The 72,089-nt window shown below is 43.2% G+C and overlaps 4 protein-coding genes across 5 annotated transcripts; 3 read left to right on the forward strand and 1 right to left on the reverse strand.

The window, feature by feature from the left end:
* Positions 1–1,570: 1,570 nt before the first annotated feature.
* Positions 1,571–5,139, reverse strand: jkamp (jnk1/mapk8 associated membrane protein; the record flags this gene model as incomplete). Of its 2 annotated transcripts, none has more annotated exons than XM_079224959.1 (6): positions 5,082–5,139; positions 4,329–4,483; positions 3,787–3,993; positions 2,777–2,958; positions 2,609–2,685; positions 1,571–1,789 (listed from the first exon to the last, which is right to left on the reverse strand). In XM_079224959.1, exons 1-6 carry the CDS (start codon positions 5,115–5,117, stop codon positions 1,571–1,573), a joined length of 876 nt encoding a protein of 291 aa, XP_079081085.1. In that variant the 5' UTR covers positions 5,118–5,139. The 2 variants fall into 2 exon arrangements, with proteins under 2 accessions (XP_079081085.1, XP_079081086.1); XM_079224960.1 differs by having other exon boundaries at positions 5,060–5,108.
* Positions 5,140–8,803: 3,664 nt separating this feature from the next.
* On the forward strand, positions 8,804–10,617 carry gpr135 (G protein-coupled receptor 135; the record flags this gene model as incomplete). Its single annotated transcript, XM_079232844.1, has 2 exons — positions 8,804–8,916; positions 9,270–10,617. 2 exons carry the CDS (start codon positions 8,804–8,806, stop codon positions 10,615–10,617), a joined length of 1,461 nt encoding a protein of 486 aa, XP_079088970.1.
* A 12,615-nt stretch (positions 10,618–23,232) lies between these two features.
* Positions 23,233–40,569, forward strand: daam1a (dishevelled associated activator of morphogenesis 1a; the record flags this gene model as incomplete). The annotated part of the gene is made up of 25 exons (XM_079231397.1): positions 23,233–23,418; positions 23,516–23,605; positions 24,963–25,034; positions 25,741–25,835; positions 25,960–26,179; positions 26,760–26,873; positions 27,381–27,491; positions 28,528–28,631; positions 28,775–28,841; positions 29,326–29,443; positions 29,536–29,674; positions 30,597–30,655; positions 31,832–32,019; positions 32,130–32,387; positions 34,066–34,173; positions 34,419–34,513; positions 35,432–35,516; positions 35,788–35,894; positions 36,355–36,443; positions 36,598–36,766; positions 37,312–37,419; positions 37,673–37,733; positions 37,849–37,983; positions 38,495–38,665; positions 38,895–40,569. The coding sequence occupies 25 exons, from the start codon at positions 23,233–23,235 to the stop codon at positions 39,111–39,113; spliced, it is 3,168 nt and encodes a 1,055-aa protein (XP_079087523.1). The 3' UTR covers positions 39,114–40,569.
* Positions 40,570–42,824: 2,255 nt separating this feature from the next.
* On the forward strand, positions 42,825–55,135 carry LOC306744651 (mitogen-activated protein kinase kinase kinase 7-like; the record flags this gene model as incomplete). The annotated part of the gene is made up of 14 exons (XM_079227334.1): positions 42,825–42,890; positions 43,347–43,457; positions 44,112–44,177; positions 45,111–45,156; positions 45,657–45,795; positions 46,506–46,630; positions 46,840–46,968; positions 47,288–47,418; positions 48,975–49,059; positions 49,274–49,389; positions 49,595–49,733; positions 50,550–50,611; positions 51,010–51,125; positions 53,811–55,135. 14 exons carry the CDS (start codon positions 42,825–42,827, stop codon positions 53,980–53,982), a joined length of 1,503 nt encoding a protein of 500 aa, XP_079083460.1. The 3' UTR covers positions 53,983–55,135.
* Between the last annotated feature and the right edge of the window lie 16,954 nt (positions 55,136–72,089).

Genomic DNA, 72,089 nt, shown 5'->3' on the forward strand with positions numbered 1-72,089 from the left:
ATAAATCCAGAAGCCAACAGAGGAATCCCATGGCTTTCTGTGGAGGGATGCTAACTTCCTGTTGGCCTGCATTAAAGATCATCCTTGCAGCGCTCTATTGTCTCCACTTCCTGTAGGTCACACACACCGTCCAAAGTGTCCTCAAAAACATTGTATAATCTCATGGCAAGAAAAAAAAATAGACATTCATTTCATGGATTTATTTATTTTTTAACACATTACCACTGAAGAAGAATAAAAAAAAAAATCACAAACACATTTCTGTCAGACTTTATTTAAACAAAAATAATGGTTCTAATGGACAAACTCAAAAGAGAGGGGCAAATAAATAAGGAAACAGAGGGAAGGGTGGACTGACTAACAAAGCTCCTTTCATACGAGGGTTCACCTTTGGCACCTTGAGTGTGTTCTTATTGTTGGTTGGACTTCAGGAGGCTCAAAGACTTGAACAGTTGAGGTGGGAGCAGATGCATGGTGACATCACACCGACAGAAGCATTGCTCACCTTTGTTGTAATCGGAGTTTGTGTGTGCACGTAGAAAATCCTTCTAAACACTGACAATAACACACATGCCAGATTAGCATGAGCAGCTTCAATAGAGGACACATCCAACAGCAGCACAATATCAGGTATTTCACCCGAAGTACAAACAATTAAGTTAGTTAAATACAAAGCGGTGACCATTTACATGTTTGGGCCTCTCATAGATCACCATGTGTTAATGGGAAAGATCCCTGGTAAACCTTAAAACACATTCTGTCCACTGAGCCATAAAATAGTTTGAGTGTATTTCTCATCCAGACAATCTTCTCGTCGCGTTTTGCACAGCACAAGACAAATATGAACGTGTGTGTAGTCAAATAGAATACTGGGCGACTAAACTACACGCTAGGCCCATGTCAAATAAATACAAGACACACATGTAGGATGTGAAGAGGGAATTTTGGGCACAGATATCCAGAAAGGTGGGTGGGTGTAGCTCAGGGTGGTGGTTTGTCGACCTAAATGAGTAATTTACAAGTATCATCTCTGGTGGTTACTTGTCATTACCAGCTGTGTGTGTGTGTGTGTGTGTGTGTGTGTGTGTGTGTGTGTGTGTGTGTGTGTGTGTGTGTGTGTGTGTGTGTGTGTGTGTGTGTGTGTGTGTGTGTGTGTGTGTGTGTGTGTGTGTGTGTGTGTGTGTGTGTGTGTGTGTGTGTGTTCATGGTACCACATGGTCCTGGAGACACTGTAGCAGGAATCACCACAGAGGTCATCTTCAGCACCTCTGTGGTGATTCCTGCTTCTTCAGTCTTCAGCACTACACATCTGTAAAGTGAAACTTTAAGTGTAGTATAAATAAAACCACATTCAGCAGGGTGAATAGAAACAGAGCAGAGACCACCTGTCCTGTTTGTAAACCACAAACAGGCTAACATCCACTTTAGCTGTTCATATACTTGCACAGCAACTACTTCATGGTGAACAGGAAGTAGCGCCCCCCCCCCCCCCCAACATTCAGTACAGATGGTGCTGATGAAAGTTGGGACTGCAGCCACCTGTAAAAACATTTAGCGACGCTGGGGTCCGTCAGTGTCCGCTGCCGCCCTCGGACAGGATGCGGCTGGGCTCGGTGAACTTGGCCGTGGCGATGTAGAAGAGGGCGGGGCCTGGCACCAGGGCCAGCAGCGGCAGGTCCTGGTCCAGCTTGTCCAGTCGGGAGATGGAGACGATGCCGTACGCGTGGAGCAGCCAGTGGCTGAACAGCACAACCAGGCGCTTCTTCTTGGCAATCAAGTTCTTAAAAGACTGAGGACAGGGACCTCTTGTTAGACACCAAAGTAAAAAAAACTTTAGTTTTACATGCAATCTTGTCTTTTTTTTGTCTTCTGTAAAACAATTTTAAATGTATGATGACCCATCCTGCACTGAGGGACGTTTGCATTTTATCCAATCGAATGAGACTTTGGGCCACTAGCGAACCAGACCGCTCATATAAAATCTTGTTTGCAGTTGTTCTTGTTTACTAATATTTCAGACCGTCAAAAACAAAACGGATGAGTTTTGAAAATGGCCGTAGTTCCACTTTAAAAGCGTTTTGGAAATCAAGGTGAGATCCAACTTCAAACTTAAATTAATAATACAGAATTTGAACCGTGTTTTTCTTCTTCAGTTTCTTAACACACAATTCAAGGGTAAAACTAGTGAATAAACAAAAATGTACCGTAAAAGTTGGGGTTACAAGCCGCTACTACCGTCGGTGGTTGGCCCCGCTGTAGACAGCTAGCGCTGCTGCTAGCTCCCTGCCAGCTCGCCGATAACCACCGAAGCAGACTCGGGCAGCGGGGAGCTAGCAGCAGCGCTAGCTGGCTAAAGTGGGAAGCTAGCGGGGACAACCACCGAAGGTAGTAGCCGCTTATAACCCGACTTTTACGGTATGTGTAAAAAACTAAAACATTTTTCATTTATTCATGCGTTTATTGATGTGTGAATGTGGCGTGATTAAACACTGAAGAGGAGGTCTATAATTATTCAAGAAATATCACATTCCAACATCAGAGTCAAGACCTTCTTAGTGACCTTGACGGTGAAACTGACTCCCTTCAAAGTCCAGTGGATGGTTGTTACCTGTATCTCAGAGGCAGACATGTAAACAGCCAGTGTAACCAGAGACAGGACCAGTATGATGTAGGGGAACGCATAGTCTGAAACAAACAAACACGTCACTCACAGCTGCATAGTCACAAACATTATATAAACGGTCATTTGGCCCCTGTGGAGGTGGGAGACACTCACAGAGCAGCCCTCCTCCCACGGCCTGCAGCACAGTGAGGATGGGGAAGAAGTACAGTGCGGCGTAGATGCTCTTGAAGCGATCCGACTTGCCCAGACCGCACGCTATCTTCTTTACCAGCAGAGGACGCAGCATCATCATCAGCACCAGGCAGAACGCGTAGTAGATCAACACTATGGTGTAGCTGAAGGAGGGGGGGGGGGAGACCAAGAGTCAGACAAACGGGTCACAAGGAACGACAGGCGACATGGTGGACTCAGGAATAGCAGAGAAGCACGAGAAGTGTCCGCATTACTGTGGTCACATATGTACATTGATAGAGGTAATCACCTCAGCGTTTAACCCAACGTTAGAATCCGGAGCAGTGGGCTGCAGTAGGAACCCACTTTACCACTGAGCCACAGCCGCCTTTAAAGTTACCCAGCGTCTACTTAAGCTCGTATTTGTCAGAAACGTGTAGCCACGGCAAGTAAAAAGGGACTCAACGGCTAATTGGCTCTACTTTTAATTCAAGTTTTAGAGCAGGACAAAAGGACACAAATACAACATGATAATGATACATGTATTTTTTGCATAACTTACTGCAGAGCTGTTATCCAAAGAGCTTCACAATGGACCACACAGACAGGTTTTCTTTCTGAGGCTGTTGAATATTTACTTTTCTAGCAATGGAAAGTAGTAAAACTGGTTTACGGGTTACAAACCTACTGAAGTTAAGATCACCACCACCCTCTGGATACTAAAAAGGTTTTGTTTGCATTTATTCAGATTTCTTATGTTTTATTTATTAAACAGTTTAATTTGTACTTCCTGGAAGTTTTATTTTCCTTATTTTTAAGGGCGTGACATACATTTAGAGCTATGAAATCTACGTGATTTTCCAAGATCTGAATGTCGTTTCAAAGACAGAAACACATTTGTTGGTTTTGTTCCGTTGTTTGTCCGTAAGCGTTGACTAAACTCCCCCCAGGGTTGAATAATTACCCCTCCCCCTCTCGTTGTCAGCACTCACAGCGGGTAGACAGCCTCCTGGGTGCAGTGCAGAGTGTTGATGTAGTCTGGACTCGGGTTGTACAGCATGGTGTACCAGTCCGACAGCATCTGGACGCGACACGACTGGATGCTGAGCTTTCCCACCGGCTCCGTGACCAGCAAGGTGACCACGGTCGACACACCGCACTCCAACATGGCCGTGATGTGCTGCAACAGGGCGCTGGAGCTGAAACACACAACAACACCAGAACACTAGTAGTCTCTCATTTCTTTTCTCTAATTCTAGGATATTTCATGTGAAAACAAAAAAAGGTAGAAACGCTGCAGTGCTGGAAAATGATGTGTGCGAATAAACACGTACATCGACAAGTGCGTTACTGTTGTAACCTCAAAATATTCAGAAACAAATACCAGAAATGACAATATTTCATACTTGTGCATCTCTTTTACCAGAAGGATCCTACCACCACGACATTTACACCACTGCCTCATTTCTTCATAATAACTGGGTTGTTCATTACCTTGTGAAGGTAGAGAGAGAAAAGAGAGAGAGCTCCTCACCTCTTCTTCCCAGAGTACCACTCGATGAAGAACCAGTGCAGCACGAGGGGCAGCATGGCCATGAAGCCCAGATAGAGCCAGTCGTACAGCTCCGGTGACTCAGTGCAGCGCTCACACACATTCTGCAGGTTGGCCCGCTCTCCACGAGGACACACCTGGCAGGACAGAGAAGAGACGCCGGGATTAGAAACAACACTCACACACAAAAGAAAAAAGCCACACCTCAGATTTTCCTCTTTTCACTCATTCCCTTAATTTCTCTTCCCAATATAGACAGAACATAGAGAGAATTTAATCTATACAAGGCCTGCCAGTTCTTTGTAATAAAGCTATGTTTAAGCCCCTCCCTCCTGTCAACGGTGCGCAACATCCATCCAATTGAAGGTGGACCCTAGAGCCGTCACTCAAGCAGTCCCAAAACAATTACTGGTTTGCATAGTTGTAATTGTCATGCACCCATGAGAGAGAGAGAGAGAGAGAGAGAGAGAGAGAGAGAGAGAGAGAGAGAGAGAGAGAGTGTGTGTGTGTGTGTGTGTGTGTGTGTGTGTGTCCACTTTTAGAGTCTATGAGAGGACATCATGATTGACAGGTTAACAGACATCCTTTTATTTGTAATATCAAAAACACCTTTCTTGATGACAGAGCATCACCACTACTGTAGGAAGCTGGATACCAACCCAAAACCTCACCCTCACCCCCCCACACACATTAACACACACACACACACACACCTTCACGATGTTCAGTACTCACGCCACACTCTCCCTCCACGGATCCGTTGACCATCATCCTGCCACAGTACGTGCCTGGACATGTTGAACTCATGGACACAGCTGCAAGCACATACAAACACGGCACTGGAATACATTACAAATGATCTATTAATATAAATATGCAATAATAAATATCTCAACAAAAAGAAACGTCAAGCTCTCGTCCGCCATCTTTTCCATAGAATCCACTGAGGAGGAGCCTCTCCGTGTGTCAGCTCAGACCGTTGGTGTCCAGTTCCTTTAAACGTCGCCCAATGTCCGCAAATGGGACTCAATGTTGCGTTTTCCGTGTATAAACTGTCATGGCCACACTCATCGGTTTGTTTGACTGAACGCACATCTCCTGCGGAGTGTTTTTAGCTGACTAGCTAGGTGAGCTACCGCGAGCAGAGCCCCACTAACGTGAGGCAAGCTACCGTCAAGCTACCGTCAAGTTACCGTCAAGCTACCGCCAAGTTACCGTCAAGCTACCGCCAAGTTACCGGCGTCAAGTTATCGTCAAGCTACCGGCGGATGAAAAGTGGAAATGAACGGAGACTTTAACTCACCCATGATGAGCCCAGTAATGATTCACACACGGTCTGGCCTCGGTGCTACCGTGTTTTCATCTGGTCGTCAACTGGTACGCAAACCGGAAGCGGACGAAAATGAGGTAGCACAAACAGGAAACCACGTTGTTGTTGTTTTTAACACTGACAACAGTATAGCGATGACAGAAAAACATATACTGTGGAAGCCCATGTCTGCCGGAGAAAATAAAAAAATAAGGTGAACATGTAGCTGTGATAATTTAAAAAAAAGTCATAATTATGAGATAAAAAACGAAATTATGATTGAAAGTCACAATTATGAGATAGTAAGTCGAGGTTTTGAGATAGTAAGTCATCATTATCACATAGAAAGTCATCATTATGAGATAGTCATTAGTGTTCAAATGAGGATGAGTTTGGATGGTAGTCCAGCAATTCCTCCTCTTGGTTTGTCCAGGTAAAGATATCCAGTGGGGGTGGTTTGGTAGAGTGCGTAGTAGTCCAGGTGTTTTTGCCAAGTTTCAGTTAGACAGAGGATAGCATGGTTGTTGTCAAAAATGAATTGAAATGAGCATTTAGGAGGCAAAATTGTTGTGGCAGCCTTCTTTACTGTGGGGTTTCCCAGAAAATTAGCTTGGCAGCTTCTCCACAGGTTCTGAACGAGTGCCGACTGCAGATCATTAAAAGAGGGGACTAGGGTCCCGGTGGTTCGAAAGGCAGAACCCACTTTGTATCTGGTACATTTCCGTTTGCTAACATTAGCTCGTTAGAAAATGAGTCAGTTAGCACTCTGTGCGATCCACACCAACAATAGATTACTGCACAATATCTCAGTGGAGCTTGGCTCTGCTAGAAACCCTGTGAAGAGTACGTCTTTGGTGATCAATGCCCCTATGGCCTGACAAGCTATTGGACAAGCTGTGCACACACTTTGGCAACACTGTTGCATAGACTTATGTTAGCATTGTTTACAAACAAAGGTTAAAGGTTATATTAAAGGAATATGAAAGGTCCTGTCTCTAGAGGAGCTTGTCCTTCTGTCTTTTTTTCTTCTAAAAATACAGATATAACAATAAATACAAGAATTCTCATTCAGCTTTAACTCATGTTTTATTTATCACTGCCTATATGAATAATTACAATTTCCCTCTTGGGGGTTGAACACAGGGTAAAACAATGTACATTTATGAAGGCCAGAGGGGGTCCAGGCTTGATATTACTCTCACGGAGCTGTTGGCTTACTTGAATTCAGAATGCTCATGTAGCTCGTGGTTTGACCACAGCTGCTGCTGACCACCGATTGTTCTGCAGCTTCTCTTAACTGGTTGAACTGGTCTACGAGCATCAGAAATGTCAGATAGCACATTCAGGGATAGACCATCAAACCCACAACGATGAGACTTTCCCTTGTCGCCTATCAGAATCACTATCAGGTCAACTCCTATTTGGTCGGATACATCCAGCACACTGCAGGGTTGATGTAATAGTTTTGCAAACACCTTGTAAACCATTTTACAAGGGACAGGCAGGCGAAAATCTATCACCAGTTACCATGGCAACTACATCAATCGTCACATGAAGCAGTGAGCGCGTTCATATGGGGGGGGGGCGTGGTTTCAGAGATGGAGAGCAAGGGATTGTACAGTAGGTAGAGAGAGCCCAAGAGAGAGAGAGAGAGAGAGAGAGAGAAAGAGAGAGAGAGAGAGAGAGATGCGAGTTGGTGAGCTCGTGCAGAATCGCGTCCACTCCTGGGGTTTCTGGTCTGGTCTGGGTTCCGTAGCTGTCATGATGGAGGGATAGAGAAGGAGAGTATTGTTTTCCCCCTCGTGCAGAAATCTACAGCTGCTCGGTTTCCTTTACTCTTTCTGCGGCGTTGAAGCAGCTGAAAGGAGGAACAAGAAGAAGGGCTTTTCAAAGGGCCACATTCTGGAGACACACGGAGCTGCTTCTCTCTCTCGCTCTCTCTCTCTCTCTCTCTCTCTCTCTCTCTCTCTCTCTCTCTCTCTCTCTCTTTCTCTCTCTCTCTCTTTCTCTCTCTTTCTCTCTGTCTCTCTCCATCGGTGGGTCAGACCGGCAGAGCGATGGAGAGGCACGGCTCGTGCGTGAGCAGGTTCCCGATAACGAGGTAACGAGAGGCGGACCAGTGAACCGGCTGCACCGCCGATTAACGGGCATTTACGCAAACATGTCAATACGACTTTAGCCTGCTTTTTACGCAATGTAAACACAAAGCTAACTTCCGGGTTAGTTGTTGCTCTTATGAGGAGACAGTGAGTTTATTGGGGGGGCTTTGTGTTTGCTAATTGATTTGTTAAGTCAATTAGCTAATTGAAGTGTTTTGGCTTATTATTACTGTAATATGATAAACTGTTATTGTCAAATCACAGCAGCATTACAGTATTAGTAATACCTGTATCAAGTATCATGCGGTGGTTTAATATATCATAATATGGCAACATTTTAACGTGAATGTACTCTGATATAGCTATTATATCAAAAATAATAACGTGAAGCACATATTTTGGTGCAATATGTGTAAATGGCATTACAACTATATGTCCACCATGAGAATTAAAATGAAACTGGCGGAAAAAAAGAGCCTCTTAAAACCATGGAACCATATCAGTGACACGTTCTAGATCATGATCTCCCCTTCAAGCGGCTCCGTTTGTACACTTTTATGATCAGTCCGTGTCCTTTGAATGCTGAGAGCCTCTTTTGTAGAAGAAGGGCCCCGGGGAGCTTTATGGCCTCCACAATGCAGAGCCAGTGTTGTTTTACAACAATGAGGCATAATTGACCTGACATGTAATTACACACGGAGACACTGTGTGTTTTCAACAGTGGTGTAAAACATTGCTATCCATATGTGCATATAAAAAAAGAAAAAGCCTCAGGTGGTAGACTATATTTCTTTACTGCTATTCTCGATATTTCACTATGAGGGTGAATTGAAATGAGCTTGATACATCAGTGTTAGCCGATGAACACGGATTTGACGTCCCTTTGTTTTTTCTCCTTCTCCCGTTGATGAATTTTGACATAATGAAAATAGGAAAACTGCAACTGGATGAGGAGGAGTGGTCGGCGGCTACGTTTGACTCCCATGAAACCGACGCGGACTGACTGTAATCTGAATGGATGACCTTCGTGCTGTGTTCGTGCTTCGTCGATGGATTCGCCCGTTGGCGCGGCCCTGCAGGGCGGCGGCAGCAACTACACGGCCGACCCCTCTGGCCCAAGCTTCACCAACCAGCTGGGCTCCCCCTCACCTGTTGTGCCAAGGTAGCTCACTCTGTCCACCCACTCTCCTCTCTGCTTTGAAATTAATATTGCACTGTCTCCCTTAGGAGTGGAAACAATAAACATCTATAATTTGTGGCATGTTCCAGAACACGGCCATGTGGAAATCTAAAGTAATACCAAATTCATTGCTTTATTTGAGAGTGGTTTGATATTGGATTGTGTTGGTTTTGCGCTGTGGGAAGACATAATAGCCCTTTTCAATATTTTATTTTGAAGGAGCCTGTCTGTATTTTATTGTCTGTACCACACTAGTATCCAAAAACTATTTATTGTTTCCAGATTATGTACAATGATTCCTGCCTCATTCTCTCTTGTTGTTGTTGTGTCTTTAGGGTGGTTTCCATAGTGACCAGCCTGGTGACCGCCACCACAGAGGCCACAGTGGGGAACACAGGAAACCTGTCGACTTTCAGAGACCAGAGAGGGAGCGGGCTCAGCCTGTTCCAGCAGGCGTCCACCCCATCGGTGCTGAGCGCCGCCGAGAGCAACTCCGTCCTGCAGGGCCTCACGGTGGCCACCCAGGCCCTAGTGCTCCTCTCCATCTTCCTCCTCTCCAGCCTCGGCAACTCCGCGGTCGTCGTCGTCATCATCAAACACCGACAGCTCCGGACGGTGACCAACGCCTTCATCATGTCGCTGTCGCTGTCCGACTTCCTCACGGCCGTCCTGTGTCTGCCGTTCTCCTTCATCATGCTTTTCAGCAAGGACGGCGCCTGGATGTTCGGGGACCGTTTCTGCGTGGCCAACGGCTTTTTCAACACCTGCTTCGGGATCATCTCCACCCTGACTATGACTTTGATCTCCTTTGACAGGTACTACGCCATAGTCAGGCAGCCGCAGGCCAAAATAGGGCGCCAGAAAGCGACTCAGTTGCTGATAGCCGTGTGGGTAACTGCAGTCATCTTCTCTCTGCCTTGGTATCTGTTGGTCCGAACGCCGCCAGAGATCCATAAGCGAGGTTTCTACCACTGTATGTACGCGTTCCACACTGGGACCTCCCGCATGGGGACGGCTTACAGCATCTGTCTTATCTCTGTGTGTTTTTTACTGCCCTTCTCCCTCATGTGCTTTTGTCACTACAACATCTGCAAGACGGTTCGTCTCTCTGAAATCCGAGTCCGGCCGGTGACCACATACGCGTACTTGCTGCGATTCTACGGTGAAATGCGAACCGCCACCACGGTTCTGATTATGATCGTCTTCATCATCTTTTGCTGGGGTCCATATTGTCTGATGGGGCTGGTTACGGCAATGGGGGACTACACGTTCAACCCTGCGATGGACACAGTGGCCATCTGGCTAGCTTGGGCCAACGGCGCCATCAACCCTCTGATCTACGCCCTGAGGAACCCCAATATCTCCATGTTGCTGGGGCGGAGCAGAGAGGAGGGCTATCGGACCAGAAACATTGCCGCGTACCTCTCCAGCCAGACCCAGAACCGGGAAAATCGGCTCAACCAAGCGGAGAGGATAAGGGACCGCTACGTGAGTCGCGTCGGGGTGAATCATAACAGCCGTCTGTCCAGTTCAAGTCCCAGCAAAGGAGGAGGAGGAGAGGTGGCAATGTGGGCCTGTAAAAACCCTGCTGTGTTTTTCTGCCGGGACGCCCAGTCCGACACTGCAACAGTAGCCAACTCCGTCCGTGCCCCAAAGATGAAGACAGCTGATACCAGCCTGTGACATTCTGGGAGAAGGCTTCCCCATCTTACGATTGTTTTGGTCTTATCTGTATTTGTTGTTGTGGTTCTAGAGACTGCCATCACCAGTTTGTAAAAAAAAAAATGTTGGAAACCTTGTCTTTTCCAAAATGTTTATTTGGATTTTGTTCTAGGAACCAAAAGCATACTGTAAAAAACTGTTTACACTATGTGGGAAGACACAAGTTAGCTGTTGCAACAGATGGGTACATGACCAGGACATCCCCTCAGCATGGAATACATTACTGTAGAAAACCATGACACATTTGTGACTGTGTTACAAAGGTCTTTATGTCGTTTCATGTGTAAACGCAGCATGTGGATACAGAGAACGGATTGAGCTTTTTACATTACTTTTAGCTGTTGCTTTTAACCAACTCGACTTACATGTTTGCTCGATACACCGTAGACACGGCAACGGGGAGCAATTTGGGGTAAAGGGTCTTGCTCAAGGACTAGCGAAGCCGGGGTTTGAACCACCGATCCTCTGATTGAAAGACAGGCATGCTAAGCACTGAGCCACAGTTGTTTTTCCTCTCATGCTTAAACCATACATGTCATTTTCAGACAACTCCTTTTTGCATTTGGTTAGAGCAGGTGACGTAGTACAACGAGTGAGTAAGTAACGGGGTGAGATTACGAGTACACCAAGCGAGAAAGTCCACTAAGTGTGGACAGGTCACACAAACTAAGGACACGGGTCTGTGTTCCCTTTGAAAGGGTTAGAGTTAGGTGAAGGGGAACACTTTACATTTAAGACACTTGTGGTTCTCAACAAATTGTTCTCTTCCCCCTCCTTAAGGCTAGGTTTAGGGTTAGGTACAACACGTTGATTTATTTTGCGTAACTGAGTATACGTAAGCCCATTGTTGACTTTGCGTAATGTTACGTTTGTTACGGAACGCTTTGAGAGGAAGTCCGTTACCTGCGATTGTTTACGGCAGTTACGTTGTCGTGTTTCGTGGTCAAGTTATTTTCTCACCGTACATTGTTACGTTATTATTTTAAAACAATCCATGATCCTTTTTCTGACCTTCACCAAGTGGTTGTGTTGCCTAAACCTAACCAACTTCACCGTGTGGCGTTTCTGCCAACATCTACCCTGCCAACGGAAGGATTTTGCTTGGATCCGCCGGCCCGGTGGCCACGTCCACTGGTTGCTACTCCATTACAAATTCATCGATTTTGCTCCGAAACATTTGCTGTTATTAATTTGTGTGTGAGCAGGCCAGGAGGGAAGAGCTTTCAGTTTCCTGAATTGAACCAAACCTTAACCTCGGAGGTTGTAGACCAGAAACTGTGCCTAGGGACTTGTTGAATTTTCAACATTTTCATTATGTCTGTCTGTTAAGTCTGTTGTGGAATAATACTTTTTACTTTTCAACTTATTCGGCATGAGATTGTTTATTTTATTATGCTTGTTAATATGTGTAAAACTGTTGGCTTGACTGTGCCTCAACGGGTTTTGGGTTACAATCTCCCAAATACAGTGGAAGATGGAACCTTGTGATTGATTCTGCTGTGTTTAGTGTTTTACTACGTCCATAAGCTGACGGTGGTCCGGTTCTCTCACTTCGGCTTGAAGATCCAGTTCAAAGATTAGTTCCATGTCACATACTGAACGCCTCTTACGTGAGTGAACGCCAGCGCAGCATTTGAAGAGAGAGAGAGAGAGAGCTGAATAAAGTCCATTCCCGATGCAGAGTTGTATTTATACTTTTTGGCGGGCAGACACTCGTGATACCAGATGAGTTTTAAGGTTGATGCAACATAGCAAACGCTGACTCGCCACAGCGCCACGTTAGCTCACATTACCAACGCAATCAGCTGTATTGATACTCTCTCTTGTCTGCTATCTTGCTGCTTAGAAGTTAAGGGAGGACGTTCTGGAGGCGACATGTCGTGCTCACTTTCAGGTCCAAACTTGTATTTTGAGTTTTCTTCTAACATATTTACAGGCTATTATTTTAAAACCCCCAAATGTGTGTCTCAGCTCAATGCAGTTCAGAGGAACTTCACAACCATGGACCTTATTCAGGCAGTTTTACCAAAAGCACATTCTAAAAACCCATCGACTTCGAGACCAGGGAACCTAAAGTGCAAAACTGCTGACTCATTTCTGGGTTTTAGGACTCATTTATTCTATGTATATACACCTAGACCTGCTATATAATTATAATAATAATACTGATAATAATAAAAGGCAGTAACTTGATCTTTAAATGTTAGCATTTTCCATCCTCTGACTTGTCACAGGTGTAAATATTACCGCATATTACAGCAGTCAGCTAGGACATATCAATGAGCTGCAGCACGGGTACATCTGAATACAATATTGGCATTACCATTTTGGGGGGATTTGACAAGTCACAAAAAGTCTGCTGGGAGAATGGTGAATTACTCAAGGCCATATCTACTAATAAGAATGAAACCAAGACCGGGTGGATTTAGTGGGCTCCAGAATACTAAATAATAAAATAACTGATCTGCAGGTCTAAATGGTAACGAGGAAAGAGACAATCAAAGTAGAACTGTGCCTTGTTTAGGAGCAGCTGCTGTCCTGTGCCATGGAAGCCGTTTCATCAGTTCACATCCTGTACTGAACCCTAAAGGTCGCCAGTCTTTGAAGATTGTTCCCCTACTCGGCTATTTGAAGACAAGCGCAACCAGGATGGGCGATCTGGAGGGGACGGAAGAGGACAGTCCTCATGCTAGTGTGAAACAGGTGAGCGAAGCAATCGGGATAATGTGGGCGTAAAAACCTCTTTATATCAGAGCTGTGTTGACATTTGAGCCCTTGGGAATTCAAAATGAAGCCTGTTCGGATTCAACTAGTCCTCACAGTTCTTGTTCCTTTCTGCCTTCAGTTGTTGTTGTAGTTTGATGATTCATTAATGCACTCAATATGGACTTTAACACCTTAAAGACGCTCTAAAAGGCGTGGCTGTTTTCCAAATATATCAAAATGTGATTGTTAGCAACTCCAATCATTCTTTTCATGGCCAGTAGAAACGGGACAAATGTTATACTAGTATATGTACAAGTCTTTAGTAACCAAAAGCAGCTCTTCCAACACCATAAAAAACAGAAGCCTCCAACTCATGTTATAATGTTGACATCATGATCTTGTCCTTGGTGGAAATCTTCCTTATGGAAATTCCCTTAATGATATATTAATATCTTTGTTGAAGCCTGCTAAAAATGCATGTGTGAAGGTATGCAGCATGCAGCACAAGAGGACAGTAAAACATTACTGTAGGAGCTCCTTGTGCATTGGCCCAAATACTTGTGTATATTGGGCTGTAGTTACAGTTGTGTCCTTCAGGGGGAGCCAGCAGGGTGTTAGCAGAGACTGTAGATAAGCAGTGGTCTCTTTGACTCTAAAAGGACCATCATTTACTAAATGAACATCATGCTGTAGTGCATGTATCTCTGTCTCCTCTAGACAGTTATACTTCCAGCCCTAAGCAGATGTTAATGTGACAGGTAGTAAGGAAGAGTTTATGTAATCTGAGTCTGCTGCTGAAGACAGGAGCCAAACGGACAACACCTGCCACTGCTCTGCAACAGCATAGTTGGACGAGTGTGTTGGAATGTCACCTGGCTTCATAACACACACACACACACACACACACACACACACACACACACACACACACACACACACACACACACACACACACACACACACACACACACACACACACACACAGTTTTATTATTTAATACAATAAATTAATTTTCTACATCAATGTCTGTGAACCCTGTGAGATAAAGTATCTTTACAGCATATTTTGAAATGGCTTAATGAGAAACACACAAATCCTGATTTCATGGGGCATTCATACGTAATACAACAATAAAAGCCATCTTCCAACACCATCAGAATCTGGTTTATTATTTATTTATTCATTTATATAGGAATTTGTTTTGGTGTATTGGTGCATTGCATTTTTTATTTCTTCATTTGACCTTTACCAGACACGTCAATTGGGAACCAGTTCTCATTTACGATGAGAACTGGCAACAGCAACAGGAAGCAAGTCATTACAAACAATTAAAACATAGAAAAATCTCAATTAATCAATCAATCAATCAATCAGCACCGGTGACTAGGCAGATGGCGGTTTGGGCGATAACGTCTAGTTCATTTAGGAACATTTTTGGAGGCGGAGCAGTCTAGGATTATTAGGCCTGTCATTTAAACCAGGGTGTGCTTTGCAGAGCGGGGGAAGGAGCAAGAAACCAATTATTATATATACAGTGTATGATAAGTTGACGTCTCGCCATGACAGGAATGTACTCACAGGAGATTATCTCACTAAACAAAATAAATGATATGCTTGTGCTGTGTTGAGGAATTTTATATAAAAATGTAAATGTTGATTAAATGACTCAGAAAATGTAATTATACAAGTCTTAACTGAGCCAACACAGAGTGATACAAGGTATTCTTCTTGTTTCTGGAAATATTGGAACAAGTGTCTGTATGTTTTTAACCACGAGTGACTTTTTAACTGCAATGATTATACCTGTGTCCTCGTATTGTATTACATTTTATATATTTGTTGCTACCCATGAGTCTGAAATAAAAGGAATATACATATGTATATATATATATATATATATATATATATATATATATATATATATATATATATATATATATGTATGTTTGTTTACCACAGATTATTTTCTGTAATAATCCAAAATCCAATAAAAATAAATATGGGGCAATTTCTTGAGATTCATGGGTTCTGAATGGAGCGATGCTCCTGAAAGCTGATGGACGAGGTTCTGATTCAAATACTCTTCAGATGCAATTTATTAATTATGTCGTCTCATTATCGGACATGACGAGACGCTGCACAGATATTACTGCCCCACCTCTCTCTCTCTCTCTCTCTCTCTCTCTCACACACACACACACACACACACACACACATACACACACACACACACACACACACACACACACACACACACAGCAGTGGGTGAGGTCTGGGCGTGACTGCTCCACCAGGAATGCAGTAGTGTGTGTTCTGAGCTCTCTCTCTCTCTCAGGCAGACCTGTCAGTTTCTCTGTACATTCCGTCTGACGGACGGAGACGTGATCGACTCACATGACCTCACGTTGACACGCACCGAGGAGGTGGAAGAGCAGAAGAGCCGGGAGCAGGTGCCGTCTGGGCAGATGAAGCAAATGAAAGGGGATGTGTGTTGCTTTTGGACTCCTGCAGGGTTTCTGCCAAACCTTTGAGGAAACCCCTGTCTGAACCGGCTCCCGTGACGTCTCTGTCTTGTGGATTTTGAGTTTGAGCTCTTTCTAATTGAACAAACTTTTTTTTAGGGCAGTCAGACAGCGGGCTCTGTTTGCTCTCCTCCAGCTCTACTGAAAGGGCCACAGGCGGATCTACGTTTTAGATTAGTGTCTTTGGAGTTGAAGCTTCACGTCAGCATCGCTGTCAGACTTTCATTCTATTTCTATGGATTATGTGAAGCATGTCAAATCAATCGTCAGAGGGAAATTCAGAGTATTCAACAGTTGGAGTGACAGTGGAGTTTGAGCTTGGCTGCCAGCAGAGCGAATGATCTCCGCTATAGATGTTCATCTGACGCCTGACCGCTGAAACACACACTTCTGGAGCTCAACATGGCATCTCACAGCACCGCATAGGAGTGGACCAAAGAGGTGAGAGAGCCGGGGTGATCTGCACAATGTGCTGACAGCCGGGGTGAGAGGTCGCCAACTTTTGTCAATGTGAATTGCCATTTTTAAATGTTGTTGTTAATCAGTGTTTCCCACATCAGCAGTGTCTTTTTATGACACCCCATCAAAATGGATTTGTGACTATATTCCATCCATATGGGCAACATTCAGAGCCACATTTAAAACCTATTTTACTCCCATAATCAGGACATTGTAGTTCTTTATGAGAGAAATATACAAGAAGGCTGCTGGTCTTATGAAAACCACATCTGAGTTGAAATCATTCTTCTTACCAACCTCCCACCAGTCGTGTTCATCAGCATCAGGCAACGACTACTGGCCAATCAGAGGCAGAGGAGGGCGGGTCTTTGTGGAATAAAAATCAATCAAACTAATTTAAATAACAGGCTGTGCAACTGCCAATGTCTGTGAAAGAGGCTCGCAGATAAGAGCTGCGGTCAACATTTCCAAAGGTATTTCCAAAGAACTTGCACACGTATTCTATTGTACCAATGGTTGAGAGCGCCGTCTTGTGGGTAGCAGAGGTACTGTCAAAGGGTTGATTACATTTAACGACACATTTTTGGTCATTTACAAGGTTAGTTATTTTTTATTATCTAAATGTGGTTAAGAATACACATTATTAAAAAATGTCAAATTAAATTGCATACGAGCAGTCCGGTTTGAGTATCACCACGCCAGCGTCACATCATCAGTAGAGACAAACGTGTTTCACTGTTAGCTAGCTAACGTTCCCTCGGAGGCAGCGACACAAATTGGTCAATTGTTTTTCAAGTAAAAACTGTTGTGGGAGAAACATGACCCTGGATAAATGAAATCCAGATTCATAATGTCAGACAGTGACACGTGAGGGTAAGCACAATATTTATTTTTGTCATTACAACCGACAGAGGTATATTTATACACATACACATACTTATAGCCCACTGTATTTTCCTACTTTTTTTTATTATTTATTTATTTTATTCTTTTAATTTAATTGGGACGTTGGACATTTGAAGTAGGCCTAAAAGGTTGAGAGCCTCCCACATTTGGGGGGAGTATTCAATTAATCCAAGATTTGGACCGCTATTCTAGTGGACCAACCCACATTGTTGTATTCGAGCATTTGTTAATAAACCGCCGCCATTTTGGGAACATAACCCATCCATTTAAATAGGATCTTCTTGGCCCCCTCCATCAAGGGATTTTTTTCCAAAGCCTCTTTATTTACCCTGCCTCCAGAGTTTTAACATGCGGAAATACGTGAAATACGTAAAATACGTGACACCAAAATCCCTTGATAGGTTCCCCAGAATATCCGTGTTACCGACCTCAGTTTGGTTCTTGTAAAATATATATTTGTGAACAGTTTTTAAAGATGTATCTTCGGTAGAAACCAATGAGCTTGGAGCTGAGAGCCACATACGGTCTGGGGGGAGTCCGAAAGAATGGAGAGACAGACTAGCTCATTGTTGGTTGTGCTCTTTTGATGGGATTTGTCAACCATTAATAAGCGTGCAGAGGGATTGCGTACCACAGACCTGGTTAGGGATGAGCTCACCAGGAGACACATGCCGTCTGCTTCCTGCTGATGGGGACGTGTTGGTAGCAGCCTCATCAACACGGCACAACAAGCTCTTATTAAACATTTACTGACGGCATCGTCCTTGAGTGAGTCAGCCGGAGGGGCTGCTGTTCTGTCACTGACCTCCGCGTGGTGAGAGAAAACACTTTCCCTAAAGGGTTCGATGGCATATTGATTAAACCCAGCGAACTCGAGGCCGATTGGTTCAACGGAGCGTCAGGGTGAATAATAACCCTGTCATCGATCTATACATGACATACACATTGCTGATCGTGATTGGAGTCCTGCAGCAACTATTGATACGCTTGAACACATTTACGTAACTGAGGCAAGGACACAGACTGTGGACATTGGCAGCTGTTAATCAGAATCAGAATCAGAAACCATCTATTTGCCAGGAATGTTTACACAAACGAGGAATTTTTCATGGTGGAAGATGCATAAACATTAGACATGAGACGTTAGACGTTAGACGTTAACAACACATGCGTGGACGTCAGTTGTCCGAGCTACAGTGCTTTGATTTACAGGTGTATATATTGTTTGTGTTGTCAGTGACTCAATCTGTCCAGCAATGATTGATGATGCAGAAAAAAACACAGTATGTTCTTATGTTCTGGTTCCCAGGGGACAGATCTTACTGACTGTGGGGATTCCTGAGCTTTTCCCTGTTAACAGTCATAAGGTGAAAGAGGTGAAATGCAACTTAGTACATTCACTCATATTGCTTGCTGTACTTTGTTTCCTCAAGTAGTTTGTATTTCCATTGATGCCACTTCATACTTCCTGTATATAGTCAACATACTAGCTTCTTTTCAGAGCTTTCCACCACAACTCAGGACCAGCTGTTATGGCAAGACCGAAGGTCATGTGATAACAAGTGAACACGCTTAAAGCTCAGGGTGGTAATCTTCAAAAACATTATTGATATGTTTGTTGAAATGCTCATTACATCCCGACAGCAATCAATGGATCAAATGATCTAAAATCCGGCATCTGTGGCTGTCTCAGGACTGGAATAAGCCCGTCCAATCATTTCATTCGACCTGGATGTAATGATTGGACGGGCTGCCTGGATGTGTGTATTCTGCAAGTTCACTCATCGCTCGCCACCGGAGTTTTCCACAAGCTGCTAGCTTAACAGCTGTGCTAACATTAGCTATGTTTTTGTTTTTAAGTTAATAATTTTGTGGGAGTGGCTCTTGAGGGAGGCCTGAAAGGGGCGGGCTCTCAGTGTTGCTGACTTGACAATCTTCTCACTAGCGTTTGGGGATAGTGCTGCTCGCTCTTTCATTGGAAAAGAGACAACATAATTTTTTTAAATCTAGCGTACTTGCTGGTTTCGCAAAGACCCGCCATTCATGACAACCCAGAAAACTCTCAAGAGTCTAATAACTCTAGAAAAAAAACAGTGAGTGGTTTCAAGATTACTCTTCCCAAGTTATAAAGAAATGCTCAAATGTTCATGCTCAATGCTCAATGAACAATTAACACTGACAGGAGGCATTGTGCTGGATAATGAGCACTTAAACTTAAAGCATATTAGCAATGGATCAAATGTAATGTGAGCTCACAGAGCTTCAGAGTGTCTTTCAGCTCATTGTTTTGGTTGTGCAGCTCTGTAACTCTCTTGGTTTCAATCGGTTTTCATTTAAAAAAAAAAGTGAAAGGTAGCAACAGCAAATAGCAGACACAGTTAGAGACTAGCTGGTGACCAAAGTGGAAAGAGAGAGATGTTTTCCCCCGGGGGCTGGTGGAAAACAAACCGAGTAACTTGTATTCATCATGTGGATGCTAATACGGCCCTGAATGGATGGCAGTGGTGCTTGTTTGGTAACACAATAGCATGATCAACTTTGTATTGACAAATTATGTGCTGTGACCCCAAAGTGGCCAACAAATACATGAATATAGGTTAAAGTAATATTTTAATTGTACAACTTTTACTTGTAATATATGTATTTTTTTAATGGTGCTATCTGAATACTTGGATAACTTGGTCTTACGCAGGACATGAACAGCGGTCTCTTTGTTGAAAGTCCTCAGTTGCTCTGAGTGTGTAATGCAGGGGTGTCAGATTATTCCCCCCGGGCCACATCAGCATCATAGTCGCCCTCAAAGGGCCGGTTGTAGCTGTAACACTATACATTGAACTACTCCCGAACATAATGTTAAATAACTGTAATTTAGGGTTTAGAAACCAACATTACTCTATCAAAGATCAAACTTAAAACAAAAGAAAATAACAAAGACAAAGATCAAACACATGTTATTACATTAACTTTGTTCAAAGCTTTTTTGTCACAGTTGAGAAGGACATAACTCTGGTCAAACAAATAATTGTCAGCAAATAAGAACATGCATGTGGTCTGGGGCACTGGTTCTCAACTGGACTGGGGCAGTGGTTCTCAACTAGTCTGGGGCAGTGGTTCTCAACTGGTCTGGGGCAGTGGTTCAACTGGTCTGGGACAGTGGTTCAACTAGTCTGGGGCACTGGTTCTCAACTGGTCTCGCTGCTGACTCACCATCCCTGAATGACCCGCCGAGATCCAATGCAAGGAACATTTTCAACTTCTCAATTTGGTTTTATGAAAAGATGGTGCAGTTTGGACCTGAAAAAGTACAGAATATCACAGTATGCCATTACAAAAAAAGCTAGTTAGAAATATTCCCTTTTACACTCAATTAAAAATCCAAAAGACACAAAGTAATACAACACATATAATCATTTTATAGCCTTTTTTAACAGACTCAAAAATGCTTTCATGCACAAACATAAAAAAAAGGTTGGGAATGAAGCAAACTATCACAAATAGTTCGGTGTGTAAACTCATGCAAGTAAAGTGTGTTGTAAACGCAGCATTGAGGAGTGTGAATAGACGGCACTCACACAAAAAAATCCCTGCAAAATAAAAGCACAAGATTTATTTTTTGCCCATGCAAAGGCATGCAGCCTTTCAAGCCGTCGCGGGCCACATAAAATGACGGGGCAGGCCTTGAGTCCAACACCTATGGTCTAATGGGACTCAGAGCAATTGGAGTTAGCTGAAAGCCTGGTGCGTCCCTTAAAGACACCACAGGGTGCCTCGTGTGAGTTAGGAGTGAGAACAGATTGACTCTGGACACAAGATAAGGACTGAAATGAAAATGAAAGCACATTGGGCCTTCTTAGAGTATTCAGCTTATCCTTTTGAACAACGTTTTAATGCTGTGTGGAACCTTTTGTGGAAGTGACAACTAGAACCCTAAAGGAAGGACACACCTGGAACGCAGTATTTTATTGAAAACCATTATTTCGTGGTGACATCTGGAACTGTCTCGGTAGCCTCAGGTAGAGGAAAGATTCCACCATTGCTCTCAGTCACTCACTCAGGGAATGTGGAGTCCAACAAAACCCCTTTCTAAATGTACTGCAGTTCTACATCCATCATGTCAACCTTTTGTCTCTGGACAGGAATGAGCCCCCCAGGATTAGCCATTGTAGCTAATAGTCGTTAGCTGGTTTGTTTATATGTGTGAGGCTGTGGGTCGCTGTCAACTAGCGCACACTTAAAACATTTAAGTTTACCTGGAATGACTCAACCTGCTTTCCTCTTGAATTTCGAGGAAGATAAATACCAAATTACGTTAGGGGGAAAACAGGGAAACGTGGATTGAAAACCAGTGTAGATATTAACATAATATTAAATATTGATGTATGTGTGAGTTGGCTTCAATGTTTTGTAACTAATGCTACACCTGCACAGACTCCCTGACCATCAGAGCTCTGTGTTACTGACGGGACCCAGCAGGAAACTGTTTCCGGACATTTTATTTTTCTATTTAAAAGCATTAAAATGTCCCGACCTGAATCAGGTTAAGCGTCACTTTCCACTGCGCTCGACTGTCCTCAACCAGGGCGACCTCTTCCTGCTGAGGGTGTGTCTCTGCCTGCCCTGTCAGTCGAGTCATCGTGCTCCACATAACTGCCCTGCCGCTCCTACGCCTCCCGTCAGCCCGGGCGGGCCTTAACGTCGCAGCCAACTTTCATTGACTGACAGGGAGACGATCAATAATGAAAAATTTATGAATGATTCCCTGTTTGAACCAGATTGGAATTAGTTTCAATTCAATTCAATTCAGTTTATTTTATATAGCCCAACATCACAAATACAAGTTTGCCTCGGAGGGCTTTACAATCTGTACACATGACATCCCCATCCCGGGACCTCAGATCGGATCAGGAAAAACTCCCCAAATAAAGATAGTAAAAACCCTTTCACAGGGAAAAAGGGGAAGAAACCCGGATGGACAGAAGCAATAGATGTCATGTGGCCAGAATGAATAACGTAACGGAGTTACAGCACATTCAATGAATGTGACAGAAATTATTCATATAATTTTTGATTATTATTGATATTAATAATTAGTGTCAAGAGCAGAGAGATGCAGCCAAGCCGCCTCATATGTCAAAGATGGATCTAGATAAGAGTGATGGTGAGGTTAGGTTGCATCAGGTTCAACATGGTGTGTTGTGCACTTATACGGTCCAGGCAGGTTGATGAGTCATGGTTACTGCATGTAATCACTCATACAGGTGTGCTGTGCTGGAAAGGAGAATTGTTTCATTGTTATTTCAGTTGTGTAAGTTTATACTTTAAGGTCTTTTGCTCATTTACTTCAACACATTTCAGCATCTGACTAAACATCTACACAAACGTAACATAATCGGTGGCATTAAATCAGCAACTCAATGCTGTCAGAATGATGTTGAAGAGTTAGCCTAAGTATTGTGTAGCAAGTGGCCAAGTGTGTGGGTGTGAAAGTGTGTGTTTGTGTGCATGCCAATTGGCAGAAAAGGGGGCGTGGCAGTGAGAGTGGCCAAAACAAAAAGGGTGCAACTCTCATCAAGCACCAAGGCCTTTTTTATTTTGGGTTAGCTTTGCCCATAATACTTAATAAGTATTATTTCATAACTCATTTCTTGTAGACACGTGTGGGAAGTGTGTGATTGGACGAACCCTAGCTTACTATTCTTCTATTTTTCTATTCTATCTCACTCAATAAACACTCTCAACAGCCATAACAAAATCCATTTGGTCCATGTTTTTAGGAATACAATGTTGTATGAATCAGGCGTATATGTATACGCAAATGTACAAATGAAATAACCAACTAACTTTCATAAACTAAGTGTGTCTAGAAAGGCAGTCTGTCCCGATGGTGGTGCCGTGCAGCACTAACCCCACTCTTCATCATTTGATTCCTACTTCGTGTTTCCCTCTTTAGTCAGTACTTCTGGTGACGCCCCAGCTGTAACCATGGGGTCCCGGGTGAAGCAGCCTGAGGGGCGTGGCCTGTCCTCTCTGTTTTCTTGCTGCTTCAAAGGAAGCGACCAACCACAGATCACCCACCCCCAAGACAACAGCAAGAGCATGGCCATGATGGAGCCCAACCTGCCCATGCCCCCGATTCAAGAGCTGGACTCCATGTTCGCTGAGCTGGTGGTGAGTCAGAGTTCCTCTTCAAACATCCATATTTATTCAGCAACCTTCTTCTTATGTTCCTCACTGTCCCTCTCCATCCTTCTGTCTTCTGTCCCAGGATGAACTAGACCTTACAGGGGAGCACAGAGCTGCTATGTTTGCTTTGCCAGCAGAGAAAAAATGGCAACTCTACTGTAGTAAGAAATTGGTAAGGAACTATAAGTACAACAGCCAGTTGTGTTGACAGTTTATGTATTGTGAGCTCTATGGTCGCTGCTTTTCTTGCAGGATTGCTACCACTAAAGCCTCCCAAGCTATATGCCCAAGCAGACGCGTACAAGGACAGCAGCAGATACGCGTATAGTCGTTCTGTCTACACGGGTTCCAGACATGCACCGCAGACCGCTACACTACTTGCAGCTGTGCACATCTAGACAAGTCTTTGCCGTCACAAGAAATTGGCGGTACATGGACGAGCCTGGCGGCAACCTCTGGTTCTGTTGAGCAGAGCCAATGCAGAAGTGTATTAAAACTTGCATTCTCTCGACTGAACAGCAGGGGGCGACTCCTCTGGTTGTATAGAAGTCAATGAGAAAATTACTCTACTTCTCTCTTGATTTATTCAAGTTTATGTCCCAATCTGTAGTTTCAAGTCTTCTTCAATACAGCATGATGTTCATTTAGTAAACGATGGTCCATTTAGAGTCAAACAGACCATAAAGCAGGATAAGCTTTAGGGCGGGGCTTACTGTGATTGACAGGTCGGTGCCCCCACCAGTGCCATATACGGCGTCTCTACGTCACTCCTCTGCATTCCAAATATGCTAACTTACGTTCATCGGTTGCAAAAAAAGCCAAGATGGCGACGGCAAAATGACAGAACTCAAGGCTTAATGGCAGTGCATAAACCAACGGGTGACATCATGATGACTTCGTCCACTTCTTACATACAGTCTGTGGGACGACCACAAAGAGCCTAGCACTCACCCTCTGATGATGACATGCATGCATACTCATGGGAGAAGTACAACTTACAATTACACGTAAATACCATCATACAAGGTGTTGCCTGAACATGGCTTACCTGTTATGTGTCCGTTTAAGTAAAATAAGTAAAGTAAATAAATAAGCCTGATCTCCGAGAGAGTTGAGAGCAGTGATGCCTTCCATCTAAGAAGACATTCGTGGTGTTGCTCTCGGTTGTTCAAAGGAGTTTGCGTGAAGAACGGCAGATTTTTGGGGTTCATAAAGTTAAAAGAATTGTCGACCTCAAATCATTTCAGAAGTTGTTCCCACAAATATTTAGTTTGAGGCATACACCACACCTTCAACAGTCTATGACTAGTATATGCGTGGCTTCATCAACATGTGATAAACCACGGCTGGACTCGTTCACCATCCTGTGTGTATTTCAAATCCCGATTCTTACAATTACAAATCCACACATTGCCATGTTCTCTATTGTGATAAGAAGGGCTAGTAGGACGACACGTGGATTTGTTGTCTCACATCAGTAAGTATATCCATGAGCCTGACCTGTGTGTCTGTATGTGTGTGTCTTGCAGGAGGCAGAGGAGAATACAGGAGCCACCAGATGGCCAGAGTATTACATGGACCAGCTCAGGTCCATGGCTGCTGTGAGTATTACATCCCAGCTACGGTTTATCTCTGGCCTGCACCTCGTTTAACCAGGACCTGTAGCTCGTGGTCAGAATCTTTTTATTTTTATCTCTGACTTTGTTCTGCCTACAATATTTACACTTTGCCACGTGGATAATTGTAATCAGACGCAAAAAAGGGGCAAATTGCACTCACCTGCTAAACTTTATGGATATGTTTGAACTGTAATGTCATTCACACAATATCTTTTGTAGCTCATGTGCAATTCATGCTGCTATCAGCGTTTACATCCTACTGTTCTAAGTTTATTCACAGACACAGACAGATTCATCAAAAATATGAAAATATTGATGATTTGATTACATTTAAACATGTTTTATTTTTTATTTTGTCTCCATCCTTTGTGTATCAACAAGGACATTGTAGATGACAATGCATATCAAACTTATTTCACTAGAATTTGATACATGGGGACTTTAACATGGATTGTTTTTCATGATAGACATTGTCATACATATATAGATATATATATATCAGCCTTTGAATAATTAATTAATGTTGATTTATATACCATTGCAGTTATTTGTAACTTAATGTCAGCTAATATCACAGAGTGCACTGATCCTACATTACAAACCACAAACATTGTGTTATCTGGGCCAAACTCTCTCTATCACCTGTAGTGAGAAATGATTTTATTTAGTCTGACCCCTCTCTTCCCAGAGGAAGACTCTGCTGGGACTGGAGGATGAGGAAGAGCAAGGAAGACATAAGATCATAGATGGTCTGAAGACAGCGCTGAGGACGCAGCCAATGAGGTGAAACTCCAGGTCTAACACACGCTTTCTGACATTTTGAGATTTCCCAAAGCTCCACTTCCCCTTCCTCTGTTCTGACCCAGAGAATAACTTTAACCCTGTGCCATTCTGACTCCCCCCCCAGGTTTGTGACACGATTCATTGATTTGGATGGCCTGTCTTGCATCCTGAATTTCCTCAAGTCAATGGACTACGAGACCACCAACTCTCAGGTCCACACCTCTCTGATCGGCTGCATCAAAGCTCTGATGAACAACTCGCAGGGCAGAGCTCATGTGCTGGGTCACTGCGAGAGCATTAATATCATCGCACAAAGTCTCACCACCGAGAGCATCAAAACCAAGGTACAGGTTTGGATTTTAGACATCTTTCCAATAGAGTCAAGGCACAGACCTGAGAGTACAGTGGCTTACACACGTCTTAAATAGAAGATGTTTGGACCAGTGACAGTATCCCACTATGAAGCAAATGATGGAAATCTAAAAAGAGAGAATGAAACTCCACAATACTGTTGAGGATTTGTAGCTGAAGGAACAGTCACTACAAACAACACACAGGATCAAATACTGTAATTGGCCTGTTGCTGATGACATGGAGAATGTGGTTGATCTTGTTAATCAGGTGGGCCAAGGAGGAGTTCCCCAAAAAGACCAGACAAAGAGACATGGTGTGCCCTAGAGGATCACACTAGTCATGACAAGAGGGCGAACAAATAAAGGGGACAAGGGAGCAAGGGAGCAAGCCACTGTGGCATGCTTCTAGTGGTCTTCTGGTTTTGTTCACCATGATCGTATTTTTGCCCAGATATTTTCGTGATTGTTTACCAACCTGGGTGGTAAACTCCTCAAGGTCCAACTTTAAAATCACTGTGTCCCAGTAAATAATCACAACCTTCTTCCTCCGCTCTTCTTCCTCTCTCGACAGGTCGCTGTGCTAGAGATCCTCGGGGCCGTGTGTTTGGTGCCAGGGGGCCACAAGAAAGTACTAGAAGCCATGCTGCACTACCAGAAATTTGCCTCGGAGAGAACTCGCTTTCAGGTCTGCTTTTATCTCATCTGAGTGTGCCACTCTTAATCTTCCTTCTAGAGACTAGGGACATTCAAGGATTCAAGGATCCTTCATTGTCCTCATGCAGCACAGGGATACGAGGAAATTCAGGTGTAGCCCGTCTGGCGCTCTGTCCTGCGGTGAATGATGTGGCCAGGTCTCTGTGGCAGGCTCAACGGTCACCGACCTCCCACTGCTTTCACCCTTCTTATTTTTCTACTACCGGCATCAGACTCAAAGTCTGCTGTACTTATCTGATGTAGATGAAAGTATTCTGTCATACTCCATTAGTGATGAACATGAAAAAAACAACTAATAGACCAAAATGACCCAGACCGTAACACGCAAAGCTAACATCTCCAGGCTTTGTTCCTATTACTTACTATTGAGATGCACTTTTCCGTGATTTTAATAATGCGGACCACTCACATTCATACATCAGATATCAGACTGAGAATGTTTTATAATGGCATAACATTCTTTGTCTTCTGTGTGCAGACCCTGCTGACAGACTTGGATCGATCCACCGGCCGCTACAGAGACGAAGTGAACCTGAAGACTGCCGTCATGTCCTTCACCAACGCCGTGCTGAGCCAGGGAGAAGGAGAGGTGAGGGCCTGAGGCCAGTAGCTCACTGTGAAACCTGATGAGTTCAGTCAACTCAAATAGTTTAAGGAAACCGATTGCCTTGAATCATTTAAGTTAAATAACTCAAATCTTTTTAGTGGAAAAAAAATGCTAACTCAACTCCTAACTCAAGTATTTATTTGTAGGTATACTTAATAAATGACTAGTACTAACTCCATTCTTTGCATTGAACTTGAAGCATATTCATTATTTAAACTTATTTGTAATGTTTGTATGAACTCAGATGGAATGAATTTATTTGAACCAATATGATTTTTTGACCACAACATTACACATAGGGCTGTGCGGTATACCGGTTCAATTTGAAACCAGTATACCGGTTTCAAATGTCCATACGGTATGAATTTTTTTGACGCTCTTCGGCAGGGAGCAACATTTATTTTTTCACAGCGGCCGGAGCTACTTATGTGTCATGGTTATAACTTTAATCATGGTTAAAACTTTTGTGATACATCAACAATTTTTAACACTAATAATAGTACTTTTATAAAATGACACCGCCGAACTGCATGCTGGGTAAAGCTCACCCTCTTCACAACAAGAAGAAACTCCATCGCAGGAAGAGACAGACCCTTCCGGTCTGCTGGTTGCAATAACAGTGTTATCGGATAGTACAGTGTATATTTCTCGGTAACCTCTGAAAAATCCAAGTGAAAAAACGCCAAAAAATGTAAATTTACAGACATCTGTCTTAAGTACTGTATCTTTATATGATACATGTTTGTATATATTTGCCTCTGTTTTTAGTTAATGCTCTGTCTAAACTCTCTTTAAAATTTTTCTACCTGTCTATTTTTACATATTGTCTGCCAAGAACAGGAGTACGATGATTGTATTTCAGGATTACAGGATATGCTGATGACATTATTGTCTTCCTTCCTGCTGGGGAATTAACTCCACATGGTATTGTTGTGTATGTGTATGTGTGTGTGTGTGTGTGTGTGTGTGTGTGTGTGTGTGTGTGTGTGTGTGTGTGTGTGTGTGTGTGTGTTTTCAGACCAGCCTGGAGTTCCGCATCCATTTGCGTTATGAGTTTCTGATGTTGGGCATTCAGCCGGTCATCGACAAGCTGTACTCCAATGACAACGCCACCCTGAACAGGTAGCTATGTCAGCTGCACCAGCAGGTGCTAGCATTGAACTAGCATGAGCTAACAACCAGGAAGCAGGACGGGGGAACATATTTGCACCCCGGCTTGTTTTGACTGTAAATTGCTTTCTGAGTTTGGTTGTTGTTGTTTCCAGACATCTGGACTTCTTTGAGATGTTGAGGAATGAAGATGAGCTTCAGATGTCCAAACGGTTTGATGCTGTAAGTCCAGTTTTATATCGTAAAGGTTTTCTATATATTAGATCCATTAAACAGCTGAGATCCAACATCTTTAAGGATGAAAAGACAGAACACGTTTTTTTTTTATTTTAAACAATGCACATCATTAGTTCTGACACACCACAAGTGGAATTTAATAGATTATTGGAAATCTAAGTAACACATCAAAACAAGTTTTACAATTATACACTTTTTCTTTCAGTGTTTTTTGTGATTTACAACATTTTAGTTCAATTTACTCTTTTTTTTAAATGTATTTACTTAATTTGTTCTCTTTGTGTTTTAAATATGTTCTGTTTCATTGTTAAGTACTTTTTAACAGTGTTTTGAAATCTGCTATCCAAATAAAGCTCATTATCAATATTATAAGTACGAAAGAGAAGTGTATTCTAGCGTTGCTTCAGAATAAAACACCCTTGTATCAGCTCATCTTCAGCATTGTATTTCATTTCGTCTTCTGCCTCAGGTCCATATAGAAACTAAAAGTGCCAGCCAGATGTTTGAGCTGATCAGGAAGCATCTGAACCACACTGCAGCCTACCCTCACCTGCTGTCTGTACTGCAGCACTGTCTCATGATGCCATGTAAGACTGGCTGCCTGCCTGCGACCCCCTTATTGACTTTTCATGTATTTCATTAATCTCCATCAAATGATCCCTGACATGTCTCTCTGCAGTCAAGCAGAGCAGCACCACTCTTCATTTCTGGGTGCTGTTGGATCGGATAATTCAGCAGCTGGTTCTGCAGACGGACAAAGGGGAGGACCCCGATGTGGCTCCTCTGGAGGACTTCAACGTCAAAAATATTGTACGCATGTAAGTTTCTGGGGTTTCTTACTTTGGGGCACGAGCGTTAGTGCTGCAAACTCTGCAGTTTGTAGTATTACCACATTACACAGCCAAGACTTTTAAAGGTTGCTCAATAATCTGAATGTAATACTTATAGCTCGAATAGTTATCCCACCAAATCTTAACCATTCTGAGAAAGACGGTGTCATATTTTAGCAACCCAACACTGATTTAAGTAGTTACCATAAACATACAGCTATCCAACACAATGCACCTCTTGCTGATGATGTAGTGAAGTCAAATGAATACATGAACAAAAACATTGTATTTATCCAAAAAATCTTTGCTTTGTAATTTTGATAAAATGTTACCTGAGAAGGGTATGTATGTGTATGTGTAACATGAAGCAACGCGTTCTCACTCCACTCCCAATACATCAGCTTAGTCAGTGAACCTACGCTTCAAATGGTGTCAGTCTTTTCAAAAGAAAATGTCAGTTTTCACAGAAAACAACTTTAGGTTTAGGCAACAAAACCACTTAGTTATGTTTCGGAGGATACCGTGATTTGGATTTGAATAAGTATGTTTGTTATAAAGTAAAGTAGGACATAGTGACGTTATGTAATTCTTTACCCAATGTCAAGAACAACGCTGCCTTTTGGTTTCACACGGGACATGGACACTGGTCTCCTGCGTAATAGTAATAAGGGATGTTCTTGCATAAAACAATCGACTCTGACCTACGAAAATAGAATTGTTTTTCTGTGACTAGTCCATTATTTGACATCCTTAAACATCTCAAGCCTAATTTAGATGGTGTTATATTTCTAAGTAATTCATTAAATAATTGTTGATACCTAAATTTTGAACCAAATCATATTTGAAAACTGTGTGTGTGTGTGTGTGTGTGTGTGTGTGTGTGTGTGTGTGTGTGTGTGTGTTTCTATAGGCTTGTCAAGGAGAGCGAGGTCAAACAATGGAAAGAACAAGCTGATAAAATGAGGAAAGGTAAACACACGCACTATATATGAATTATATAAAGGATTAGAACTTTGCAAATTGTTTACTGTACCACAGCGGAAATAGAGTTCTTGGCTGGACTAGTCAGTTTGATTAAAATATGTTTTCTTTGATAAATACTGCAGGTTACAAAAGAATATGAATGAACAATACAATAATCTCTGTATGGCTGTCATGACATTACAGATAATTACAGGTAATAACGTGGTAATAGTTGGGTAATCGTTTGATAATAAAGAGGTCATAATTAAGTGAGTAATGTGAGTAATAACCAGGTAACTTGGTTTTAACAATGGTAATATCCATGTAATACAGATTGAAATTGAAGTAACAGGGTAATAAGAGGACACATTTAAAGATGACAAAACCATTGAGTGATACAGTAACAATACAATGGTTATGTCAGTACAATCTTTTTTATAAAAACAATGGTAGTATTATGACATGATTAGGGTAATTATCTGCTAATAACAATGTAATATAGTTTGGTATTTTCCCAATAGTATAGGCTACTATCAGCATAATACCTGCTAAATCACATGGAAATGATTGGAACTTAGTCAAAATGTGTAACTAGCATATTATATTTAAATGATGTTCCAACCGTTCCCTTTAGTTTCAAGGTGATACTGCACAAATAATATGTTTAATGCTGGGACTTCTGTGCGACAAAATGCTAAACTGGCTGTTTTGATTGGATTTCATGGTAATATTAGATTAAATTAATCAAAAGGATGATCTGCTATCATTAAATGTGTGTCCCCATGTGTGTCTAATATTACACAGATATACCTATTACCTGGTTATTGCTTTGGTACTATTACTACTACCCCCATTACCATGTTATCACTGCTGTAGTGTGAAGTGCGACCCATTTCTCTTTTGCATTTTATTTAAGTCACCTTACAACAGTTTATTCTTTCAGCTTCACATGTTTCTGACTTGATCAGCTGGCTGGAATAAGTGCTTAGTAAGTGCTGGGCTAATTTCTATGCTGTGTAATCAACAAAAGGGTCCAAGCGCGTCACGCTAACACTCGTGGGGAACAAGTAAAGATGCAGCCCGCATGGCCGAACACTTTAATCGATTCAACCGTAGTCGGCAGAACTAACAACCTCCCGTAAGTCACCCGTCTCTGTCGGTCTCACCTTCCCTTCTCTCCAGAGCATCAGAACCTGCAGCAGCGCTTTGAGAAGAAAGAGCGGGAGTGTGAGGCCAAGAACAAGGAGAAGGAGGACATGATGGCGATGCTGAACATGCTGAAGGAGAAGCTGGAGCGAGAGAGCAACGACCACAAGCAAGCTCAGCTGCGAGTGGGAGAGCTGTCCGCTCGGCTGCAGCAGCTCAGCTCTGTATGTTCGCCAACGCCACCGATAGAAATGTTACCGATCACATCCCATCTCCACAATGATCTGGTCTTGGTCATCTGGTCATCACGGATGCAATTCTGTTGTCTTGTTAGACGTCAAGTGTTCCAGGAGGACCTCCCCTGTCTTCTGGCCGTCTCGTCCCTCCTGGCCTCGTCCCGGCCGGCTCTTCTTCTTCTCTTCCTCCTCCGCCGCCGCCTCCGCCTCCAGGAGGCCCGCCCGCTTTCGGCATGGCTCCACTGCCCCCGCCTCTTCCACCCGGAGCTCCACCGGGTTCTGTCCAGAAGAAGAAGAAGAACATTCCTCAGCCATCCAACCCTCTGAAGTCATTCAACTGGAGCAAACTGCCTGAGGTACACTGCTGCTACTCGTCCTGCTGCTACTGCCACTGGTCTAGTAGACCACTACACATACTGACATAATGAATTAACTTCTGCAGTACAACATATTCTCACTCCCATCTCTTGAATCCCACCGGCATGTCAGCGGCCCTACGCTTCATAACCAGCATAGGGCTGCTGCGTTTTTGGTCGGTTTTATAGGTTTACTTAGATATTTGATTCAATAAGCAACAGAAGCACTTGTTCAGGTTTTCTGGGTTTATTACGTAAAATAAGTAGTTCCAAAACATAGTAAAGGTCAGATAAGTCAACATTGACTCGAATGTCGGTCTCCTGGTTGAAAGTCCTGTGCTTGTTTGATCCATCCATCCCAAACCGCCTTCCTGCTCTTTATACTACATCACTTGTATAACTAACTACTGTCTAATACTGACATGGATGGTTTACATTATAGTCCGTGAAAGGTGCGTCTCCATACTGGTGTGTTTTCTTCTGTCTGTACCATGTAGCTCTATTAAAACACATCAGTGAGCCACACTGTTGCACTGGGTGACATGTTGCTTCATCACCATGAACACACACACTAGCTTGTTTTGCCTCAATCCCACATACACCGTCCTGCTGCTGCAAATACTCACTAAAGCAGTGGTTCTCAACCTTTTTTCAACCATCGCAAAGCATTTTTGGTTGAAAAAAAGATGTAATACACAACACTGTGTCTAATTTAATATAGAATATATACAATTCTGTTTATGTACTTACACTTATATGTTATTGAATATTTATTAAATAACAATTTTTTAAGGATTTTTGAATGAATGCTAATTTTAAATCGATTTTTTACTCACGTACCCCTAATTGAAAACCACAGCACTAGAGCACCAACCGTGGATTAATCTGCCGCTGAAAATAGTCCCCAACAAAAGACACAATGTCCCCCTGTTTTTAGTAACATTTGATAAAACTACAGTGACCAGCTGTTCCAGGAACCTTTTTCAACTCGACGAGGTGGAAACCTACTGTATGCTGGACCGTGTATGGTCAATTGTGGCCAAATCGTTGCACAGATAGCCACTGGTAAGGCACTCCTGGATATTAAATGTCCATCCTCAGCTGTCTGCAGTGCTCCCAGTGCTATTTGTTTTTAAAGTCCTGAATGATGTCTTCAAAGGAATACGTCACCTACAAATCAAGCATTTGTATATTAGTTACTGAACCCGCGTTACCTTGAATTCTTGAAGAAAACGTCTGTTTGTCTCTCATGTCTCTGAACGGAGAAACTAAACACAGAGAACGGTCTTGATGAGTTGAAACTAATTGTGTAATCCAAGTCTCATTTATGCGGTCGGATGTTCACTACTTCCCAAACGTGTGCATTTTCGCTTCAACTTTATTGATATTAACACATTGGACTGTGTGAGACTGTTTATGCTGAAGTTAGTTGATGAGACTTTCTGGCCCCTATCCAAAAATGAAAAACATATACAATATATTTGTGAGTGTCTTCAGATGGAACCAATGGGCTTGGAGCTGAGGGCCAGAGAGGGAAGTCAGACTGTATTTTCATTTGTTGGATTTATTGACATCTGACAGTCTTCTTTTGGAGTAAACAGCTTTCATCTCAGAAGACGTTATTTGAACCCTGAATAAAGATTTTGTTGACACGCACACACATTATTCTTTGTTTCAGAACCAGACCGAAGGAACTATATGGAAAGAGATCGATGACCTCAGGGTGTTTCAAGTTCTGGATCTAGAGGAGCTGCAGAGGACCTTCTCAGCTTACCAGAAGCCACAGGTAGCATTATATAACATAACTATGTTTATACATTTTTTGGGGCATCTAGTCATTGTGTCACAGACACTTCTCATTAACTAAGGAAGCGGTCAAGCCTTTTATTTTTATGGATTTTACTCTGTCTATGTTTTAAAACAGTTATCTCAAGATACTAGTATTGTCATGAATGGATTGTCAAGTTCAGATTATATTTTATACTGTACTACATTTTAGTTGCATTCTATAACTTTTCTATGTGCCAGCAGAAGGATGCTGAGGATGAGCAGGCTGTGAAGAAAGTCAAGGAGCTGTCAGTGATCGATGGTCGCCGGGCTCAGAACTGTAACATTCTGCTCTCACGGTCAGTGTGTGTGTGTGTGTGTGTATGTGTGTGTGTGTGTGTGTGTGTGTGTGTGTGTGTGTGTGTGTGTGTGTGTGTGTGTGTGTGTGTGTGTGTGTGTGTGAGGGTATGAATGGATGAATGAATGATACTACGACAGGAAGTCGCCAAAGAATGTCACTGACCTGATGGGCAGGTGGCACCTTGCTGTAGCTCCTCCCATCAGTGTATGATGAGTGCTTTGAGTGTTCGGAAGACTAGAAAAGAACGATTTGGTATCAGTATGAATTTAAGTGGGGTGTTTCATTTGTACAGTAACAGATCATCTTACTGCAGCTAATTTAAAATCTCAGATCATTCTGATTGTTGTTCAGAGGTTCTCCACAAAACAGGGGAAGTGTGACATTTTATTTTCTAGTGATTGATTTCTTAAAAACAGGTGAAAACTAAGTTCCCTTTCTCCTCGTCCTTGGGAAAAAAAGGTTTTGCAGGGGATTCTTTTATTGTCAGGATATTTTTTTAATTGTTGTTGTAATATTAATGTAATCCACAAGGGGCTGTGATCCCCACTACTGCATGTTCTGAATAGGGAAGAAAAGCACTGACTTGTGTGTTTAGAGTGCATGGAGGAATTCAAACGTTTGGTTGCCTATTTTCACGGATGAAGAATTATAATGAAGTAGCCTAGAACAAGTATCCTGCAATAACATTCAGACAGTGTGGTGGGGCATTTTGAACCATTTCCTGACAGTGAAACTAGAGTCCTCAGAGAGCGACGACATCAGAGACTCAATCCTCCATCCTTCAAAGCTGAACAAACTCCTCTCTGATAGATGATACATTTGCCCAAGGGAAAATGTATTGCATGCCCCGTGTAACGCATTGCTTTAGGGATTCATTTGAACTCAACCCCTGTATAACAACGTGAATGCACTGCAGGCTGAGGCTGACCAATGAGGAGATCCGCCATGGCGTCCTGTCCGTGGATGAGCAGGAGGACTTACCTAAAGACATGCTGGAGCAGGTGCCAAACATACACCGAAAGTAACACAATATGTTATATAAAACTACGCAGCATCATTTAAGCAGCAGATTTGGGGATAATATTGGACCAGTTCAGCCACTGGGATGCATGTTCCTAAAAATCTATGCACATTTTTATAGTTTATGTGTGTATGTGTGTGTGTGTGTGTGTGTGTGTGTGTGTGTGTGTGTGTGTGTGTGTGTGTGTGTCCGTGTCCGTATGTGTGTGTGTGTGTGTGTGTGTGTGTGTCCGTGTCCGTATGTGTGTGAAGCTTCTGAAGTTCGTTCCTGAGAAGAGCGACATGGAGCTGTTGGGAGAACACAAGCATGAGCTGGAACGTATGGCTAAAGCAGACCGCTTCCTGTATGACATGAGCAGGTACACACACACACACACACACACACACACACACACACACACACACACACACACACACACACACACATCGACATTTGCCGCATTAATTGGGCTCTGGTCGGGATGTCCTGTCCTTGAGGCTAATGTCTCTCGGGGCCGCTAGGTCGGCGCCGACGTCGTAAGCCAATCATATTCATAAGTTACACAAAACTATAAGTTTCTACAGTAGCCTAGAATGGACAAAACCCACATGTCTTGGCTTATACTGTAGCCATCAACTCAGTTCGCTTGAGCTAAATCACACGCTTGGCAGTCTGTAACCTCGCGGCTAGAGGCCTCCAAAATCCTACGCACTGTTCCTTTAAGGGTTTACCTAAAACAAAGACGTTTGATGCGTAGTTGGGTCTTATGTGAGCCATAGTTCCTCCTGCTGGAACAGTTACCAGTGACAATGTTTCGCTGTCTAATCTGTGGCCTCCAGCATCAACCACTATCAACAGAGACTCCACTCGCTCTACTTCAAGAAGAAGTTTGCTGAAAGAGTGGCTGACGTCAAACCTAAAATCAAAGGTAGGCTACTCCCCAAGAGTATTTATCTTCATTTGAAGACTAAATTCTGTTTTGGAGGATGTTTTTTTAAGATATTGCATTATGGATTGTAAATGCCATGCATGGACATATATACAGTATATATGACACTGCGTCCTCGTCTCTGTGGCCTCAGCTCTGAGTCTGGCGTCCAGGGAGGTGGTGCGGAGCGGGATGCTGCGGCAGCTCCTGGAGGTGGTCCTGGCCTTGGGGAACTACATGAACAAAGGGCAACGGGGGAACGCCTACGGATTCAAAGTGTCCAGCCTCAACAAGATAGCGGACACCAAGTCGAGCATTGACAGGTACACTTCACGACAGAGCTGTTTTTATTTTTACAGCAGTAGGAAAAAACGGAGGATAATAATCTGCTTATAACACTGTATCATCATAAGTGCTCATAAATATCCATTGTGCTTTATAACACCAATCATAACACATTATAAAGCATTTTATAATGACTTACATGGTCAAGTACCATAATACTTCACTGACACATGGATCCTTGTGTATTATAATTACCATAGTTATGATACATTAGAATCTTTTCATAATGCATTATAATCACTGTTATCATGCATTATAATGTGATTACTCTAGGGGGGCGTTTAGGTAATTCAATTCCTGATGTATGGGATGAAATGATACATTAAAAGCTGATTATAAGTCACTGTAATTGGTCATCATTTGCTGAATGAAAGATAATCAAGGAAAAAACATGAAACATTGTAAAAAGGAATTTAATTGTTTAACAGGTCATAGAAATCTGACACAACTGAATGATGAACATTTACATTTTACATTTTTTCAAGTTGATGAGGAGCCTGCTGAACTTGTTGTGTGTTTGTAGAAATGTCACTCTGCTCCACTACATGATCACAGTACTGGAAAAGAAGTACCCCAAGGTGGCGGCTTTCAGCAAAGAGCTGCAAAATGTGCCAGAGGCGGCCAAGGTCAGGTAAGAATGAGCGGAAGCCCTTTAAAGATATTGTCAGCCTGGTTTAGTCGTATTGATAAAAAAAATTGAAGCCTTTGTACCAAACCTGGCAAAACTCACTGTTACGACAGGACTTGTGGAAGCTACACCCTGATACTGTTGACCCCCCAAAAAATAGTTCCAAGTTCTGACTCACACAAATGTCCCCAAAAAAATTAGAAATGTTAATTTCATGTCATGTTACTCATCTCCACCCTCCCATGTGTCTCTCCAGTATGACAGAGTTGGAGAAGGACATCGGCAATCTGAGATCTGGCCTGAAGAGTGTTGAGGCGGTGAGCAAGCTCAGAATTATTTGGCTTTCATGTTTGATCGTAAAGCCATTGAAGCAACAGACACATATTATTCACACATGTGATGATCAGTGAGTGTGTGTTCGTCCCTCTCCAGGAGCTACAGTACCAGCGGGGTCAGTCCCCTCAGGGTCCCGAGGATAAGTTTGTCCCCGTGGTCAGTCAGTTCGTCACCGTGGCCTCCTTCAGCTTCTCGGATGTAGAGGAGTCGCTCAGTGAGGCCAAAGAAGTGGTGAGTAAAACCGATCATTGTTATTCACGTTCATTCTGTCCCGTTCCAAACTGAATTCATGGGTCCCAGACGGGGCTAATGAATGAAGGACCTTAGTAAGAAACGATTGTTTAGCTGTCTAATCTTCCCTACAGCTTTTGCGGTGGAACCAGCCCCGATTCCAAGTTATTCTGTGATCACCGCCACAATCTATCTTTTAAATTATGCGTTAGCTCGTTTGTCCTAGAGTGTTCTGTGCTGGGAGAGGAATGATTCACATGAATCAGCTCATCAGACGCCATTCGGATGAGGACATTTTCATTCACGGTGGTCGCAGAAAATCAAAAAAAATCAAACCTATTCCAAAAACTTCAATGCTGGACGGCGGTTTCGTAGTCGGTTCATAAACGTGATTGACACAACGGATGAAAAATACAAACTTGGTGTCCAAAGGCGTGAAGCAGTCTCAGACAAGAATGTTGCAACTGACCAAATGATCACCTTTCGCAATCATGTCTCCTGTCTGTCGAAGTTTGTAAAGGCCCTGAGACACTTTGGAGAAGACTCGTCAAACCTGCAGCCGGACGCGTTCTTCGGGATCTTCGACACTTTCCTCACAGCTTTCTCAGAGGCCGAACAGGACAACGAGAGGATGGCCCGACGCAAGGAGGAAGAGGAGAAGCGGGCCCTCGTGGAGGCACAGGTTAGGAGACATTGTCAGAGAGAGATGTAGTGAGTTTTGATAGGATGCCAAATGTATTTGAATGGTCCTTTACCAGGAGTCTGAAACGTACTGGTGAGATGAATAACAAGTCACTGACATGGCCCACCCACTTTCTCTATGTCCATGTAGTGATGAGCACCTCATTCATAGATCAGTGTAGAGTATTTCCATTCGTCCTGTCCTGACCTCTCTCTTTCCTCTCGTTCAGCTGAAGAAAGACCGGGAGCAGAAGTCCAAGAAGGCCAAAGCAAACGAGGAAGAGGGGGGCGGTGAGTTTGACGACTTGGTGTCTGCTCTGCGCTCCGGAGAGGTGTTCGAAATGGACATGTCCAGAATGAACCGTAGAAAACAGAGGAGACATAACTTGGTCGACGGCGGCCGGGAGAGACCCGGGACAGAACTGAACCAGCTGGATGACTCAGTTTGATCTCCGAACGTGTTGTGTCGCTGGCACCAACAACCGCAGACCCTGGAGCGGTCTGAAACTTCAATTACCCTCTGTATCAATGTGTCTGATGTAACGTAATGAATGTATTTGAATGCACCTGAATGTATCTGAATGTATGGCCCTGAAGCCAAAAGTAACAAAAAGACAGATGTTCTCAGATAGCAGTCAGTCATTATGGTCTGATAATGATATCCTTGTATATTTGCCCATTTTTGCACAGCTCTGAATCTGTTGGTTTATCCTCTAAAACATACACTGATCAATGTACTGATCAAACAATCAAATTGTTACTACATCCTTTTTTTTTAATGCCAGTTTGTAAATATCTACAATTATATTCTGCAATAGTTGCATTTATAAAGATGTATTCCTCGATAATATTTACAATAGTTTCGAACAAAAAGCTTTTTACTTTTGGGTGTTGATTACGTTTCTTACAAATAGATCGTTATGATTGTTCTTCTCTAACCAAGGATCAGTATTATCATTTGACACGGGTATACAATAGTGGGTGAAATGATGACGTGTAGTATTTATAACAAGGCTTTTTCAGCAGCAGCCTGAGCTTGTCCACAGATCAGAACTGGCATTGTGGCATCAGCCCAGTAACCAGGAAACAATGTTGACATTGATACGTTGAATGAGGACTTATTTCTTTCTGAATATGGACGTTTTTGCATTCAGGCAGAGTGAGTGACGTATTACAGAGAACTATTCTTAAAGCAAGTGATGTAGTAAATGGAGCGGCCATAATTGAAAGTTAGTGGTATAATAACTAATATTGAGTATAAAGAGTGAGCAATAGCTGGTCAGTGTGTTGGGTCATTGATCCAACTTGACAGGGGAAGATGGAGGGACCACGATGGCGATCAGCCTTCATTTATTAAGGTGTTGTGGTTCTTAAGTTATTAAGGTTATTGTTTGTTCAACAAGAAATAAATGCATATAAAATACATCAAAAGTTTAATCCAAACAATCGCAATCAATTGCAGTGACATTTGTCGATATGATCTTCTGTTTTCAATCCCTCCAAAGTTGGTGCGGCCTTGATATTTTGTTACTATATTTGCCGGTCTGGTATGTTTGAGGTGAATTGGTAAAAACTTTGGGAAATGAGTGTGTACGTTTGGCGATCAAATTTTGTGAATTTTTGTTGTTGCTTATTTGAACAATGAGTTGATATGCTGCGTTTGAGAACTCTATGAAGGTTCTATGTAGGACATACAGAACCACCATATGTTGCATTACAGAACCAGCTTCTGAGACTACAAGAAATGTGGTTGGAATATTGATTTTTAAAGTATGGAAATATTTTAGTAACATTAGTAATGTATTCATCTTGGTGAGGAGATCATTCTTTTATCTGCTGAGTGACCGAAATCCCTGTAATATAATGATTAGCCTGCTACCTATATTTAAATAAAGATATATGTGCTTAAAACATCTTGGTCATTTTGTGTCTCTTTGAAGTTTTGTGTCACTTTTAATTTGTTTTGGGCTTTTTGGAGTCGTTTAATGTCTCTTCGTAGTTATTTTGTTTCTCTTTGTGGTCTTTTTGTGTCACTTTTTAATTGTGTTGGTCTTTTTCTAGTTGTTTTGTGTCTCTTTGTAGTTGTTGTTTGTGTCCCTTTGAGGACACAAAGTCTCATAGTCCTTGTGAGTCTCTTTGCAGCTGCTTTGCATCTATTTGAAGTTGTTTTATGTTTCTTTACAATCAGTGACATTTTGTTGATGACCCCTCGACACTTTGGGTCTCTGTTCCTGTGCCGAGTAGGCCCATTCAGTTATCTACCCATGCCTGGAACACACCAAGGAATAGACCCCGTTTGTATTGCTTTGATTTTTAGATTTATTTTAATCTATGGCAGATAGAAACAATAAATGCATTGTTAAAAACAATGCTTTGGGTCTCTGCAAACGGGAATGATGGACATGTTTATTTGCACACTGAGCTGGAGAAGTGCAATCCGATCACAAGTGGTTAGTCAGCATGTGGAGACGGCATGTGTGAACGGATGTACTTAGAGCTGTCCACGTGTGATTGGATTACCCAAGCTGCATGTAAATGCCAAGTCTGAACAGGGCCTAAATCTCTTTTTAAAGAAGGCGAGGGCCAACAGTTTAAAAGGGAGGGACGCACATGTACCACACAAACGTGTGACTTGCACATCAACCAAAAACACAGAATAGAGAAGCTCAGATTACAACATACCAGGAGTGTGATTCAGGACGCCATCACTCCACTATATCTTTACTTTGCAAATAGTTGTTTGCTGCTATACTAATGCTTACAAGTGCATATATAGAACTTGTAACTCATTGGACGTCGGGTGTGTAGATTGTGATCCACTGATCCATCTTTAAGGCTGCCTGTATCCAACTCTGTCTATGTTGAGAATGTGGCCTTTCAGTTGAATGGCCTCTTAAATTGAAAATGGCTCTTAACACACACGCTCCTTTATCTGGGAGCATTTACATAACAACGTGACATTTATATTCAGAGACCTCAGAAGTTCAAGAGGAATCCCGAGGAATCAATGTTTCCAAATTGTCCAGATCTGTCCAAAATGAATGTTGTATTGTTCTATGTAGAATATTCAGACTCTTTGATTTAATGTAAATATTCAATGTAATGCTAATTCTGTCTGTTTAAAATGTGACATTTCTAATGTCAGTATAAGTGGGAATAACAATCTACACTGTGGTTTTCTTCTTTGTCATGTTCTTGTTTTTTCTTTCTTTAAACTAGACTTAAATTGAAGTGGTAGAACAGGGACTTTAAACATAATAATAATACTGTAAACATTTTGCAATGACTGTATAACCCATATGGAGCTTTTGATTTTTTTGTAAAAAATGTGCCAGACAAAACTCTGGGATGCAAAGTCGGACAGGAGACATTTGGGGCCGCTGCTGAACTGCAGAACGGGCCGACTACACCGGAAGCTGTTTGATATGCAGCTGCGTGTTTGGGTTGGACCTGCTGAGCCCATACAGCACGGGCTCAAGCGATCCCAAACAAGTTTCAACTGAACCCAACACGGTGATGACGTAGCCTCATAGGCCCCGCCCCCGCTGCTTCTACAAGAGGGACGCTGCAGAATAATGTGTGATGTTCACTCGGAAATGTGTGATTAAAGGTTAATAAATACATGGGTTACGCGTTGTAAGAAAGGAAAAGTGTATGTGTATGTGTGTGTGCGCGTTTATTAGCTATGGAAATATTGTTTGCCGCCCCTTGTGGAGGCTCTCGTGCACGCAGAAACAAAACAAAGCAGCATTCAAGACCGCGCTTCAGCGGGGCGCTCTGATGAAAACACTTCGAGCTCATTTTAAAACGAATCACTTACACCGCGAGCCGCAGAGCTAAAACACATCGTGCTCGGTAGTGTGAAATCAGCATAACCTCGGCTCAGCAGGTCAGAAATGCTCCGTCTGCGCTCATTTTCCTCCCCTCTGTGTGCGGGGGGACGTTCACGAGCGCCCGGCCCACAGATGCTTCATTAGGCAACGTCGCTGCCGCGAGCTGCTGCTGGTGCCCACTTCCTGTATTCACAGCAACAGGAGCCAACAAACGTCTCCTCTTTTTTTTCTTTTTTTTTATCCCGATAACCACAAGACGAGCTTCTATAGGTTTGAACTCCGGCGTCGCCGGCTCTTGTTGAGGAGTGTCGCCGCTCTGCTGCTGTCATGGTGGAGACTCCAGCCGGCTGTCTGTTTGAAGACATCCAGTACGAAGACATCCAAGTTGAAGCGGTAAACTTACGTTAGCTCTCGCTTTATAGGAGGAGTGGGGGATGTTCCGGGTGCTAAACACAACTGCGTGTTGTTTCTGTCGAGGTAGAGGACGGACTGTAACGGTAACGTCCCCGTCCTCCACCGTCGAGACGGTAGAGGACGGGGACGTTACCGTTACTCTAACCGTTACTGTAACGTCGGAGAAACGCGGCAGCGGTTGCTACCGTGAACCTGGAAAGCGCTGCAACAACCACAGCAAGGCCTCTGCTGCTTTTCTTTTAGTTTATTTTTTTTTTAAAGGGCATTTTAGTCGTAAACATGTTAACACTCATTTGTGGCTACTTCTAAAAAAGTGAAGTCAAAATACAGGCACTGCTTTTAGAGAGCAAGGGGGGGAAGTTCCGTCCACCATGGACTCATTAACCTGCTCCAAGGGGCAACAAGCTGTGTCCTGAGCTGTTGCCTTGTCCACAGGCTGTGGGCAGAGGCACGTTTGGAGTCGTCTTCAAGGCCGTGTGGAAAGGACAAGACGTCGCCATCAAGACCATCGAGAGTGAAAACGAAAGGAACGCGTTCCTCGTTGAGGTACTGTGTGTGTGTGTGTGTGTGTGTGTGTGTGTACACCTTCTGTCCTGTGCGCAGTGACGCCTGATTGGTCGACGCTGCTGGGTGGGGCCATTTAACCAAAGACGTTCCTAGTCCACGAACTCTGTTTGGTAGACTCATTATTGTTTGAGTTAATCGACAGGTCATTCAGCGTGAAACAGCATAAAAACTGACTGAAATGAGCGATTAGTCCACTAATCAACAAACGGGGCAGTCCTACATTTAAGGCAGTAGTTTGAGCAATATGGAAACATCATTTTTCAAATACTCCCCCCCCCAAACAAAAAACAAAGTTGTCAAAAGTTACATGTCTCTGAACAAAGCAGCCCTACAATAACTTGTATATATCTAAAACACCGTTATCATGTATGAAATCTCCATTTAGCTCAGGAACTACTTGATTAAATAATTCAAATTGTGAATAGTTTGTTACTGTGACTTGTTGTACTGTACATTTTAGGCACATGTATGTTACCTATTGTTTTCATACAACAAAAGTAATAATAGGCGGAGGGCAATATGATGATATGTATACTGTGGAAACCGCCATGATACATGTTCAGTATGTAATACGCACAGACCTACAGAGATGAATATAGTCATGGTAATAAGTATTTTCTCCTTTGTGCGCAGCTCCGCCAGCTGTCCCGGGTGAATCACCCCAACATTGTGAAGCTGTATGGCTCCTGTGACAATCCAGTGAGTATTCAACGCGCTAATAGCTCATCCTTCTTATGATGTTTGAAGGACATGCCGCTTCATGAATACACTTAGGAGCATTTTAAGCTACATCCACACTAATTAGTTTCCGTTTAAAAACCAGGGTTTTAAAATGAAAACGACCTAAAAATTACTCTCATGACTAGCCACGAACACTGGGCATGCTGGTGTTAACAGGAAGTAGATAGGTTGCTTAGTTATAGAAAATACAACAGGGTATTATAGTAGTCTTTAATAATAATAAAGGGTAGTGTTGATGCTTCCTCTATAATTGTCTTTTATAAACTCAAACCTTTCAAACTTAGTTACAACGCTGCAGGTCTTGTTCTGTCTCTCATTCTCTCACACATCAAATTTACTTGAAAATGAACCCTTACAAAATCAAAGTTGACTAGATTACAGATCAATAAGTATAGTCAGCACACGTCTCTCACTCGTTCCCTGTCCGTTCTCTCACTCGTAGCTCTGCTGCTGGCTGAAGTCTCTGTTGTACTGCAGAGTTTATACTTTTGTTCCTTTACAGTTTCTTTGTGCACTTCACGATAGTTGTGCGGAACAAAATAAGTATTCATAAGAAGAGGAAAGTCTTTCGTTTTGTGTCCTTCGCCCTCCTCAAAGCCACAAACCAGGACTTCAGACGTCCGCTCCGTAGGGTGGATAGCACCGCTGGACACACTGCTGGCTAACCGCTCCGTTAATAGATTGCTTCATCCGCATTTAGAAAGTAGTAGAATTGTAAAAAGTGAAACGTTGTAGTGTGTTATAGTTTCAGAGCCAACCCCAGAACGGCACAGTTCTCTATGGACGTGTTTGTCCCTCCACAAAGGGGACGTGTGAACGTCTCACAGGAAGTTACAGATGAGCCTCACTGTGGTGCTTCCACTGCTAAGCTAAAGTGATGTGTGTCCTCAGGTCTGTCTGGTCATGGAGTATGCAGAGTGTGGCTCTTTATACAACCGTAAGTCCTATAAGTCCAGCTGTGAAATATTCTTGATGATTCATATTCACTGACATGTTACAGTACTGGCTATATTGTTTAATTTCTTCTGGTACTCACTCATGGTTTCTCTGTTTAATACATAGTTATATATATATATATAATGCTGTAATATATATATTATAATGCAATAATATCCTGAGAAAAATAATTTCCAAGATCATAAGCGTAGATTTACAAGATAATTCTATGTGATTTAATTAGAAAAATGGATTAGGGAAAAAAAAACATGAATATGTATTGTTTCATCATGTTGTTTTTATCATTTTAGAAAATGTATACATATTTCTTAGAATCTCAAAAATGTGCCACTTAAATCTCAACGAATAAGCAAGTAGTTGTTTTCTTTCTGGTAAATGTACGACGTGCAAAACCCCACGCTCATCACACAGGCGTTCCCAAATAGCTTTGAGTCCGTCTTCATATCGTGGTCTCATCCTTTGCTTGTCTCCCGATCAAAGTCCTGCACAGCGCCGACCCTCAGGCCCACTACACGGCATCCCACGCCATGAGCTGGTGTCTGCAGTGTGCCCAGGGAGTTGCCTATCTGCATTCTATGAAGCCAAAGGCCCTAATTCACCGGGACCTCAAACCACCGAAGTGAGTCCCTTCATGTTTAAACAGGCTGACCGTTCCACAGTTCAGAGTCTTTGGTCCAAACACGGCGACGAGTCACGAGAAGCCTTAAAGGAACCGATTTGTGACAACTTGAGATGGTCCCTGTGATAGTCCTCTCCCTTCCTTGTTCCTGAAAGATGACTGATTTTCTTGCTGGGCCACCATCTGCTGATGCTATAGGAAAAGGGCTTCTGGGTAATTGTGGCTTAGGAGTTGACTTGTGAAACATGAGCCGCAGTCCAGTGCGTTAAACAGTCGCTGATTGGTTCATGTCGTCGAGCCTGCACAGCCAGAGGTATGAATGGAAATGCCGATGACAGCTATACACACAAGATTTATGGCCTCTACAACTGGAAAAGAAAACCATATATATATATATATATATATATATATATATATACTGTATATAACACACACGCTTTGCTGTAAAAGAAAAACTCCCCTGGAGGTTTAACCTCCATTTTTTTGATTGATGTGAAAATGCAACTCTCTCCAGTTTGAGCAGAAAGAAAGTCTTTTATTTAATGAATGATTGTGTTGCTTCGTCCTTTTTTTGTGGTTCGTGGCACTCAAAACATTGTTTTATGATCAAATGCCTGCAACGATTTTCTACGAAACTGATGTGTTTTGCAGACGTGAGTGTAGAACACAATGTCTTCCGTCTCTCATGGCCGTCCTCTGCACTGTTTCAGTCTGCTCCTGGTGGCTCGCGGCACCGTGCTGAAGATATGTGACTTTGGAACAGCTTGTGATATTCAGACCTACATGACCAACAACAAGGGCAGTGCAGCCTGGATGGCACCGGAGGTGTTTGAAGGTGACCTGATGAGATTTGCCGAAAGGAACGATTTAGTTTTCCACAATCTATGTCTGGATCTGTTCTTATTTTATTGTATGTATGTATGTACAGTATGTATGTGTAGATAGATATGATTCAATATATTTGATTCGACCTCACAGCTAGACAGAATTCTGATTGGTTATAGTCCAAGGATTTATTTGTGTGTGTGTGTGTGTGTGTCTCAGGCAGCAACTACAGTGAGAAGTGCGACGTGTTCAGTTGGGGCATTATCCTGTGGGAGGTCATCACACGCAAGAAGCCCTTCGATGAGATCGGCGGCTCTGCCTTTTGTATAATGTGGGCCGTCCACAGAGGTGAGCGAACTCCTCCACCAAATACAAATACTATGAATAATAAATGCTTGTTCTTTTATGACGTTCTGCTGCATTGATTCTATTTACTTTTAAAAAACTGTCTGCTGTGAGTTTGGTGCGTTCTGTGCATCTTTGAGCTCTTTGTTTTGGTCCAAAATCTGCTGCTCAAACAGTGTTGCACTTATCGCCGAAAAGAGTAAAGTCAAAGATGTAGTTTGCAATGTGAAAGACACTTTTGAATCCGGACCCACGTGGCGTCAGTAAAGCTCGTCACATTTCGACATTCCAGGCCTCTGACTGAGTGTTCACTGTGCTACAGGTACACGGCCTCCTCTCATCAAAGACCTCCCAGAGCCCATAGAGAGTCTGATGACCCGCTGCTGGGACAAAGAACCCAGCCAGAGGCCATCAATGGAGGAGGTCAAGAACACCATGAGCCACCTCATGAAGGTACCGCCCCAACACGTACTGTTAAAACTGTTATTGTGTAATAAACAGGGGGAATATCACACATTGTTTGGCTTGTGTAAGCCTAATCAGCTGTGCGGTATACCGGTTTCAGATTTCCACGGTATGAATTTTTCATATACCGTCATACCGGGCGCCGCTGTTTGGCGGGCAACAACATTTAATGTTCACAGCTTAAAGCTGAAGGAGCAGCGGACCGAGCTACTTACGTCTCATGTTAACTCACTTGACTCATGCTGTGCAAGAAATGACATAGCCAAAAGGCATGCTGGGTAAATGACACCGCCCACACAGGAAGACTTTTCTTGTGCAGGAAGAAGTCTTTTCCTGTGCAGCAAAGTGGGCGGGCTTTGCCCATCATGCATTTTGGCGATGTAATTTCTTGCACACCATGAGACGTAAGTAGCTCAGACCGCTGTACACGTATCTGTGACTGTAGACATTAAATGTTGCTGCCTGCCGAAGAATGACAATAGTCGTTACGGCCGCGCATGCGCCACTAGTATCAAGGGATTCCCCTGGGTCCTAAATCCCGCCAGGTTTAGCTCCTTATGTACCAATCAAAACAGCTGCTGGCCTTTTCGGCGTCAATAAATGAATGTGTTTATTTGGAAAAAAAATACCGTGATTTACCGTCAAACTGCCAGAATCTTACAAAATACCGTGATATGAATTTTCGGCCATACCGCCCAGCCCTAAGCCTATTTCACCGACTCCTCCAGGAAATGCGTCTGGCTTCTCTCCGTAAAACGATACCGTTTCTTTCATCCACCATGGAAATAACCACTAGTTCTGCTTTATACTTGTTGTGTAAATTCCACATACATCGGAACATCAAACTCCATGGTGTCTGGGTTCATAATATTTTCCGTAGTCCCACAACAGCGTCTGAATGACGGCCGCTACCAGCGCTGGTTCAGGCGCAGCAGCAGCAGTTTGATACAGCGACGGCAAGACAGCGGTGGTGACGGGCGGAGCTTCTCAACGCTGATTGAACTATGACTATGACTCGCGCGATTTTGTCGCCGTCGTTGGGATATTTCAACTCGCGCGTATTCGCGGCGCGTCCTTCGCTCTGTTCGCGCTGCCTCAAACGTAGAAATCACTGTTTCAGTAGGAGAGATTGTTTTTGTAACACTGGTTCAGCCTGAAGTGAACCTAAACCTGTTAACCAACCAACTGACCAAGACCAGGCTAGTCTGCCGGGATCAGTTTCCAGGGGGATTTAGGTCAAACTAACTGAAACCTACTTTATGAAATAGAATGTCCTGAAAATTGACATAATAATAATAATAATAATAATAATAATAATAAGCCTGGTTTAAAGAAGTGATCTGACCTAATGAAACTGCCCTCAGCTCTGTACTTAACACACAGACCTGATGGTTGTATCTCTAACTCTGGAAATGAAAGAGGAAAACATGTTGGAACTGTACCTTTTTAATGTGCTCACGGTTTGTTGAGTCAGCACCGATCAATGATCATCAAATGAGGCGTTCTGAATCTGTTGAAAAACGCTGCGTGTTGTGATCTTCCAGTACTTCCCGGGCTCCGACGAACCCCTCAAGCTCTCCCATCAGTCTTCACCCAACAGAAGCGGCTCTTCATCGGCCACGAGCACAGGTGACTATCGGCTCCGCAGCTTTCCAACGACGAGCCCGTCGACTCCCCGATGATGTGTCCAGTTGACAGCTGGAAACGGTGATATTTAAACGACTGTGTGTGTGTGTGTGTGTGTGTGTGTGTGTGTGTGTGTGTGTGTGTGTGTGTGTGTGTGTGTGTGTGTGTGTGTGTGTGTGTGTGTGGTGTGTGTGTGGTGTGTGTGTGCCGTCTGCAGGCTCATATGCAGACTACACCATCAGCAGCAACAGGAGCGACGACAACACGGAGCGCAGGGAGGAGACCCTGAAAAGCTTCGAGGCCAAGTTTCCTCTCCAGTTCAAACCCTCAAAGGTGAAATGGCAGTGAACACTGATTGTACAGGATCACTATGATCGTACAGGTACACTCTGATTGTACAGGATCACTCTGATTGTACAGGATCACTCTGATTGTACAGGATCACTCTGATCGTACAGGATCACACTCATCGTACAGGAATCACTCTGTGTTGTCCCACCCAACGTTTATGATGCCAACGTCTTCTATCCCCCCTCAGACAGCCACACTGCGTACCGGTCTGTCCAAGGTGTCCAGTGTGGACAGTCAACCGGGACGCTCACAAAGCCCCACCCCCTGCACTAGCCCTATAACCACCACCGGCCAATCAGAGCTGAGGATGACCATCAGTCCCACAGGTAAGGACAGCAGCTGATGGTGAACAGCTGTTCATTATGCAGCATTTTACTGTGTACTTTAGAAGCTGCTGAAGCATATATTATATTCATATTAACTTGAGATAAACGTCAGAGTATATTTTTGCATCCCTTCATTGGAAGCACATATTCTTAATGGCACAGAATGAACAGGAGGACTGATGCAACAGTGTACATGTGGACATATGAACATGGGGACGCTGTTTGAGACTAAAGTGAACCATACTCTAACTTGCAGAAATGCTATCTAAGTCCTCGTATATTGTGATCAAACTATGAAAGAAGATGTTTAGGAAATGATTGTGTTACAGCTGCAGGTTATCCACATCAACAGCAAATACACAGTAAACATGCAAAATAACACTAATTGTATGTAATCATGCTACCAATCAGAAAGCAAAGTGAATACCACAAACATAGTGCCCGTTGTAGTATTGAGCCTTCGCCCCCCTCTCTGTGGTCACACATCTAATGAAATGGAAGCGTGTCTGTTCCTTGAGAAGCGTGACTGGCGGTCAGATAGACTTCTGAACCCCAATCACAGCGTGGAGCGTGGGCGATGTCATGTTTTCCATTGGGCAAGCGCTCTCTGTCTGTAGTCCTCGTCTGATTGATTATCTAGAGCTTTACCATTCATTCTTGTCCATGTTCTCGTTGAGTCCTACTTCATTGGGTTAAGCTCATCAGGAGTCAAAGCTTTGAGTTATGTTTCACTGCCCACATTGCACCAGTAGGGGGCATTACAGTGCAGCCTACCAGTGTTTGGGTGGGCTTTTACGTGTGTGTGTGTGTCCTTAGCTACCAATGGCTTAGACAGCTCCATTCCCATGGCCTACCTGAAACTAGATCACCAGTTACAAGTAAGTTGAAAATAAGTTTTTGTATTCATCAGATAAAAACCTTTCCTCTTCATTATATTACTACTACTACAACTCTTAGCAATAATAATATTTCCTCGTTGTTTGATTGTTGCCTGTTAGGGTTAACAATCTACACCTTCACGGTTAGATGTCTTCAAATCCCACACACTAATATGGATGTCAACACACACAGAAGTGTAAATGCATGTAATATTGATAGTTTAAGGAGCAGGTGGATGTGTTACTGACACTCAATGTGAACATGCTGCACCATGTTAATCCATTTAACTTGTTTTGTATACCTTTCTCTTTTACGAAGAATTCATATAGGGCTGTGTGTAGTGAAGAATCTGGCATTGTGTGATTTTGATGTTGCATCCCTGTTCCCTGTCCCCCAGCCTCTGGCTCCGTGTCCCAACTCCAAAGAGTCCATGGCCGTGTTTGAGCAGCACATCCGGATGGCTCAGGACTACCTGAAAGTCCAGTCAGACATCGCTGACCTCGCTCGGAGGAAGTAAGTCCAGTCACATGTCTTTTGCTGTCGTCTATGCTTGAGCTCTAGATGCAGCTTTAGAGAGATATTTGAGTAACTATTATTATTAACAGCATGCGGTACATAGTCTGTATGGTAGCATTCATGGGCTGGGATTATTCCCCTGATCAGTCAGAAAGTGAAGAGTTGAAAGTGAGTGAAACACAGCAGTTATCCTCCCCGTAATATTTCACCAAAACTGTCCAATCAGTGAGTCACCTTTTGGGTCATGTGACAGTTATGCTTGCCCCTCCGTGTTCATGTGACCAAGAAGCCGACCAGAACTAAAAGAGGCAGCATGTTTTTCATTGGGCCAGATAAACTGCACATAAGTGTGAGAGAGACCTGAGAGTTCACTACAACATACTGAAAACCGAAATGTATCGTAAACCTGGGCAATGAGATCAGGTCAGATTCAAATATGACCCAGTTTGGATTAAATGAGCAGGAATTCGACATTCTGAAATACACAAGACATGTTCAAGGTCGTCTACTGCCACTGGCTCCTCTGGAAAGGAAACTGTAATTATGCATTTAAAGGAACAGTCCAACTATTTTTGGGAAGTAGGCTTATTCATTTTCTTTCCGAGAGATTTAGTACAGACCTGGGCCCTGTTCCTCGTACCTGGCTTACTGAGTTAGCGGGCTAATTGTCAGGATAAGATGACATAGGTCAGGCTTTCTCGGTTTCTCGAAGCAAGCTTAGATAAATCACCATAGCAACACAGCCAAAAATGTAAACCTGCTCCCGGGCAGGCTTACTGAATTCACTGGATAAACTGGCCACTCCCACCGAACAAAAACGGCAGCTCACTTCCTCATTGATGAAGGAGCGATATTAGTTATATTAGTTTTATAGGGAGAGAGTTCTTTCAGATCACCAGGATCCATCCTTTACATTATCATGACTTCCTGTACGCGGCAATATAGATTTTGCTGGCAAGAAATAATTTATTTACAAGAGCTTCTCGAGCCGTGGACATTGATCACTACAAGCACAGCCGATCACCCGTCTCTCAGACATAGACTATCAGCCGCTGCATGCCGTATTGTTCTTAAGTTTATTTACCTCTTAAGAAACTGATGGATGTGTTGAAAGCACTCATAATTATATGACAGTGTTATTAGTACACCATACATATAATTATTGTAGAACATGATTAAGGTGATCGTGATGAGAATACAGAGAATCACACACAATTTATTTTCACTGCTTCAATTGATTGAATTTCTGATTATGAATAATACATGATCCGCCCATACACATATTCAAACTCCTAGTTATATGGTAATCTACACATACATGTATATACACATAGTACATGATTCATACGCGCATACAGTACATATATCCTCATAAGTATATATTAATTCGTAAATATAATCTGATTGATTTGGGTGATGAAGCACTTAAAATTTGCCGATACATTTTCCCAACACTGACGCATTTAACTTGTCTGATATATTTGCTACGCTTATGTCTCGCAGTGGGGGAGGAGTTAAAGCTGCGTTCACGGCAACAACGTTGCAAAAACGTTGGAATATTCGCAACGCGTTTGCTGTGAATGATTACGGTATTGACTTCCTCATATGCCTTCATGTTCATCTCCTGCTTCTCAGCAGATAAATACAAAGAGGTTCCTCTGAGTTTATTTGCCATTGTACTGTTAGAACATCGTGGTGTCAGTGCTCGATTATAATCCCTTCTGAAGGCGCAGGGCATTTATCCAGATGACTAACGTCTGGCTAGAATTAACGAGACCGTTTCAGCGCGGATCAGCCGTGAAGAAACCCAGATAGCCTGATGTCAATCATATCCCTAATTTAAACTGGAGATTAGGACATTTGCTTGACTTTGTTTAGCCAGGTACAAGAAACAGGGCCCTGGAGTCAGGACGATATTAGCCTAGCTTAGCATAAAGACTGGAAGCTGAAAACGGCAGATAGCTCCGCCCCCCAAAAAAATGTCACGTCGTATTTCTGTTTGTGGTGGATGGGTTCATTCGTGATCTTTTAGATGCCAGCCAGATGAGCTGTTTCCTCCTGTGTCCTGTCTTTATGCTAAGATAATCTAAGCTAACCATGCCCTGGCTTCTCATTAGAGATGCCCCGATTCCATTTTTCACACAGATATCAGTTGACGATCATCGATTAATAATAGCCGATACCGATTGTTGTTGTTGTTGTTGTTTTTTTCACGTTATAGCAGCTGGTAACAACATTTTCACTATCGTCCCGGATCAATTCAGAAAAATTATTTCAAGCGTCCCAAAGTGACACGAAGAAATTCTAAATGTTATCCTTTTATTTTGTATTGTCATAGCCATAGTGGTTAAGTTAAATGATTTGGAAATAAATGAATGTGTATTCTTCCTGATCCGATGTGAGGTCCTGGGACAGGGATGTCGTATATGTACAGATTGTAAAGCCCTCCATCCAAGAGAACGTATGAACACATCATTGATAGCGTTAAAATGAGCCACGGCCCAATATTTAGTTTTACTGCGTAGAAAGGGTTCATGCCTATATCCAGATATTATGTTCTCACTGAGATGAGCTTTATGACAGTGATTTTAAAGGTGACAGGTGTGATGGCCGGTTTGCCGCTGTGATTTGTATGTAAACGGTGAGCGCGGTACAGACGGTAATGGAGCTCCTTGTCTTCAGAGAGGAGCTCATGTCTGAGCTGGAGCAGGACCAGAGGGAGCAGCAGACCTCATCTCGGCTCATCCAGGAGCACGGCAAGCTGCTGGAGGACAACAGCAGCCTGTCCGCCGACTGCCAGGGCCTGAGGAGCAAGCTGAGCCTGATCAAGACTCAGACCCAGAACCACAGCTAGGACCCGCGACCCACCGCCTCGGCTCCACCGGCTCTTTCTCCGACGGATGAGAGGAATCACTCCATGGACGGACCTCAAAGGAGGGAAAGTATTCACACGTGGCTCAGGGCAAAACACGGTGCCAGAGGAACACGGACGGGGCTAACGGAGGCGGTTTCAACGACAGACATTTCCCATCAGTGCCAAAGAGTCACACCGACCTCAAGGGTGTCGACACTACAGGAACATAAGTGACATTTCTTCTTTTTAGTATTGACATTTTATTTCTTCACCAAAGCAAACATTTAGGTTTTCCAGCACAAATGATTTCAGTTAGACTTAAATAATAGATAAATAAGAGCACCTTTTTGATATCTCGAGGTCATGCGGTGAAATACAAACAGTAACTTCCAGGTCCTCTCTGGGTCGATTGGGTCGGCCGTAACATCCAGTGTCCATTTCTGTATTTTACATTAGTATTAACCAAGGAGCTTCACATGGACTCGTACTCTGAAAGAGACCTGAAGGCGACTTGCCCTTTTTTTTGCCACTGAGTTTTATTATACTGTATTTGATTTTTTTTTTTGTTGTTTAAAAGAAACTACGATTGTAATTTGTAAATTCTTACCCTTTTTTAAAATATATTCCGTATATTTCCTATTGCATTGTGATTTATGAAAAGAGGAGAGGCACTGACAGCGTGGGCCGTATCATTTTATAACCAATTTTACTGTGAATACCAGACGTAACCAAAGGAGTTGTGCCTGTTCGGAGCAAAAGAGAAGCTTTGTCGAAGCAGCTGTTTGAAATGGAAATAACTGTGGAATAATGAACCTGGAAGACGTCTCTCTATCTGTTTAATTTCTCCTTTCTTTAGTTACTGTTTTCTTTTACACACAGTTATATTTCACAAAATTATATTGACATTATTCTGCACTGCACTTATTTGGGTCAAAGGAATGTGTTGTAATGTCACTTTGGTCGGGTGGTTGCTATGACGGCGGGGTTCCTCTGGGATGGATCGTTGTTTTTAACGCATCTCTTCAGATGCTGCCTATGGATTGTTCTTGTACAGTTCTTTTTTTTTCATCTCAGTTTATTTTATAAAACATGTCTCCTGTGATTTTAAAATGTACAGACTGCAATTATATGCTTTTAGAGAGTAAAAACAAAGTTTGTAGTATTTTGGTCCATTGTCTTCATTGAGTGTGTGAAAGCTTGTGGCGCTGGCCGGCAGACGCTTGAAAGGAGTTTCCAAATGTTCAGGTTTTATTTACTAAAGCATGTTTACTTGCTTTAATGGTTAAAAACACACATGGCTGCAGCGCCTCTATTCTCTGCCCCACCTCTTGAAAAAGCCCAGTTTCAGATTGTTAATGCCACATTATTATTTATTTTTTCCAAATCTGCACTCTTTAACCAAACAATTGTTCTCCAAATGTAATGTGTTTTAAATGATTTGACCAAAGAAATGAAGTTCATCAAATGCCTTTTGTGGCCCGGAGCACCAGAGTCCCTTTAGAAAACCGCTCTGCTCCCGGCCAGAGAAGGAAAACTAATAACCATGTATATAAATGTATATAAAGAGTATTATAGATTATAACTAGTAAATAGTTATTTGTTGTGCCTAAAGAACACTATAGGCATAATTTTTGGTATAAATACCTTGACTCAGGATGATAATTTAGACATTTATGTGTCAGTGTATATCGCCCACTCCACAGGCACACGTGTTTTTACCAAGGCGTTTTAGAGGCGACTATACTTTTAAAAGTCGCATCCGGTGTGAACGGCCCCTTAGACGAGCCTCTCTGAAACTAGAACAGGGAGCATTTCTCGATCATAAACCTTCCACATCGTGTTCTCAGCCGACAGGACGTCTCCCAGCGGGCCGAGCGAGCAGCCGCCCCCGTCCTGCAGCGGGCAGTGAGCTGCACAGGAGCGGCTTTGTCTGCAGGACGACGAGCTAACCTCCCACTCCAGCCAGTCCGGGCTCCTTGTCATCCCTCGCATTCCTGCAGCCTCTGCACAGCCAGTTAAAGGGCTGGTCCGCCTGACCATCACGGTGGAGCAGCTACTGTTGTATACACAGAAATGATGCTCTTGTTGCATTAGTGCCACAAACGTGATGTGGCACTAATGACCCTCAGTCTAATCAGCACCTTGGACTAGAGCTTAACGACTAGTGTAGTGTTTTTTAAGCTTAGTTTGTCACATGTGACTTGCACATCTATATAAAATGAGTTGTTTGTGTGTAAATTACAATGCATGAAATATGATAATTAATAAGGGATATTATTATGAGGGATTTGTAATTGTATGCATATGAAGGTCACTTTTATTACTGTAGAATGATTGATGTGTGAATGAATGTTAGACAAATACTGCATGCTGCATATTGACTAGTGCTTTAAGGAGTATAGTTCTCTTGTTCGCCTGAGGGGGCGGAGCCGAATATTGACTTTTTAGACAATGGACACTACCCTTTCTGGAGAAGAAGAAGACGGAAGACGGAAGACGAAAGAAGGAATTTATTTCCGCCCCCAACGGCAGGGCCAGTAATATGTTTAGAAAGGTAATAAAACATTAAACTAACAGGAAGGACCCAGTCCCGCGAATGAGTTGAAAACTAACTGGTGCGCGAGCGCTCGGTCTCTTTTCCTCTGCTCAGCGGACTGTTCGGACCGGTGTCCTGAAGTGCGCCGTGGATTTTAAAGGGCCCGTGCGGTAGCATAAGCTGTCTATCATTTTTTTATTAAATATACTTATACTATAACTTTTTGGATTCCGGACCTCATTTCCCACCACCTCCCAGGATCTGAACATATTTCTCCACTAGCAAAAGAACCATAGCATCCCCATCAGCGGTCAAACCTCACTCTGACTAACAATACAACCAACAGCAGAACATTGTGTGGAGGACGGGCTGTTCTGTAGATATTCAGTGGGACAAAAGAATAATTCTAATATTTGTTGGTGACCTCTTGACCTTTTATCTAGTGCCTCTGTTAGTCCAAAATGTCCAACAGAAACAGAAACTATATTTAGTTCATTTCCATGAAATGTACTGAATCTCCACTGAATATTGTTATTATTATTATTATATTTTGGTGATGTAAATGCAATGTCCTCTAAGATACATTCCAGTGGGTTTAGTGCATTAATAATCAATGTGATCAGGTTTAGTCAGAGAAACCACTTGGTCAGAAAAAATAAATGGTAAACGTTTTCACACGCGACAAGAACACCGGTCCCCGGAGTTAAAGTCCTGAGTTTGTTTCCTGTGGTGCCGCCTTGAAGACCGACGTTAATTGTGTGTGTAAGACAACAAATTGGGCGGAGTTATTTTGGGTGATATGGCCTCGTTTGCAAGACAAATTCTTGGGGCATGAACATAAATAATAATGAATAAACATGCCCACTGAACACCCTTCCCTCCTTTACCTGTTCTGTCCCTCCATGTCTCTTGCAGGTATGCTTTGGAGCTCACGGTGGGTGAGACGAGGAGTGAGTGTACCTACAGGCAATGTAGCGTCTCCAGTTAGCCCGACCAGTCTTTGGACTGGGAGAGGGAACCACAGTGACCTGTTTAAAGAACTTCATCACCAACTTCAGTCGGATGGAAGGACTCAAGGATTCAACCAAGGATTCAACCTACAATCACTGTGTCTCATACTGTATAACTGAATGGTTTATAGCTTTGTATTCGGAATCAGTTGTTTCACATACAAGGAATTTGGGCAAAAAAACTACTTGTAGCAACGCAACAACGTCACATAGCAATGACGTGACACAGTAACGCCTCATCCTTGTCACCTGTCATACTCGCTATTATAACACGTAGCTTTAGCTTTGCGTAGCTTTAGCTTTGCGTAGCTTTAGCTTTGCGTCGCTCACTCCGAATATGCCAACGCTCGACGTATTTTAAAAAAATAATCAAATGTTTTTGCTGGAGGAACACATCGTAGCTTGCTGGTTGATAGAAGACAATACCTCATGTCAGCAGAGGAAACAATACGGTAAGATAATAGTGCACAATACTATACAGCACAAGTGTTGGTGTTGATACATTTTAATTGTAAGTGGAGAAAAACTAAAAGAATGATACAAAGATATCTGGAAAAATGCAGCAATTAGACAGTTCTGGATGGCGATAGATATCTAATCCAAGTCCACCAAAGATATTCACAAACAACACAGTATTATCTTTTCTAATTTCACGCTCAGTTTAACTTCCACCCTCAAACAGACCGTTTAAGAAGACACAATTGGTGGAGGACGAGTCAAGAATATTGCTTTGATTTGTGGGGGAAATTGAGAAACGAGTGAGGCGAAACAATTTGTCCCAGAAGCCCAGCTCATCATCGTCAGCCACAGTACGGCAGGTTATTGATGTTAACAGCCATCCCCGCTGGAGGTGTGTGTGTCTGCTTTAAGTGAGGGACTGGATTCATCTGGATGCAAGGGCTTCAGTTTCCATAGCGATGCAGCGGTTTTTATAGATCCCAGTACTCCCTTCAACAACAGTTTGACATGCTCTTCGGTAATTTGGTTTCACACACACACGCACACGCACGCACGCACGCACGCACGCACACACACACACACACACACACACACACACACACACACACACACACACACACACACACACACACACACAGAAGGACACACAGGAGCAACAGCTCCTAGATGATGGTTGGACTAAATTTGAACCCACCACCCTTTGTTTTGATGGTACAACACAGCATCGGCAGCTTCATCTGCCTTTTAAAAGAGGAAGAGAAATCTGAGGGGGTGCTGAATGTACTGGTATAAAAAGGACTATTGGATAAACCTGCTCAAGTAAAAGTACTTCTGCTGAAAGTACAAGTTACTTTGTGTTTTCATGTTGATAGGGGTGTGTTCTCCACCAGGTGTTTTGGGCAAGTCCAAGTTGAGTTTTAGGTCTTTGAGCTAGAGTCTCAGCCAAGTCTCAATCAATCCATCATTTACTTGAAGGTCGGTGGTTTGGGTACAGCATGGTGGGAAGGTCACTAAAGCAGCGTCACACAACTAACACGACAGACATTCATTCACATCACCACATGACGAAAACATCTGCCAGTGTTAGTAGAAGGTGTTCAGAGCTCTCATTGCAGTGGGGACAAACTGATTTTCAAGGAGGAGGATTTGGCAGGCAGGGATCTATAGCGCCTCCTAGTGGGCTCAGCTGGAAGCGGTGGTTGGCAGGGTAAGAGGGGTCTTTTGACTGTGTTTTTATAATATAGGGATTCAACGGCTGGGAGGCCGGAGACACATATCTTAAATGATTTATTCACTATGTGCTGTGGTTTCTGTGCATGTGACTGTCCGCGCTGATGTGCCAAACTGTTATGGATGAGGAGAGTATGCTCTCCTGTAGCTGAAGGAGGCTGCTTTCAACTGTCTTTGCTGCGCTTCTTTTGGTGATGCGCTTTCTACTGGTGTTCCATTTCAGTGTGTTATTGAGGTGTGTGCCAAGACATTTGAATGAGCTAGTGATGGTTCTGGGTTAACCTGAGACGGGTATAGGGGACACACGTCTCAAGTCTTGTGTCAAGAGTCTGTGTCAAGTCTAGTGTCTTTGGTTAAGAGTCAAAGCCAAGTCTCAAGTCTTTGGTCCAGAGTCTGTGTCAAGTCTAATCCCTTCGTACTCTTTTGATCAAGAGTCCCATGCCAGATCTGAGCCAAATGTAAAATCTTTGAGTCAAGTTTCAAGTCCCCAGTTCTAATTAATGCACTTTGCATATTGATCCTCTCTAAATGATCTGTCTGTTTAATACAAGTAATGCATCGATAAGAATACTTTAATAAATACTTGCTCGATGCCTTTCTGTTGACTTATTCTGCTGTTCTCGTGATGTGGACGTGTAGCCTACCAAACCACTTGCTTCAATCTCAAGTGCGCTGCATATGATTTGCGGAAGCACCTGATACAGCGTAATTATTTCTAAAGTAGCTATGAACATATTCTTAACAGCGTAAAGAATTATTGTAGGAATAACAAAGGATCAGCCTATTGTTGAGTGAAGTAGGGTCGGCCTATATACAGGGAGACCTGTGTGTCACACCTTAAGCCTAACAGGACTGGTTTATCCACCCATATTTGCTCTTTTCTCAAAAAACATTGTTTTCTGAATGAATACACACTGTGAAAGCAAAGATAAGTTTCACCGCTGACATTGTATTTAATGACTTCACCATCGATCATCGCGATAAAACAAATAGCAGCCAGGTATTAGAGGGAAACACCAGCTGATTTCCAGCAAAAGAAGGCTTTGCTCTGTACTAGAGGATTCTGTAAACACATCCGAGTGTTGGCTGTCGAGTTGCATTGTGGATAATATGGACTTTAACAAGGAGGAAGCACCCTGTCGTAAAATGTGAGTTCATCAACAGCCAGTTGTAATGTATTATAAGCATTTTCAAGTAAACTCGTTTTTCTCTGAACGTGAACACAAATCTTTGTTCTGTATCAACAAACCCCCTCTGATGTGTGTGTGGCTGCACGAGGCGACCAGCGAGCAGCTTCTCTTTGTGGTTCCAGCCCCATCAGGATCCATCCTGAGAACATCACGTCCCCCCGCTGAGCTGATCTTAGCTGCCAGAGGAGCTGTACAAATCAGTTCTGGCTATTTATAACAACTTGACATTGAGAATGTGGGCTGATCTGAATCCAGCCGCTCAGAATGAGGCCCAAGAGGTGCCTGTCTGTGGCAAACTGATAAAATGTAGCTCTGCCAGCTCCCGCTGGATTACAGTCCGTGTTTGAAACCGTATCGTGGCACGCTGTCCTGCTCAGACTGCCCTCAGCACACTGCCAGCCTGGCTTCATTCATTCAGGATTCGGCCCTGTTTTTCTTTCTGCATTACGATATAATTTTGGTGTAATATAAGCGATCAAGTAGTTCAGAATTGGACTTGAACATTGTGAGACAAGAATAAGCAATTTGAAGAGACAGGTTTGGCTCTGGGAACGTTTGATTAGCACTTGTAGCTATGTATGGGCCTTTCTTCAGACCTGTTTATTCCTGTTTCTCAATTGAACGTGACCACAGCCATGTTAGTGGTGTGAAGCAGATCATCGTTACCATGTTCAACATCTTAGATTAGTGTATCGGCACGCTCACGTTTTCTGTTTAGCGCTAAACACAAAGCGCAGACCATCAACGCTGCACAACATTTTGTGGCAATCCATCCAAAAAGTGTAAGGGAAAAAGCGACAGACATGACCGTCTCCAGAGCTGCTGGCTAAACCTGACCCAAACTGCCTGTTTATAAATGCCACAGAGACACAACCTGGTCTAAACAACTATATTATTTCCTCATACAACAAAACTGCATTTCAAGGGAAACATGTTTTCTCCACAATTAAGTTTGGTTTGGATGTATCACAAATATGTTTCTAATCAAAGTCCATGGAAGTCAATGTGGGGAGGAGGTGGAAGTGGACGGATGGGTGAAACAAACACAGGACTTTGACCCAGGAGGCCCCTGTTCATGTCTAGTGGGAAACCTAAAGGTGACATTGACTTATTTTATTTCACTTAAATAACACAACAACGGTACTTATTCTAAGGCAAACCATGATGCTTTTACTAAACATAACCAAGTAGTTTGGTTCTGTTTTTGCTGTGTTTCATTTCACTTTCCAACTTTGAGAACGTTTTAACATTGTGACCATAATTTGGGAAACAATATGTTTCCCTCGAAAAGTAATGAAGTAATGAAGAATGCAGTTATTTGGATGCCCTGAATGTCAAAAACATGTTACAGCAGCCTCTTATCCTGAAAACAAACACCCTTGTTTCAAAACAATGTACGTACTAATTACTATGCAACATAATGCTATTAGTCCATGACCCTTCTTCACTCTCGTGTCGTTTGTATTCTCGCGGTTTCGCGCAGAACTTCCTCAATGCGCTAACGCGTTCTGCGTGATGTGGACTAGCAGCGAGCTGGCGGCAGGGTTGTGTTTGCGTTCTCACATACAGTGAAAGTCTGCGTTCTGGGCTGCAAATGCATAACTGGAAGGGACTTTATTCTGAATCCTTCAGATGTTCAACCGCATCGTGGGCTAAAGCATCCTTGAGGGATATCAAAGATGTTGAGACATTGAAGTGGTTTCTATTTCAGGGGGGTTGTCCTTGAGATCCTCAGAATATTAATTTCACCGCTTAAATTGAGCAAAACTTACTTTTAATGAACTGATTAGTTTGGGAACTTTTTTTAAATGTATTAATCATTTTTGTCGGTTTTTCTTTATTTTTTTCATAGGCAATACGTGAATATATTTAGTTTGTGGACTTGGACAACACACGCTATTTGAATCAATTTGTGCTCTGGGAATTGTTTATTTCTTTATTTTCTGACATTTCATTGACCAGACAAATAATCACTTTATTTAAAAAAAACAATCATATGCTCCACAGTTCAGTGACGGGTAGCGCAGTCAGGAGGAGTAGGAGCAGGGGGGCTTGGCCGTTGTTGTGAATGAGGGCCAGCATGACGTCAGAAAGCCAATGTCAACAATGCAGCTCCTAGAGGAGAAAAGGCGTTTCATCCTCACTCACACGCACACGCAGAAGACCCATCCACCACGCACCGACTGAAATGCCCACGGTCCGTTAAAAGCAGCGGTGCTGGCTGTCGTGGGGCTGCGGAATTATAACAAAAGAAAACAATGCGGACTCACTCTTATTCCTGAGGAATTGAACGCAAGACGAGCAGGAGAGGAACAAAAAACGGGTAAGTCGGTCCCGGCATTTGCGAGGATAACGAGCAACCATCGGGCTTTACTACGCTTGAATAAACCAGACTACGGGATCTCCTTGTCAGCCGTGGCTTTGCGTCTACTAATCTGTCTGCTCGCGCTGGCTCTCGTCACTTGTTTGTGTTGTAGTAATGCTCAGTAGTGGTGTTGCGTTCACGGGGGGTGGGGGGTTGCGCTGCTACTTATTTATTGGTTTTGTCCTGACCTGTGAGCCTACCTGGTGCGGCGGTGCTCGCGCAGGTTAGCAGGGACGCGGTGGTCGGCGGCGTGTTTAAGCTAGGTGTTGTGCATGAATGTGTTTCCCTAAATTACAAAAACGTGTTTCTCTCTGCCTCGACATCACGTCGGGGGAAAGTACAGACGCAACAAAGTGCTTTGTGCTTTTGCGGCTGTTTCGCCAAACGGTTTGTTGCCAGCGACTTTAATGCAAAAATCAAAAAAATAAAAACACTTCACGCTATTTAAAGAATGCATATTGCTAGTAGCCGACTGGAGGTACCGTGCGGTGCCTTGTTTGGTGGCGTCATTATGACAGACCGCACGCGTCAGTTCATTCTTCAAGGAAGTTGTCGGGTCTTTACATGAGTCCCTCGTGCTTTTTGTTTGTGCTAACCACATATACGATAAATCACACAACACGTATCGGTAGAAGACTAAGGGGGAGGCACATGTTTTGCACGGGAGACAAACGCAACCGCCGGGGCTCGCGCTGCTGTCATGCTGCTGGGGGAGGAGAGCGGCTCAGAGGGACAAAGGACCCGGCCTCCCACCCCCTTATTCCCGCCCTCCTGCCGCCGAAACCGTAGGTTCAGTAAACAGCCGCCTCGAGATAAAGCGAGCGCTCCCGTGCGGGTTATACATCTTGACGTGTGCTCGCCGCCATGACAACAATGGACGTGTCAGAAATGAGCTACGCGCTGCTGTCCTTCGCCCGAATGACACAACTGCGACCCGTAAAGGTCTAAACATAGGAGTTACCGATGGTCTTCTTTTCGCCACAGCCTCGTAAATGTAGTGCTTGATATTCAATTAAAACCCAAGCCGTCAATGGACGTCCTCTGCTGAGACGATACGTTATGCCTGGAGTTAGTGGCTGCTGGTACGACTTCTTTAAGCCACTGCAAACATGCCTTTATTGTGAAGAGATTAGCTCTTTGTCGTCCTTACTACAAAGCCCTTCTCCCATCTTCCACCTCTCTCTTGATGGGGGAAGAAAGCCAGCAGCATCAGAGTATGTGCAGCACTTGCTCGGTGGTGATGGGGGTTACATACAGTTCAGCTGAATGGAGACTTGGGCCATTGAAATATTTACCACCACACCACTTCCATACAGTTATCTTGAGCAAAGGGTGACATCTCACTGACTGCTTTTGGCTGAAGGTATTGCCTCTATGACTTGTTATGCTCATGACATAAAGATATTATAAATAAACAGTTTTTAAAGGGACACTCAAACAGATTTCCCCGTTGGAGGTCAGGTTACTGCTCGTGGAGGGTCACTGCCCATCTTGTGAAAGCGGTTATGCAATGTCTCATGTGGAGCTCTGTCAGATCTGAGAACACGACGCCAATGATGTCATCGCGGTCGTCTCCGTGTGCATATTTGGCGCTTTGCAAAGCTCACTCACCTGGCGGAGAGGGGCCAGACACAAATAAGTTGTTTTCGCTGCATCATGGGAGGTGTGCGATACAGCATACATGACCCAGGACTAAAGGTCAGGAACTGTCGGCCTCTGCTGCACAGATTTGTACTGTATTTCTAAGAAACGGTCTCTTGCGAGACCTCCAACATCATGGAAGTGCAGTACTAATCCGGCTGCACAGTGCTGTGGATGAATGGCATACTAAACTAAATGCCAGAATGCAAACCACTGTAAATATGGGTACACCTTAACAGTCCATCACTGTCATTTATGATGCTGCCACTGGATGACACCAAAGTAAGAATACAAAAATAACCCAGAGAGCAAGAAGAGGCTTCAGTGGTGTGATGTTATTAATTACATGTGATCTCTTAGTTTAGTAGAATGAGGTGACTTAGTGTGTTTTTAGAGCATGGGGATGCATGTGTGGATGTGTTTGGTGTTGGCAGAGCTTGTGGTGCCCTGTGTGTCTCTGTGTGGGTTTGTCCATGTGCTGGTTTTGCTGAATGGAGGGACAGTCGGCGGTTTGCGTCCTCCGAGGAGTGTGAAATGTGTTGTTTTTCTTCAGAGGTCCGTGCGGAGGCGTTCAGTGCTGAAAATAACCGTGTTCAATCCGCCGCTCTCGCGTGACGCGTGAAGAGGTGACCAGCTTCCACTTCTTCATGAAATGAATGGAGTCCGGCCCGTTGGCAAACAGAGACGTTAAAACACGGAGTCTGTTGCGTGATACTAACGCTGGATGGATTGCAGTCCATAGGTGCTGTTTAACATGCTGTAGCAAATTGTTTTATTGATGATTAATCAATCATTGTTGAGTATAAATGGATAGCATTGAGCTTAGAAATAAGTAAAGTAAAAAGTGACAATCACAGTTTCTCATCCTTCAGACCGGAACCATTCATCTGTTTTCTGATTATTTAGATCTTTTTTACTATTAGCTTAACCAGTATGGGTATTCAATGTAACCTGGGGTAATACATACAAATAAAGTATCAGTAGTTTTTGAAACCGTACTTCAGATAAAGATCCATGTTTCGTCAGTGAGTTTTCCACGTCCCTGGGAGTCGAGCAGTATTTTGCAGATTCATTTCATTTACATTTTCTTTCTATATTTTCTACGAGTTTGCAAACCTGCCACACATTCAACTTTAGCGTCCACATTTCCACCTCGAATATGTGGCTTTTATATTGATATGAAGGACGCATGGCTCGGCAGTAACAGTTGCCAGGTTGCCACTGGCAACCGTTTGAAGAAATTGTCAACCAATTATTGTCCTTCGATGGCCGTGTGTGTGTGTGTGTGTGTGTGTGTGTGTTTGTGTGTGTGTATATATATGTATGTGTGTATATATATGTATGTATGTATGTGTGTATATATATATATATATATATATATATATATATATATATATATATTAGGGCTGGGCAAAGTTGAACAAATGTAACTGATTAATCGCATTATCTTTCTGAGATTAATCTCAAATTTTTTTGAGATTACTGATGGATATCCATTGTTGACAGTTCATAGATTGGTTCAATCAGAAAGAGTGTGATTTTGCTCTGTAGTTTTGCTTGCATTCATTCAGTATATGATAATAGAAGAGACAGAATTTCAGGGTCATAGTGAACACAAATATGAACTTTTCTCAAATAACGAGAGAGAAATACTTTTCCTGCTTGTAAAGGAAAGACGGATAAACTAGTTTTCATATCTACGTCACCCCCAAATCCAATGGATTTTGAGCAGAAGGATATACGATTTTGATCAGCATTTACATCTATTTTGTTGTCTGTGTAGTTTTTACAAACCAGTGATATTTTATGCTAATTCTGGACACTGTCACTGAGATAAAGATGAACTAGTTCAGTGTCAAATATACCATTCAATAGTAAAAAGAAACATGAATAACAAAAATAAAATAAAAACACATTTCAAGTACATCTTAATTATCGAATGATAAATATTGTATGATGGTACTCCTTGGTATAGTTTACTATGAGATAAACTCCTTTGTATAGTTTACTATGAGATAAACTCCTTGGTGTAATCCTGCTGTGGTTGATGAGAGACGTTACTTGGCAGAGTGAGAAAGCCAGCGCAGCAGCCTCCCCAAGGTCCTAGTGCCCTAAGGTTAAGTATGATGATAGGCTATTGGATTGTAATTTTAAGGGGAGAAAACATACAAACCAGAACACACGCACATATGTAGCATGTTAGAGTTATAAATAATTTGTCCATGCGAGAAACAATAGTTTAATTTAATGACATCACCAAAATAAAAATTAAAAAAAAGATTTTTCCCATCTCTGCTGTCAAGAAAATCTGAAAATCTTCTTTAAAAATAAATCTTTAAAGTGACGTTGCTGTGTTTTTTTTAAAGGGGTTAAACACAGCTAGCACTATTTGTAGCCTGCGTCTATTTACATCCTCACTACGTCATGTGAGGACATGCTCCCCTAGGTGGGGTGTGTGTGTGTGTGTGTGTGTGTGTGTGTGTGTGTGTGTGTGTGTGTGTGTGTGTCTTCTCACATGGCTGCACTATGCGTCAGTGTTTGCTCTCTGTCTTTATTCCCCCCTGCATGCACATCTGATGGTGTACATTCACATGTGCTCAGTCAGGACCAGTCAGTGGCGTTTTCAGGATGTTCATCACCTTGTATGTGGGCCTCCTGCTACACACACACACACACACACACACACACACACACACACACACACACACACACACACACACACAGCTGATCGTATGAAGTGTCTGTCAAGAGGCCTTACTGTACCCTCAGCTGCTCCATGCTCTTCTCTGCAGAGCCCGGCTCACTTATTCTAAATAAAGGCGGCTGTGTGGAGACTGTCCTCTCCAAGCACACTTTCATTCAAGTCTTGAGCTTAATAAAAATGCTTCAGGGGTAAAAGCTGAAAAGGGTTAAGCTACCCTCAATGAATGTAATACTACTCGCAAAGATTTTCAAATTAAAAGCCCAGCTTTTCAAATTAGAGCTTTCTTTTATATTCACGGAGAGGCGGTCATGCTCAACTGAATAACTGTTCGTTGGGTTATTCTCCGGAACGCCAGAGGGTGTATAAACAAAGTTAACTGAGACGAATCAACAAGACAACGAGTGTGACCGGCACAACGACATAAACTAACCTCCACTATGCCAACTTTGTAATAATCTTTGAACAAGACCTGCCCTGTTTCCATGCATTATAAAGAAACAAAGGTTGATTATCCTGCAAACTATTTGATTTGCCTGCAAAATGTTTACTCAAATGTCAGACCTCCTGTTTGTAAAGCACCTGAAAACAAATAGTCCTCCTTTTGTATAAACCCCGGGCATGACACTAGTGCTTTTATCAGTGAAATATTTATGTCTGTTATGTCTGAAAAGCTCTGATCACACTCTACACTTCACTACGCCGAACATGAACTGAGCTTTCGCCTCTGGAAGTCTTTTACTGTGAAAAACGATTGAGCAGGAATCGAATCAAGAATGCTCAAATTGAATAATAAGTGACTGGAGACAGTGTTTGAAAAAGATAAGAGGGAGGAGAGGTGTGTGCCATGTTGGTGCTCTGGGGATGGACTTTACTCTGAATCCATCACGACAGCCGCATTGTGAGGAGCAAGGACAGGTGCTGTCATGGTAGAACAGTCCGGCAGATGGAGAGGCAATGGCCCAATCTCAATGTCCCCTGAACCCTCAAACCCTAAACCCTCAAACTGACGTCATAAAGGGTAAGTCCCTTGAGCAAAATCGGCATCTAATGCTGACTTACGGAAAGGGATCATAAAGGACTCAAAATGTCTGCCAGAGACTCAAACACTCGACGATGTGACAGTGGGACAGAACTAAACCCTCACGGAGTTCGCGGGAGCGCGCCTCAAAGTCTGTGAGTCCTTAAGGGTGGAGACTGGGATTGGGCCACTGACCCTGGTTCAGTGTGCAGTTTGGAGACGCTGCACAGGTGAGACCACGTGCTCCCTTGTGGTCACGCCAAACATCACAGCAGGACGCGCGTGAGGGGCAGCGGGGGAAATAAAAAGAATAACGCACTACGAAACATTATCCTAAACAACACCTGTGTGAAGAAGAGAGCTGGTTGTCTCTTCGTCTTCTTCTTCTATCTGTCAGAGAAACTGTAATACATAATGCACACTCCCAGCACTGTTATATGTGTGCAGGTGAGGGGAACTGATGGAGGGCATCGTGTGTGTGTGTGTGTGTGTGTGTGTGTGTGTGTGTGTGTGTGTGTGTGTGTGTGTGTGTGTGTGTGAAGGCGATGTGTACAGACTGTCCCAGGAGGCAAAGCACAGCTCTCAGGACAGACAGAGGAAACTGCTCACGGCGTCTGATGGATCTCTTTCTCCTGCCTCCGTATCTCTGGTCCCTTCCTCTCCGATTGTCCACGCCCCCCTCTCTTTCTCCTTCTTAAATTCTCTCTCGCTCTCTCAGCACGTCTATTTTTATCGGCCTCTGCCTCCGCGGCGCCGGGGGATGTGCGCGGAGGTAGTGTGAAGCGGGGCCTCTCTCTCTCTCTCTCTGTCTCGTCTTTTTTTGGCAATAAATAAATGTTCTGCACGCCGATCACACAGGGCGGTTTCAAAACACTGCTCTTTGTCTCTGTATGGGCAGCAGGATGGTACTGTGCAACAGATAACTTGTTTTAAGATGATTTTAATTCAATTATATCTGTTTCGTCACTCCCCTCTGGCAGTGACGAAGCCCTCTGGACCACACCCGTCTTCACACTACACACCTGTTAAGTCATGTCCCTGCAGTCGTGTTGTTCTCCACGAACGCAGTCCTGCTGTGAGCATGCTAACATGCATGCTAACATGCTCATGTTGAGCAAGTACGCTATCCTAATGTGCACCATCTCAGGCTGTATTCGAAACCTCCGGTTCTGCCAAGTGAAGCCGATGACCTCCACTGACCACCAGGGGGCGACTTCTCCAGTTGCAAAAGGAAGTCAGATTGTATAGAAGTCTATGAGAAAATGACTACTTCTCTCTTTTGGTTTATTCCCTCAGTAAACATTGTGAACATGAGTTTAGGGTCTCAATCTCTAGTCAAATCGACTATAAAGCAGGGTATGCTTTAGGGCGGGGCTACTGTGATTGACAGGTTGCGGCCTCTACCAGAGACGTATAAGATGTCACTACCTCCCTTTACTTTAATTGGGTCAAGAAATCAAGTGTGTAGACTTCAAATATTGGATTTAGTGCAGCAGAAATATTTTTTGCAGCTCTCCCAATCTGTTAATCATCCCACACATCCCGTCAGATTCATTGACCCACCAGGGAACCACTGATTTACTATTATTGCTACATGAGTGTCAGGGTCAAACAGATCTGACTTCCACTGTGAACGGGGTCTTCTTGAATGAGTTACACCAGATCATATTGTCATTTAGCCTCGATCAATGGCAGAATTCCTCTTTCCCCGCTGACAGACGGGTCAGCAGCAAACACGCTGTACTGGTTTTGCAGTGGCTTCAAATATGAAGTGTTTCAAGCCTTACATCAAGACCAGTTGAGCTGCTTTCACACAAACAACTGGTAAGTTTGGGCTTTGTCTGCATTAGTCAGTCCAATAACATATTCCAGATAATTTCTTTTAACATTGACATCAGCCCACGCGTTGAAATTTGCATTTTTTTTTCATATGTCACGGATCCATCTGTTCATGCCTTGCAACAATGAAAAGTGTCACCGGCAGAGAATTTATTTTTCTAATCCCGGTGCGAGAGATGGTGTTCCTGACATTAAGGCGCTTCATCGCGCGCCACGATTTCCTCCGTGTATGTGGCGTCCTGGAACACATTTGAGCAGCCATTGTTTCGGACTTCTGAGGTACACACTGATAATTCCTAATGAGGGGACAATCCATGTCTGTGAGAACAACACTTGCATCCTCCTGGTGCGGGGGATGTTACTGTAATGAGATGATGACGATATGTTGAGTTTGAATAGAATGACATCATTCAACAAAGTGCGGTGTACCAAACAGTCCAAACCAAATTACCAACCACCAGACCCACCACTCTCAGCTGTCACTGCCCACGGACGGCATTGTTGGCATTTTATGGTTTATCCGGTGCATAACCTTGCTGCAGATTTGGCAACCCATCTGGCATGGCTGGCGGTGATTGGGGGCAGATGGGGAGATGGCGGTCAGCTGTTTTGGGTGCTGCTTAAATCCACATAGGCGGATGTAGCGGGTTGCTAAGCTAAGGCTAAATCTGTTGCGTGGCCCACAGGATGTCTCATGAGAGGGTTCTGAGGGAGTACAAATACAAATGTGACAAATCTTTAGCTCCGCTGTATTCTCTGCTGCCTTCAGTGCCCTCAGTGCTGCTGTTATAAGAGACATGTCAGCACTATCTGAGACCTCAGGAGATGACCAGTGATAGCCCCAAGGCTCATGGGAACTAGTGTTCATTGACGGCACCTAAAAACAGAAATATTGAAAAAATACCAGTATTAGATTCTATGGACACGCTGTTTAAGAGAGGCTCTGTTCTGAGGCTGGATGTGATGTTATTAGCAGTGTTATGAATGTCAAAGGGATTTTAAATGCAGTGTCACTTCTTCTGGAACAGAACCTGGAAGTTCTGGTTTCACTTTGGCCTTCTTTTGAACCTGGAAGTTATATCAATATTGTCTCACTAGAATCTTTACTATACGGTTGGTAAAATAGCAAGTAAAGTAGTTGACACCAGCTTGGATTTATATTTAGGCTTTTTAAAGGTGGTTTGTACAACTTTCAGAGCATCAATATAGCAGCAAACAACTACTACCCATGAAAAGATTAGAGAGCAACGTCTATTAGAGCAGAGAATGAAGTCTATCTCCCTGTGTGTGTGTGTGTCTGTCTGTGTGTGTGTGTGTGTGTGTGTGTGTGTGGTTATTAGAGCTGTTGTGTGCACGTGCAGGCTTTTAGTGCATGTGAGCGTACAGTATCAGCTAAGTAGCCAACACAGTGTCTACTTAGCTTGTTTTAAACCTATGAGTCCACACTAGGACTAAGTTTCCCAGCTCTGGCATAGGTGTAAATATAGCAGGAGAAATGTGTTTTAAAATGGAAACAGTTTCTGAACATTGTGGACATGGCCTGAATATCTGATGTAATCCTTTGTCATTAGTGAAACAAATAGCAGCTCTGTTAACAAGGACTCCTCCAAGCGGAGCGGCAGGAAGGAAGGAAGCTGGTCGGAGGGTCGGCTTTACACCTTGGGAGACACCGGGAAGTGGAGGGCTCCACCCTAACATCCAGCATGACCTCACCTTCATGCCTGCTGCTCTGTAGATGTGTCCACACATCCACTTTTTCAACGCACACTTAAGCGATCTGGAAGCAAACAACCAGCGCACCTCCTGGTAGCCTTTGGAGTGCGTCCTGGCCTGTTTGGTGGGCTGATGTAACAGCTCCGATAAAGCTGTAAAGGGCCCGCTTGATGCTTTGGAGGTTCCACCTGTCGAGACAGATTAAGGCGCTCTCACATTCGTCTTCCACGCCGGCTGCCGAGCGAAGACATGGCTCCGACTTTGATGTGATGCAATTAAAGGGGTTCGTGTGGTGCGAAGGATTACAGCAGCGGAGGTGATAAACAAGCACTCTGTCATGCTTTGCAGCCACGTGGGCCGCTTTCAGGTAGCGCTTCTTTACTCAGCCCGGCAGCAAAACAA

This window comes from Taurulus bubalis (assembly GCF_910589615.1).
Source record: "Taurulus bubalis genome assembly, chromosome: 1".
NCBI classification, from domain to species: Eukaryota; Metazoa; Chordata; class Actinopteri; order Perciformes; family Cottidae; genus Taurulus; species Taurulus bubalis.